Genomic DNA, 60345 nt, shown 5'->3' on the forward strand with positions numbered 1-60345 from the left:
ATTGAAAATAAAAAATACTTATTAGTTGCCATCCTAATCACAATCATGCACAATAGGGTCTACACACACTACACCTCATTTGTTATTATAGAATAAATGACTGTACCCTGTAGTAGCATCTACTGAAATGCCCAAAGAGATAGGAAAATCAAAGTCCCATGGTGTTAATTTAGGCTAAATTTAGAACATATACACCTGCGTCCAAGTCATGAAATACCTAAAATGACCTTTTGTGTTTCATGTGGCAGAAACAGGGACTGCAGAGAAACTGCACATGATGCAGATCAGTGTTTACGGCGGAAATCATGTTGAAAAGGCAGAGACGGAAACATGCAGGGGACAAATTCATTAATAGATAAGCAAGACATTGATTATGGTTATTATGATATATTATTTAGAACTGTAACTGATGATTATTGTTATTATGGATTCATCTGACTGTTGTTTTAGTGTATTAAATGTTACAAAATAGCCGAAGTAATGATTTCAAATTGATTTTTCTGTTAACTAACAATCCAAAACGCAGAGATATTTAATTTACATCACATTTTAGAGGCTGAAACCAGAGAAAGGTTTGCAGTTTTCACTTCAGTAATAACTTAAATATTGAAGATAAATGTCTTGTCAATCAAAATAATGAATATAGCTGCAACTAGTAGTCATTTCCATCATCATTTAACCTGCCAGTTGTTTTCCTGTTTAATCGCTTTGACTATAAATACAAAAATAGTGATAAAGGTTTGTTGTAATTTCCCTCAGCTCAAGATTTCTGTGCTTCATTGTCTTGTTTTGTTTGAACAACCCAAAACCCAAATACATTCAATTCATTATCATGTTTATTGTCACGTATGACTAAAAAAGCAGTAAATCTTCAAATTCAAAAAATAAATATTTCGTATTTTTGCTTAAAAAACAAAGATGTAAACACTGTTGCTGAGGCATGTTGTGTAAATTAAAATAATGTATGAATGGACCCATTTTTCCTGCAATGTATGATAACTACAATTTGAATAATATATCTAGGGCTTAGTGTCACAATACTGACATTTCTAACTTCAATATAATACCTTGAAAAATACTGACATTCAAAACCGTTTTTGATAACACAGAAAATTTTGACATTGAGGGCATATGATTTAAAAAACGATCAAAAGATGAATATAACAGAGCTATAACATGACAAGGATGAATTTTCTTTTCTTGGTTTGTAGTAGGGAACAGCATAGTGACTGTAGTACACATTAATGATAAGAGAAAGCGAGACAGAGCTGCGGGTACTGGTGCATCAATACTGCTTAAACTGAGCATTGAAACTGTTTCACATATTCAGAATCAATATGTATCAATAAATCAATATTTATGACAAATCTACCAGGGCTGCAGTTTTAAATATATGTATATTTTTAGTATTGACTAATATGCAGATTATTACTAATAAAACAGATAGGAAATATGTCAAAGTTCATGTCCTTGCTTGCGTTGTTTTGTTTGACCGTGAGTCCAAAACTCAAATATATTCAGTATATATTTCTTATATATATATATATAAGAAAAGCATTGATTCCTGACATCTGAGGAGTAAATATTTGGCATTTTTGCTTAGATAAATAACTTAAAAATTGTTGCTGATGAATGTTATGTCAATTGAAATGAATCAACTAATTGTTTCAGCTGTAATATTGTATTCAGCTGCAATATAACACAGCCTAATAGCAGTTTGAGTTATATCTGCAGGCTGAAAATATTGACTAATCTGCAAATTATTTTCTTAATTAACATTTTGCCTACACAAAGCTCAAGGTTTGTGTCCTAAAATACGTTGTTTTGTTCGACCATCAGTCCATAACCCTAATATATTCAGTTTATTATCATGTATGACAAAGAAAAGCACCAAAATCGTCACATTTAAGAAGCAAATATTTGGCATTTATACTTACAAATGACTTTAATGTTGCTGCTGACAGATGTTTCAGTTTCAATTTTGTGATCAGCTGTAGTATTGCATAGGCTAACTGCAGTTTGAATAATAAATCCAGGGCTGCAACTGACTGTATATATTTATATTAGCAATTAATATGTAGATTAAAAACAAGGATCATGTCCTCAGTTGTATTCTTTTGTTAAAAACCCAAATATATTCTGTTTATTATCATGTAAATCCTCAAATCTGACCAGCAGCTATTTGACATTTATCCTTGAAAAACATATTATAATGATAATTTGATTATCAAAATAGATTGTTTTTATTTTGATGGATTAATCTAGTAACCGTCAAAGCTCTAAATTTATCATATGTCAATAAATATATTTATAAAATCTGCAAGAATAACATCTGACAGCTGCAAACCTGCTGCAGAAATCAAGAAAAATAACGCTGACAATTTCTGATGAATCTTCTCATTAAAATTAAAGACGGCAGAAACTCTGTCCGCGGTCTAATTATACCTCCACAGCACTGAGCAGACAAAAAAACATGGCAGACAACCGACGGGGTGTTACAGGGGCTTACAGGCTTGTTGCCATGACAACAGAGGAGCCCTTCTCCCTCACTCACTCTCTCTCTCTCTCTCTCTCTCTCTCTCTCCGTCTCTCTTTAATGCACACACACACGCGCGCACTGTCACTCTCTCTCTCTCTCTGTCTGTCTGTTGTACACACACACACACACTCACACACACACACACATATATATATACAGTATTACAGTGGAAGCCGCCTGCTTTGAGATCCGTGCTCAGGAAAAATATAGGAAACACAGGAAGGAGTGTAGGGACACTCCACATCTGTTTTGGATGGTGAGTGGCTGCTGACCGCTGATTGCTTGTTTACATACTGTATGCTTTTGATAAATCTGCTTTAATTTTAAAACAAGAGACATTTTTGGAGGCATGAATTAATCATTCGTGCTGCACGGGAGATGTGCCACGTTTGTTTTTTTGCTGCTTCTTCCTTTTTCTTTTTTTTCTTTTTTAAAGATTAGGGTGGAAGCTGTCATCGTAATGGTAATTCATAGCTGGGTAGCCATGGTGAAGTCAATTTCCCCCTCCCTCTGCCACTGCTGAATGCATTAGTCTAATGAGATGTCTGCAGCCTGTGTGCCGAGCAGCAGCAGCAGCAGCAGCAGCAGCAGCAGCAGAGGCAGCAGTGTGTTAACCAAAAGGGGGGACGAGGAAAAAGCCACACACAGCAAGAGCAAGATGGCTTTGCCTTCATTGTTAGGGATCTAGCTTTATGGTCACCTTTAGGCTCCTGGGATTTAAGACAAAAGGGCTTGGCTCTTGGGTTTTCACAATAGACGACAGCAGGTAATAGACCCCCCCCCCCCCCCCCCCCCTCCTCTCTGCATCTCTCAGGTTTATTAGTGTGTTATCAGTGCAGGATGGAGGTGCTGTTTCCTCCACAGCTCATGCATGGCTGCCTTTTGTGTTGTTTGCTTATGATGGTGCTCTGCTAAATGCTGCTCCTCTCACCGCAATGCTCAGCTGAGTGTTCTGCAGTCTCAGTGTTTGGATGTTTGCTGTTGTTCACCTTTCTGCCTCCTCTGTGTCTGCTCTAAATTGATGCTAATGCTGCTCTCTGATATGTAGTTGCCAAGGAGGAGGAGGACGAGGATTAATGTGCAAGTAAAGTGCATGTTTTCTTTGCATTTCTGTAGCTGGAGCTCAGTTGCTTGTTTTCCTTTGTCTCCAGCTCCAAATGAGTGTACCTGCAGCAACGGCACAGAAATCAGACGGCAACAACAGTGAAATGCAATCAGCTGCAGTGGCTCCCTCCTTCATCCCCAGCCAGTCGGGGAAGATACCGGGCAGGAAGAGAGGGAGACCCCCGCTCCGCAATGTCGCCAAGATGGATTTTCCAAACCGTTACCCTGAATCGCTCCCTCCACTCAAAGTGCCAAAGAAGAGGGGGAGAAAGCCGGGCTTCAAGGTCAGCCACATGAGGGGGAAACCGGAGGGGGATGAGCTGTGCTGTGTGTGTGGGGATGCAGTGTGTTTAAAAATGCATGTGTACACAGAAAGACAGACACACCGGCTCCATGCCCTTCACGTTTTGTGGGACCCCAGTGTAACAGAGAGAGACTTAACATGTGTGAGGCTTTGTTCTGCTGTAGTCAGATGTTACTGAAATATTATCATGTCAAAAGAGAAAGTCATAATGTCTGTTTTTTATCCATGAATACACAGAATTTATCATCTGTGGTTTTATACAGATTTGGTTGCCTGATTATTCCACCATCCCCCTCTCTGCACGATTCAGTAAATAAATGATGCCTGAAATAAACACAGGAGTATAAAAACTTCTTCTCCCACAGCTCAAACCCAGGATGGTGATGACACCGTTGGCTATCTCTCCACCCAGCAGCACCCCTGAGCCCGATATGAGCTCCATTCCTCAGGATGCTGCCACCATCCCCCACTCTGCCACGCCCCAGGTGCTCACAGGTAAGACACAGAACTCTCAAACCACACATAAGGGCTCATTTATGCTCAAAGTTAGATACATATACTGACAAGGATGGAGTCCTCTGTTAATGCTGCGTTCATTTTGCCTGTATCCATTTTCTGATAGCTTAGGGATATGGGCGAAACCGAGCAGTACCACTAGAGATCATGGGGGGTAGTGTAGCCTTGTTCTAGCGAGATACTACTATAGGAGACCTTTGAAAATTGCTGTAACTGACCGAATCAATAATATAATGAAAAGAATTCTTCATCCACACCACTGTCTACAACATTGCCTCTGTTAAAAGCCACATTATTACGACCTCCTCCATCGTGGCCACCTTTGTTTTTGTCTGAAGCCTTTGCTGTGCCCTCTAGTGCCATCTATTGGCTGTTTTATGTCGTCATAAAGGACAGATAGAAGTACGAGGGCAGTGACGTTACAACGTTCGAAACTGATGTGTCTATTTTCGTACGTAAAGGGAGTATGAATGAGCCTTAAGAGGAATTAAAGGTCCAGTGTGTGGGATTTAGTGGCATCTAGTGGTGAGGTGGCAGAACTGAAACTCCTCCTATGTGCCAGGTTTGTAGGGGAACTATGGCAGCCAACGCAAAAATGCAAATAGAGAGCAAGTGTTTGGTTTGTCTGATCTGGGCTACCATAGGACAACATGATGGACTCTGGACGAGGTCTCGCTCTGTATGTAGACATAAATGGCTCATTCTAAGGTCACAAAAACACAATGATTATTATTTTCTGGTGATTATAAATGAATGAAAACATAGATATGATTATTAGATTCCATATCTGCCAATAGATGCCTCTAAATCCTACACACTGGACCGTTAATAGACTTCTTGTCCTGAAAACCTCGCCACGATTTGCTTTGACTCTTAAAGATCATTAAGATAATTTAGGTATCTCTTCTCCATCCCTTATCCACCCAAACCTGTCTCCCCCTCTGTTTTCCCTGCCCCAGTCTGTATCTACATCAACAAACAGGCCAACACTGGCCCCAACCTGGACAGGAAGAAGATCCAGCAGCTCCCCGATCACTTCGGACCCGACAGACCCTCTGTGGTGCTGCAGCAGGCGGTCCAAGGCTGCATCGACAGCGCCTTCCAGCAGAAAACAGTGTTCACTCTCCTCACGCAAGGCTACGGGGGAGAAAAAATATCAGGTGTTGTACAAAGACCTCCCTCAGGTGTTGCTTTCTATTTGTTCTGTTGTTTTTATTTCAGCACTTTACCTGAGGTGGCACTGTGTAGCAAACATGCATTAGTAAAGGTTTAATAACTGAGACTATGATGTTGTTTCAAGTGGTTCCTCCTGTTTTGCTCCTCCAGCCACATTTGATGGGAAGCAGCACCTCCTCAGCCTCCCCGTGGTGAACAGCATCGACTATGTGCTCCGCTTTCTGAAGAAGCTCTGCCGCAGCTTGCACTGTGAAAACCTCTTCAGTGATCAGCCCATTACCCAGCACAGTGGTGGCTCCTACCAGTCGGATGGTACGTCTGAATCTGTCTAACAGAAGCTGCTGTGCAGACATAAACAAATTATTTGAGCTAATTCTGACTCTGATCTCGTCTTCAGCTGAAACATCGATGGCCGAGGACTACCACTTAGACCAGTCTGACGGCAAACGCTACTCCGTGGACCCTGGCGATTCTGCTTTCAGCTCCATAAGCTCGTCCTACTCGCCAAAGTCCTCCTACGGGTTTCGTTCGTCACAGCAGTTCTCCAATGGCTCAGCCTCCATGAGTATGTGCAGGCAGTCATCCACCAGCCCAAACACGTTCCCCGAGAGCAACAGGACAGGTGAGACAAAGCAAAGATTGCTTCAATGGATTTTTCTCTGAGGTGTGAAAAGTTAAGCACCTTTCTATTCTGTGTTCTTCCAGGAGGTTATAATGCATCTACAGAGCCCCAGGAGTCCAAGGCTCCACCCAATAAAGACCCATCCACCTGGTCTGTGGAAGATGTTGTCTGGTTCATCAGGGATGCGGACCCACAGGCTCTCGGCCCCCACGCAGACGTCTTTAGGAAACATGTAAGTTCATGGTACTCTTGTTCATCCAGTGGGGATTCTTGCTTTGTCGTCTATTCCTGGCTGATTTGACACCATCTTCTTCGTTCTGCTGCCCCTCAGGAGATCGATGGAAACGCTTTGTTACTCCTAAAGAGCGACATGATCATGAAGTACCTCGGACTGAAGCTGGGGCCGGCCTTGAAGCTTTGCTACCACATCGACAAACTAAAGCAGACTAAGTTCTGAAAACCCTATACGATATATTTCCCCTCCTTGAGTCCAACAATACATTTGAAAAGGGACCCCAGGTCTGTGGGCCAACGGGAAGAGAGGAGGATCTGCAAGCATGGGAACTGCCCATTGGTTCGACAGCCCATTGTTCCGACCATATTAAACTCATTGTTCCGAAGTCCGTTCCGAAATCATCATGATGCCCTGTGGTTAAGGTCTGGTTAGGTTTAGGCACAAAAACCACTTGGTTAGGGTCAGGAAAAGATCATGGTGTGGGTTAAAATGAAAAAGAAAGTGACAAACTCATAAGCCGTGAGCCTGCTCCGCCTCAAGCCGGTCGCGGCGCACCATACGCCCGCCGCGAGCCGTTCAGCACCGCAGACAGTCGGACTAATGGGATGTCAAACCAATGGGCTGTCGAACCAATGACATGGACCCTGCAAGCATGAGGTGCATCACAAATAGGCTGCTACTTATAAGGTTAAATGAACTCATTTGTGCTCAGAAGGAGCAGTTAACAGTAACTTCTTTGTAAAAGTATGCTATAGGTGAACTAAAAAGTCCAAGACAGCCGCACAAAGAGTGACATCTTCAAATAATACTGCGCAGATACAACTTTATCTTCGGTCGTTTATGAATCTGTTGCTAACAAACATTAGCATTTTAACATTAGCAAGATGCGGAAAAGTAGGAGGAGAGTAGGGTCCAACTTAATGCTTACATTATTGGGTTAACGTAAATGTTAGCTTCTTCTAACAGGAAACAGATGTTAACATAACATTGAAATAGCATCACCGTTTAAGCTGATTTGGCTAACTTGTCAAATCCAACTGTTACGAAGCAATATTAGCTTAATTAAGAGACATGTTTCTAGTCACCTGATCAATGTAAGTCTAATTCACTCTTGTTTTACCTCTGTTTTGGTCTTCACTGACTCCTGAGGGAAATATTTGTCTCTTTAGCTGCTGAATGCTCCACTAAGTTCACTAGCTTGTTGCTAACTGTGCGTGTCTGTTGTGTGGTGCTGAGCAGGTGGTGTACTGTGGGTTTTTAGAGCTTTTACTTTGCTGTGACCAAAAACAGCGTGAGTGGTGAGAATGAACCAAAACAGTAAATTTAAGGACCCAACAGCGTCCCCTAACGAGCTGAAACCTGCTATAATGCTCCGTTGAGCCGAGGCAACTGCAGATTCATCAGTAGGTTCATCACTATGACTATGATACTACTTTGCTTTTACATTTCCACTGATTTATTATTGTCATTCTAGCTACTTTAAGGGTCTGAGTAGGGATGTAGGGAACGACAAATTCCCCTAATATTTAAACTGAGGTTTAAACTTAAACTAGTTAACTAGTCTAAAAGTAGGAAACACTCAGAAAACAGTCGACATTGATCACAATTTAATCTTTAAGAGTAATTGTCCAGAGAAATATATATTGGTGGTTCCCAACTGGTGGGTTGCGGGTCCATTCTGAATGGAAAATACAGGCTTTATTTTAAAGTACATTGAATTTCTCGCACAGCTTTTATTTTTAAGGTGTTTCCTGCTATAGAGTAAGTGACTAATGGACAGCTACTTAACAGAGACAGCAAACTAGCTTGACGACATAGCCAAAAGCAAGTGTGACGCTAAATATATTCAACTGTGTGGACCTTGAATCTGGTCCCTGTGTCTGGACCAGTTAGGAACTTCTGGTTCATATTAAAAGAGCTATTTGAAATTCTTAATCACATTTTGTAATAACCAAATTGTGTGTTAAAGGCCCCTGAAATATGTGGCACTTTGCACTGTGTATTATGAACATTGCATATTATCCTACAAAATATGGCAGCTCACTAAATAAAAGTTAACAAATGACATATTGAAAACAATCTTTAGGAAAATAAATCTTTCAGAAACATGCCTGCACTCGCATAAAATGATAACAGTTTAGACCAACTAGTATTTCTAGGGCAGACTAGCATGGGTAGTGTGTTTAATCAACTCCGCAACGGATGCACATCCCTAGTTTTGAGCAGAGAAACATTCAAATCTGGTTGAGTAAATGACGGAGGGGACTGCTAAAGGAAGTGACACACCTCATACCTGTATCCCGACCCTCTTTCTTGGCTCACAGACTTTGGGTCATCAGACGTGAGGTCCACAGTCGTTGGACCCTTTCAGTACATTTTACTGAAGATTTCCATGATGTCATGTAGTGATAATCACAAATTCACCCCTCTCTTTTTCTCTCTTTACTTACTTACTCTACTTTTGGCACAGATTTTGAACTAAAAACCATCAGATTGTGGAATGCATCCTTCATACACGTTAACATTATGTAACCAGTAAAAGAAGGCCAGTGTAAGGAAAGGTGTTTGTCTCACAAAACTTCATGAGCAGCACCTCTGTCTGCTGCATGCAGATTTCATAATATATATATATACACATATATATATATTCATCATCTGACAAGAAATGTATAACAGAAAACACTTTATACCTTAAGGAACTCTCACTTTGTTAGATCTCACCATAGGATCTTGTTTACCCGTGTTTACTGAGCTGAAAACATATCTATAACTGTACTGAGAAACGGTGCATTAAATACTACATTGCTTTTTAATTGAGAGATTTAGAAAATCATTTTGATACTATTTTTTCACATTACTGTGTAACAAGAAAAGTAATGTTCCCATTGGATTTTTGTCATTCTTTTTTATTATAATTTTAATATTAAAAAACAATATAACCTAAACAAAACATAGCCTACATAGAAAGACAGTCGCTCTCGTGTTAGTATATATAAAGAAAAATGAGGGCATTGTAAACGTGATATATTTATGTTTCAATATGCAAGATTGTTACATGCCAATTATCTCCACAGGCACTTCATGTGTACTCATAAGAAGGTTTTTTTTTAAATTCATATGTTTCTATGTTTTTATTGAGCATCAGTGTTGATACGGAAGCTGTCAAAACACACGAAACACTTAAATGTTACACTGAGAAAACTTAAACGGCCATGTAAATGGGTATATAATATAGTATTGCTTTTGTATACCACTTTTGGTGTACAGTATGCATCCTTTTTTAATCAATTAACCTTTGTAAGTGAATGCTGCTGTAAAGATACTACATGTAAGCCATGCCTAGTGAGATCAAGCTAAGGTGTTTTATTTTGAAAATCACTATGAATAAGAGTTTTAGAGAACGCTGAGTGGATCAGTACTCTATGCTGGTGCTAAAGTTATCTATGTATTTAACTGTTTGCTTTTGTGTTTGTGAGATGTAAAGGAAATCTTATGTGTATCCTGTACTGTATGTGAGCATTAAATTAAGAAATCAAGTAATGAGAGATTTGAGTGTTTCAGACTTTTCATTTCCTCCATTTTAGTGTCTGTATTCTGACGGAATATATTGGAGGTTATCTTTTGTTTTTATAATTAAATTTAAATGGATCCAGATTTGGATGTGGGTCCACACATCTGAGAATTATTTTGGCTTGGAGCTTCATCTGTGCTTCAACACACATGATTTGACAAAGGTGACCTATATCTGTGGCTCCCAAACTGGTGTCCTCCAGGGGTCCTTACTGGGGCCTCTCAGGGGTCCACATATATCAGGAACAGATTCACATCTCAGCCCGATCGCCAGAGGAACATGTTGGCATTGAACGTTTTTGCAAACCACGTATATGTTACATTTTTACTTTTCATACATATCATATCAACATTTCTAAGGTGATGACGCAGTTTTGACTACATGTAGTCTATATGAACTGACGTTATCATTGAGAGGTTGAGGGGATGGTGTGATAGGAGACGGCTGCCAAGCTGCAGACTACTGTTAGAGATCAAGAAACAACAAAACCAGTTGTTTTTTTAGCCACATGTTGTGGTATTTCTAGTGACAGTGGCACCCAAACTGGTTGGTTTTTAGCTGCACATCATGGTATTTCAAGTGGCTTCGGTGCCACAAAAACTGTTTTTAGTGAGACTTAACAGCATCTACAGCAGCGATTGTGCCACCAAAAGAGGTAGTTTTTAGCAAGAGGTAGCGGCATTTCCATCAGTGACTGCGGCACCAAAACTGGAATTTTTTAGCGAGAAACTGCTGCATTTCCAGTGGCAACTATGGCAGCAAAATTGGGTATTTCTTAGTTAGACCTCCCAGCATTTCCAACTGTGACAGCAAAACTAGGTGTTTTTTTGCAAGACTTTGCAGCATTTCCAGCAGCAATTGAGCTACCAAAACTGGGTAGTTTCCAGTGGTGACTGTGGCACCCAAACTGGGATTTTTTAGTGAGACACGGCTGCATTTCCAGTGGCAACTGTGGCTGCAAATTGGGCATTTCTTAGTAAGACTTACTCATTATTTCCAGCAACGGCTGTGGCACTAAAACTAGGGGTTTCTTAGCGAGACTTTGCAGCATTTCAAGACATGATTGAGGCACCAAAATTGGGTATTTTAAAACAAAACATACTTTTTTTTTAACCATAACCAAGTGGTTTTTCAGTCTAAACATGACCACATCTTAAACACAGGATTGTCGAAACATAAAGAAATAATAATAAGCACATAAGCGCATCAGCTGAAATAATTAAGCTGTTAAAGACATAGTTTCATATTTCATGGGAAAAAGCTTTTTTACATTCTTACTGAGAATAGATGGAAAGATCAATGCCACTCTTATGTTGTGAAGTTAAAGCCTGCAGCAGGTTAGCTCATCTTAGCATAAAGACTAGAAACAGTTGGAAACAACCTGTCTCTGTCCACAGGTTTAAAAAAAATCCTCCTATTAGCACTTTTAGTATGGATATGTTATAATTTGTTTAATCCCTATAAAAATTGAAGTGTTAACATAACACATTGTGCTTTTGCAGGGCTGTTGACTATTTTGTAGCCTGGAGCACTGACCTCCAAGACTTCTGCTGGTTGCCAGGCAACTGCATCCAGCCATGAGACAGTCAGCTAGAGCTAGCTGTAATTCCCTTGCATTTAGGCTAAATCTTAAGGCTTTAGAACTTCAGGCTGGGAAATGAAACGTACAGATAATTGCACCACTAACAGCATGAATAAATAACTCAATCAGCAAAACAAATGTTGGCATTGTACATTTCTGTAAACCATGGATATGTTACAATTATACATTATTATGTAGCCGATACATCAAACGTTTCTTTACGTTTCAACAATACCGTGGTTAACATGGTTAGATTTAGGCACAAAACCCACTTGGTTATGGTTAGTAAGAGACAGTGTCGTGGCACTATCATGGCAGGAAACACAACAATGTCTTGGTAAAAACCAATTGCTTTTGGTGGCACTATCCCAGGTGGATGCCTCATGCCTGGTGGCTAAAAAGCTCCTATAGAAAAAACAGCAATGACTCGCTAAAAGTCAATCTCTTAGCACTATCCCAGCAGGAAACGAAGTGATGTCCCAGTAAAAAACATGTGCTTTTTGTAGCACTATCCCCAATGTAAACACAGCTATGGGTCACTAAAAAACACACACATTTGGTGGCTAAAAGCTGCTAGAAACACAATGACTCTCTAAAAATCAACCAGTTTTGTCAACACATTCTCACTCCAACCTCGTCACATATTGACGTTTGGTCACGGACTTTCCACATCCTGATACGACGTGAAAGGCACCCTGGGTGTGTTGGTTGTTGACGTTCTGGGACGCCATGTCAAGTTCTGTCTGTTACATGCATTGTCTTCTTTCAAAATACACTTCCATTTTCACAGGAAATTTACTGTTTACATACTGTTTACCTTTTACATTTCAAAATAAACACATTACGTCAGTACAACAACGCAAACGGACATTTTTTTTCCCTCCAACAACTAATGCACGTGGTTGGGTTTAGGAATAAAGAACAGGGTTTGGCTTTATAATCTTACGGGACATGAACACTGCACTCCTGGGTGAAAGTTACTGTTTGTTGGATCCATCCGACCACCCTACTCAGACTTTCGCCGCCATACCTTTCATTCTTTTTCTACTGTGTTTCCCCCTGACGCAGCTGAGTGCCGTTAAACTATAACAGCAACTGCCCGTGTATCATGCCACCATATCATCATGTCTGACGCCACAAGTCACTGCCAAAGTGTCCGATTTCGACAATTTTGGAGCAAGACCAGGTTGGACCAGGCGTCTAATTGAGACAGGTGTTCATTTGTCAAAATGTGTAGCCACACAAACTGGCTTTTAATTGAAGTTTTATGGTATGGGGCTGGGCTGAGGTAGCCTAGTACGTCAACCCGGTCTCACTCCGAAGTCGTCCAAATCTGGCACTTATGGCAGTGAGTTGCAGTATCAGACACTAGCTATGTTTCCATCCAAAAATGATTCGAATCATTGGGAAATGCGCATTAAAAGAAATATGAATCCTGTGTGTTTCCATTAAATGTACGGACTTTGGTGAAAACTACGAACTCGCGCAAATTTTCCGCAGAACCAGAAACAAAACAAGTGCATTCTTCTTCTACGTTTCCTGGCGGTTGGCAACCAGCTTGTAAATGCATTACCGCCTTCCCGACCCGGAGTGTGGATATCACCATGGAGAGAGGTGCGCTACGTCAGACTTAATTCGAACGTAACTGTTTCCTTCCCCTGTTTTGCGAAGGGGATCAGGGGATTTTAATTCGAATTTTGGCATTTCCATCATAATTTTCTGATGCGATACTTCTAGATGCACATCTAAACAGGCTGATGGAAACATGGCTACTGACAAAAAAAAGCCATCCCTTAACATCGGCATGATGCTTGGCCGGTCGCTGTTAAGACACTTGGCAGTGCTGGGGGAAACAGGACGGGACAAGAACGAAAGTTAAGGTGGTGAAAGTCAGAGTAGGACAGGCAGGACGAGTGGTGGATGGGTCCGACAGACTTTTGCCTGAGAGAGTGGTTATGTCCCGTAAGATTATAAAGCCAAACCCTGTTCCTTCTTTCCTAAACCCAACAACAGACTTTTGTTGGCTAAACCCAAACACATGCCTCAGTTGTTGGAGGAAAAAAAAACAATTTGTGGTGTTGCACCGACTTAATGTGTTTATTTTGAAAGAGACTGTATGTAAACGTTAAATTTCCTGTGAAAATGGAAGTGTATTTTGAAAGAAAACAATGCATGTAACAGACAGAACTTGACATGGCGTCCCAGAACGTCAACAACCAACACACCCAGGGTGCCACTCACGTCATATCTGGACGTGGAAACCAAATGTCAATAGGTCGGAGTGAGAATGTGTTGACTGGGCTGAGGTAGCCTATAGTGCGTCAACCCGGTCTCATTCCGAAGTCGTCAAAGTCTGGTGCTTGGGCAGTGACTTGCGGTGTCAAACACTGACAACAAAAGTCGTCCTTTAACATCGGCATGATACGCAGCCGGTCACCATTATAGTTTAACAGTGCTCAGCAATGTTAGGGGGAAGCAGCGGGACAAGAACAAAAGATGAGGTGGCGAAAGTCCAAGTAGGGTGAGTCCTGTAACATTATAAAGCCAAACCCTGATCTTTTTTCCTAAACCCAACCGCGTGCAGTAGTTGGATGTATCCGGACGTGGAAAGTCCATGACCAAACATCCACATGTGACGAGGTCAGAGTGAGAATGTGTTTTATACGTAATTAGACTTTGCAATGAGGGTAAATGTTAAGGCTTCAGAACTTCTGCTGGGAATTTAAACGTACAGGTAGCTGTCCGATAAACTGTATGAGAAAATTATGATAAATCCAATTACATAAATATAAAAATTTACATTTGGTGTGTTGGCGGTGGATGACTTCATGACTGTTGCCCTGCACACAGTGAACGTGGGGCTTTCAGGGGCCCCTGTTTTGTTATCCAGCCTTGGTTTTAGTAATCAAATTCCATTATTCTCCTTAAAAGCCACGTTTAATGACAATATTACTAAAACATTTCACCCCTTACTGAATCTAATACCTGATTAGTTACAGTGAATTATTTGATCAGGGGCCAAAATCCCACATTTTTCATTTCCTGCTGATGAAATTTCAGGGCTGACCATCTTCATCACGATGAAGGATCCGGTTATAACGTGACAGGATCCAGCTGAACCCAAACCGAGCAGCAGCAGCAGAGCAACAGTGAACTTATGATCAGGCTGTGATGCACACGGGTGACGCCGCGCTCCTGTAGTCGCATAACCACAGACTGGCGTGGGATCGGTCCCTGCTGCGCCTCATCTGGAATAACGTCGGGAAAATCCAGAAATTTCATTAGCGGCTGTTTTTTTTCAAAGGAGGCGAGCAGTGTCGAGAATAATCCCCTTTGGGCGACCGTTTCCATCGGAAGGGAGTTTTCTGTACTTTGCAGAAGCCTGAGCAGATTTATTCCGATAGAGCATCACCAAATATAGGCTGCAATAAGGTAAGCAGTGATCGCCTGCACATGTACATGGCATGTGTTAATATTTCAGAATATAAATACAGCAGCTGGTGGATGGTTTGTGTGGATGTGTCACGCGTTATATTTAATATTTTCCTTGTGTTTGGATGAATGGGATCGAGCAGAAGAGGGTCTGGCACACGGGCACCTGCGCATCCCTTATAATAAAGCCACTGCGTTTTGCCTGGAAACAAGAAAACAGAAATAAAACCTGCAAAGGATTTGACGAATTAAAGAAAATGTCATCCAGATTTGCGCAATTAATTGGCTTTAATGCGCCTTGGATGTGGCTCTGCGGCGGCACCGAGAGAAGCTGTGTTGTGTTATAAAAATAGACCTGTTTTGGTTATGAAATTTTGACATGTTTTTTGGCCCCGATGCGCATGGAAAGATATCATTAGGAGCGGGGATGGTGAGGATCTAATCTGAAAATACTCTCACTGCGTCGTTTCCATCGGAATGCAGCAGCGTCTCCCTCTCTGCTCTCACAGGAGGCGGTTAGCTTTAATAGCATTAAATCAGATGTCATTGCCCAAAGCGTGAAATAAAACAGCATCTGTTGGCCCCTGTTTGCACAACGAGTCATTCATGCCGGTGGCCTGTGCGGTATGAAGCGGATGTTTCTGTAAAACGCCGCAGTTGCATGATGGCGAGCGGTTTTCTCAGCTCAACGCTCCGTGAAACAATTGTCATCTTCCTGCATAAAAAAATGTTAGTCCTCAAGGTCATTCACTGCAGAATATTTTACACATTAAACCCAACATCAGTGCGTGTAATTACCGAGCACGCTCGTCAGGATTGGTTATATGACACGCAGCGGGTGCACATTAAAGCCTGTGGTTTGCACTGATTTTGGCTGCAGCGCACATTTCTGCTGTTTGTTGTGGAAGGCCCGAGCCAATGCAGTGCTGTCTGCTGCTGCTGCTGCTGCTGCTGCTGGTGGTGGTGGTGGAGGAGCTGTCCAGCCTGCTGTCATGCTGCTGCTGCAGAGATGTGCACCATATGTTGGCCTCAAGTGCTTGAGATTCCCACAATGGCCTGACATGCAAATCTAATCCTGCCGTTTTAATTTAGTAAATTATGAATCTAGAATTGACGCATTCTTGGCCACTTTGTCATGTGCCACATCATGAGTCAATTATTATTGAACGTGGGACTTCTCTGGTGCGGTTGCTCAAGTTGTCATGATTGCTACTGAGGCCCCTCAGTGTGTGGATAATCCTGGCTGATTGGTCTGTGGATTGCCCACAACTGGTTTAAACACTATATTGTATACAGACCACTCCATTATAAGCTATATTCCCCACTGATCCAGATTACAGCAGGCCGACTGTGCGCTCCATCCTCACTCAGGTCTGTGGATTTACTGCAGTAGTGCCTCTCGTACAACCGAGCGCAGGCTTTGTTGTCATTGTCAGGTTATAGGACAGTGTTTGCAGTGGAAACTTGATAGCAGCGATCGAACATTTAATGAACTGGATCTGCTCTGACAGTGATGATCCAGGTCAGTGCTACCCGGGCCACAGACTGGCACAAGCAGGCTAAGGGGGACAGAAATAGAACAAGAGCACCAGGGAAATATTTGCTGGCTTCTTCCACACCCCCTTCTCCCAAAAACACACATTTACTTTCATGTTTGAAGTGGGAATAAAAAAGGTCTACGCTGTGTGCTGGAGATTTTCATACCGCCATCGCTCAGGCATAAATAAATGCATTATTCACGTGTTCTTGCACCACAGGAACCATGGGAAAGCAGAACAGCAAGCTGACTCCTGAGGTGATGGAGGATCTGGTGAAGAACACAGAGTTCAATGAACACGAGCTGAAGCAGTGGTACAAAGGCTTCCTGAAAGACTGCCCCACCGGCAGGCTGAATCTGGAGGAGTTCCAGCAGCTTTATGTCAAGGTTTGTGCGAGCCGTCGCCTCTCTTCTTCATCGTCTGCTTCTCTCACATCTGTCTGAACGTTTAATCATGCCATGACTATTTTCCGTCATCAAACTGGTGCTCTTTTTAAAGCCCTGGTTGAATTATTGAACACACACACATCTTCCCCCTCCACATTTGCAGTTCTTCCCATATGGCGATGCATCAAAATTTGCACAACACGCCTTCAGAACCTTTGATAAAAACGGAGACGGGACCATCGATTTCCGAGAGTTCATCTGCGCCCTGTCCATCACATCCCGTGGCAGCTTTGAGCAGAAACTCAACTGGGCCTTCAACATGTATGACCTGGATGGTGACGGCAAAATCACCAGAGTGGAGATGCTGGAGATAATCGAGGTAAGGATTATCGAGTCATTAAGCCCTCGCTCATCAGGAGGACCGGCTCTGGGTTTTCGTTGTTGTTGTTGTTGTTATCAGTCTCCTGCACACCTGCAATGCCTTGAGTGCAGAGGCAGTTTTGTAACGACAGAAATGCAGTTGTATTGAATTACATTGTGCCATTTCTGGAATCGCAATCAGGATAGTATATCCGATAGGTCTCAATGATATTAGAGTGTATTGACAATTTCTGTAGTGATAAATGTGTTTTATTCCTGAGCATCTACATCAGTGGCTCCTAACCTTTTCTATCTGACACACTCCTCACTATGAAATAAACTCAACCCTTCACCAGCACCATCTGCTCTGCTCCAAATATGTTTATATGAATGGATTAGGTGTTATTTATTACTATTAATTATATAAAAGCAGTTATGTTTACATTTTTTACACAAGTGAATAGTCAGCGTTATGTCGACTGATCAAGTTTACATTAATACTGCTTTCACTTTGAATCGGAAAAGCATTTATTTCTTACTCTAAGCTATTTCAGCTGCTTATTTTAACAGTTTATCCACTGCTTTTCAATTCAAATCCAAATTAAATAGAACTTAACTTATCCCAAAGATAATTCTTGTTCCAGTGAGTGCTTCAAATTACAGTGACACTAAGTACAGTAAACACAATTTTAACGGTTTACAACCAGTACCACAACAAGCAGACAATATAAAACATGCATTCATTACTTTCAGCTATCAATGGATATGTTTGCATGCCACTAATATTCCACTATTATTGTATACTCCAGATTTGATACGGGTCTTGTTAACAGCATATTCTGTTTGGATGTTCTGAATTAGGTCTTTGTCCGAGTAAGAATTGAGGGATGTACCAGTGTTATCCTGGTTTTAGGAGCATTTTTTGGACATGTATATGGTGCATTCACAATACCGTAAAACTTCAATTAAAAGCCTAGTCCCAATTAAACCCCAGTCCCTTTCACTAGCCCAGTGTGGCAACATAAATAAAGGCCTGTCTCAATTAGATGCCTGGTCTGGTTGCCAAGCAGTTCATTTTTATAGACGTTCTTTGGATGTTTAAAACAAGGTTGTTGACTACCCGCTTACGTAAACATTCCTTAGCTGTTTAGATCGCACATACAAATATGAATGTTTAAATGTTACTCGGTTCAGTTCATTTTACTGAAACCATGAGCACCAGAGAAAACCATAATTCATTCAGATTTACCAGCATGACAAAAAAACAAATAGTGACACGCTTCCTCTGCAGCTGTCATAAAGTCGGAATACGTGTCCATTTCTTGATTACCAGGCAAGTTTACTATATTCGTTTAGTTCATAAGATTTCACCGATCAAAAGAATCGTAAGTGTCTTTCATAAAAAATAATCCAAGTTCCAAATATTGTTTTAACAGGATAGAGTGGTGTTGTGCTGTAACCCTGTCCCATATAGACAGGCCTTTCAGCAAATAATAACCTGGGCTACTGATTGAAGTTTTATGGTATACATCTAAAGCCCCTTTTACACTGTCAGATTTTCCACGAATGTTGGGCCGTTTTGCCGGCAAACTGCGAGCGTTTAGACACACAGAGCCGGTTTGGCGAGTTGATCCGAGGTGCCCAATTTTCTACCTCGTGGGGTAGTCATATTGGCGTAACCCTTTTAGTTAAAACAGACCGAGGCGGCCTTCCGCAACGGGAGGAGCTGTTGATGACGCCGCAAGTGTGAGCCACTGACAGCTGGAAACAGCTGATAGCAGGAATTAGCAAGCAGCTAGTAGCAAGAGGGAAACACAAACCTGACAGACACTGTAAAGATGAGCAACTGGGGAGACAAGGAATTGCGCGCCCTCCTTGTCCTCGCAAACCAAGAGGCCATTAACCATCAGATGACGGGAACAGTGAAGAATGGGCCGACTTATGAGAGAATCGCCAAAGGACTGACCAGCCGCAGCTTCCCTCCCATGTCACTGTTTACGTCACACGCTGAGCTACACGTTTTACTTGCTCACGCCCCCCATTGCCCCGAAAAAGGCGCATTCTGTATAAACAAAAGTAGGTAGGCGGCATTTTGCTGCACTCCCCGATTTTGTTTTTATACTGCCAATGCTGAAAGAAGACTGATTGGGCTTTCCTGCAAATTTGCACAACTCCTGTCTAAAAAGGGCTTCAGTTGAGGTTTTTACCGCAGTTTGTAAGGCTGAGGTCGAGATGCCCAGAAAAGCCCACATTTCTGATTGGAAGGAGAAGCTACCTTCTAAACTAAACATTTACCTACTTAAATATTATAAAAGACGTGGATATTGGGGTGCTGGTGGCTTAGAGGAGGAGCGGGCGCCCCATGTACAAGGCCGTTGCCGCAGCGGCCCGGGTTCGACTCCAGCCTGTGGCCCTTTGCTGCATGTCACTCCCTCTCTCTCGCCCCCCTTCACACTTGTCTGTCCTATACATTAAAGGCTAAAAAGCCCAAAAAATATCTTAAAAAAAAAGAAAAAAGATGTGGATATTAATTGGTTTTTGGATATGCGCAAATATGATAACACCGACCTTTGGAAGATAGTGGTTAAAGGAATGAAGGAAGGAGGCTGTGTTCACACGGTCATCAAAATCCAGTGATTGGGCAGTGACTTGAGGCGTCAGGCACACATGAAAAAAAAAACATCATTTAATATCAGCATGATACGTGGCCAGTCGCTGTTATAGTTTAACGGCACTCGGCGGCATTGGGGGAAATGTGGCGGGACAACAACGAAAGTCGGGTGGGTCCTACAAATACTGACTTTCACCTGGGAGAGCGATGTTTGCGTCCCATAAGATTATAAAGCCAAACCCTGTTCTTTCCTAAACCCAACCACGTGCATTAGTTGTTGAAGGAAAACAAACATCAATTTGCGTTGTTGTACCTACACAGTGCATTTATTTTGAAAGGGACTGTATGTAAATGTTAAATTTCCTGTGGAAAACAGAAGCGTATTTTGAAAGAAGACAATGCATGTAACAGGCAGAACTTGACACAGCGTCCCAGAACGTCAACAACCAACACACCCAGGGTACCTTGCACGTCGCACGTGGACATGGAAGGTCCATGAACAAATGCCGATATGTGATGAGGTTGGAGTGAGAATGCGTTGTCGTCAGGACTTCCCTGAAGATGTACTGTCAAAACACTTGCTGGTGCAGAGACACCAAGAGTGCAGATGTGGAAGACCTGAGAACGCTGACCAATCAGAGCAGACTGGGCTTTTCAGGATGGGGGCTTAAAGAGACAGGTGCTAAAATGGAGCGTTTCAGACAGAGGCTGATTACACAGGTGTATTCAGGTGGACAGTTTGTGAAAAATAATGTTTTTTTTTAAACGCTGAAGCGTGTAAATGTGTTCTAGTAGAAATCCCAAAATACAAGTATGAACCTGAAAATGAGCACAATGTGGGACCTTTAAATAAATAATGAGTTTATTTGTTGAATTAGTTGGGCTTTACTCCTTGGCAACTGTTAAAGTCCCCCTTTGTAGTAGCTCTGGTTGGGAATCACTGATCTACATCTTTATGAACAAACAAACACATGTAGGCTCGACTGGATTACATAAGAACCTATGCTAATTTCTCACTGCGCCTCACCCACAGGCTATCTACAAAATGGTGGGCACTGTGATCATGATGAAGATGAACGAGGATGGTTTGACACCAGAACAGAGGGTGGACAAGATCTTCGGCAAAATGGATAAGAACAACGACGACCAGATCTCATTGGAGGAGTTCAAAGAGGCGGCGAAGAGCGACCCGTCCATCGTGCTCCTGCTGCAGTGTGACATGCAGAAGTGAGCCCTCCCTGCTTGCTCCTCTCCCCGTCTGTATTCCACACACTCTGGACAGCAGCACATGTTTTAATGTCTCATTAGGTTCTCTGCCATTTCCACAGGAAAAAAAACAATGCTTGGACTATTTTTCAATGGACTCGCTTCTTGTGGTTGTATGCATGAGAATGTCAAATGCTGAATAATTTTGAATATAGCTATAAGATATCATACATTTCTATTTCAAAACATGCCAATGTGATTTGTGCACAGTAACCCTATACATTCTCATCCAACCCTAGCTTGTATATCAGTGGAGCACTGCATTAAATTATGTTCCTGCAGTATTTAGGATCCCCAGTGTTCACTGCTGCAACTACTGTACGCTTTACATAATAGTAACAAAACAATAATTCCTATGATAATTGTAACTGTCTCTACTATCCAGACTTGTTGAGCTCTTGGAGAATAGAGAGGCTCCTGTCTGTTCCAGATGTTTTCACACGATGGAACCAAGAAGAGTAGGTTCTTTGCATGCATATATTACGTGTCAAAAAATATAATCTCTTACCTTTTGCATCTTTAGGTGGTTATAAAAAAGAAACCCTATGGAATTCATTTAGTATTGTTGCATGGGATGTACAGTATGTGACTCATCAGACCATTAGTTCACCTCCAGTAATGTGGGAGCATGCTTCCCTCCATTCGATTACACGTGTATGTGTGTCACTTGAAAGATATTTGGAGTGCAGTTGCGGGCTAATCTCCAAGGAAAGAGCTTTCACATAAACATTGTATTATGTTTTGCTTCAGTGACTTCTGGGATGAGCAGAGAGACATTTACGGAGCAGCTCTCCTTTATGATTTTAATGTACTGCCGCCACTTAATCCAGAGGAAAGGCCAAAATTACTGCTGTCATTAGGCGCAGTACTCATGCATTATTCCCCACAATGATCCAAAATTGGCTTCTCATTCAGGCTGCTTATTTGATTTAGACTTAAATAACTTAACTCAGTACATATCAACATGTTTACAGAAAAGAAGAGCACTGCAAAATGAGTACAGTCTTGGCTTTTGACCTTACTGCTGGGAGTTCGCTCTCTGGGCCGGGGACCTTACGAGAGGAGCTCCACTTCCAATGCAGCAAAAAAAAAAAAGGAGGAAAAAAGCCTCTTATATGTTTACTGGACACACTGCATTCCTACGTCTAAAACTTTTTTGTAAGGAGAAACTTTTTATTGAAAGGTCTCATCTTCTAATCTATTCCATTTGCAACAATCATTAAAGATGCAGGACCCTCGAGAGAGGCGCACGATAAAAGCTTTTGAAAGAGCGTTTCAGTGTGAGGTGGCAACTGGAGGGCGATGTAGGGTAAAGCTATTGTGGAAATTCTCTTTCAACAGTTTTGCTTCCCCATTTCTAGGCTATGCAAGCACGGACTGAGTGTCTGCTTGTAGTCCACTCACTTACAGTAGTGGAGGTTGCAGAAGCTTTTCACTGTTCTGTCTATAACATAACTGAAACCAACCCTCACATTATTAAAGTCTATATTATTTATACATTTCAGTCCAGTCACTATGTCGCATTCTTTGTCTCGTAAATGTTTAGATCAAATATGGAAAAATCATAATACAAGTGACTGTATTCTTTTATACATGTGGCATGTGTTGCACCCTAAATTAATTCTGTAGTGATTAAAACGAATAAACCATCACCAGGCTTTTTCAAAAGACACCGTCTGCAGGTGTAATTTATGGGAAAATGAAGACCACACTGCTGCAGTCTTTAAAGGGACAGTTCACCCCAGAATCAAAAATACATATTTTTCCTCTTACCTCTAGCGCTATTTATCAGTCTAGATTGTTTTGGTGTGAGTCGCTGAGTGTAGGAGATATCGGCCGTAGAGATATCTGCCTTCTCTCCATTATAATGGAACCAGATGGCCCTCAAGCTTGTGGTGCTCAAAGCGCCAAAAAATACATTTGAAAAACTGAAAAGCAATGTCTCGTTCCATAAATCATGACCTGGTGCGAGCTCACCTAGCACCACTGAGCTAGCTAACGTTACAGCTCAGCCGAGGAGGACGCCATTACCGTTTATTTGCTTTCTTTTCTAGAGTTGAATGAGAGGTTTGATACCACTCTCGTGTCTTTTCAGTAAATATGAGGTTACGGCCAGCAGACGGTTAGCTAACTTACTCCCCCTATTTCCAGCAAGTCTGGAAATAGGGGGAAACGGCTAGCCTGGCTTTGCCCAGAGGTAACAAAATCCATTAACATGTTAAATCTTGTTTGCTCAGTCTGAGCCAGGCTAGCTGTTTCCCCGTTTCCCGTCTTTACGCTAAGCTAAGCTTACCGATCTAGTTTTACATTCATTACATCTTTTAATTTAACTCTTTTCAAGAAAGCGACTGCTAGCTCATGTAGCACTACTGAGCTTGCTAATGTTACAGCTCAGCAGAAAAGGATGCCATCAATGTTTATTTGCTTTTTTGGAGAGAGTAAAATGAGAGATTTACCACTCTCATGTCTATTTAGTAAATTTAAGGTCACGGCTAGCAGCTAGTTAGCTAGCTTATCATAAAGCCTGGAAATAGGGGGAAACAGCTAGCCTGGGTTTGTCCAGAGGTAACAAAGTCCATCAACGTATTAAACATTTATTGTTCAACCTGGGCCAGGCTAAGTGTTTCCCTGTTTGTCCCCGTTGTCTTTATGCTAAGCTAAGCTCACTGATCTAGCTTCACGTTCATGAGATCTTCTGGTCTAACACTTTGTAAGAAAGCAATTGCTAGCTCTTCTAGCACCACTAAGCTAGCTAACGTTACAGCCCAGCTGAAGAGGACGCCATTAATGTTTGCATTTCATGTTGACACCAGGCCCCCAGGAAGTGCGCTGGGCTTTGAGGCCAATTTCCGTATGCAAGTGGGCCCAAACAGACTTTTCCCCATTGACTTACATTGGAAAAGAGACGTCTGTAAATCAGTGAATACATTTCTATGACTGTCACAGCCCTCACAAAATGACTGTCATGACTTTCGCTGTCAGGATTTGATACATTTGGTACGATAACATTTGAAAAGTCTAGAAGGGGTGCAAGATTAAATAATATCTCCATCTAAGTTAGCAGAGCGCTAAACCGTAAGTAGCTAAATTGGCCAGCAGACATTGCTAGTGTGCTTGCTCTATGGGCCAAATGATGCAGAAGCAGTGTCGACGATCCGGGAAATTTCTTACCACGGAAATAGAGCTTTTTTGGGTTTCATAGGGATGAACAGGGTCCCGCATTCATCACTGTATCCAGACTACAGAAGTCACAAGCACAAGCCTCTCGCCCATGAACAGATGCACGCTTCCTTCTGTGCAGTGATACAGTTACTGGGTGTAGTTCGGTAGAGAGAAAATAGTTCCTACATGAAACTGCTCACAATAAGGTCTGTGGATTATCTTGAGTAACCAGGTCATGATTTCGGGAAAGAGACACTGTTGTTGAGTTTTTCAAATTTATTTTTTTGGTGCTTTGAGCAACACAAGCTGAGTGCCATCTAGTTCCATTATATTGGAGAGAAGGCAGACATTTCTATGGCCGATATCTCCAACACTCTGCAACTCACACCAAAACTATCTAGACTGATAAACAGTGCTACGGATAAGAGGAACAATATGTATTTTTAATTTTAGGGTTAACTGTCCCTTTAAGACTGTGTTTACTGTGTGTGTTGATGTGGATGAATGGAGTGAACATGTGAATGCTGAGCCCTGTATGTATCAAAATTATGACCCGTACAAAAGTGTCCAGATAATCCAATATTTATTGTAACGGTTGTTATGATTCTTCCAGGCAGGTACAGTTAACTATGCTAGATGAGAGTTTTTAAGAACTGGAGAGAAGTGGACAGCAACAGCGTATATGTTTATGAAACAGATATGATGACCTTCAAACCATGATAGGAGCAAAATGTTGTGAAAATATTAACACTGACAGGTTGAGTAGAGTTCTGGTTCACACAGTGAAAACCTTTCTCTCTGGTACCAGACTCTTGAGGTAAAACTAAACTACAATAGCAAACTCTATTAAAACATTTCCAGGGTAACATTTTAAAAGCATGTAAACTCAGTATCAACTACATCAGTCAAAATATAATAGTTAATTAATTACATATAATATTAACATAGTCATGTATTTGCTGTATTAATACAACCTTCAAATTAAGAGAAAAAAATAACTCTCTGTGATCCAAACATATACTCATAATATTAGAGACAGTATATCATAATAATGTATAAGTTAGGTGCCAGACATCTTACCTGCTGAGCACAAACAATTTATAATACTAGAATCTTAAACTTGGTACAGTGCATGACTATTAACACACAAACATCTCTATTCATCTGTGTTAATCACCACCACTAGTTCAAACTGAGAACTAACAAGTTTGTTTAATAAACCGGTAAAGATAGGTTTTCTTTTTTGAAGAATGCTGTGGTGGAAATCAGACCAGTGACCTCCCAGTTATAGTAATATCCTCCTGACCAACAGGACACCATGCTGCAGGTCATTACGCCAGCAGAGGCTACTAATGAGATAAATAAAACCTGGAGCAGGGTGGGGGTTTCAAGCAAAACTACACCTACTTTCAAGGTGCACGGCGAAGGGAGAGAAGTCGAAACTCTGGCAGCATAAAGAAAAGAACAATGTTGCTGAAGTTTCGACCCCTATAAATACAACCTGATACAATACAATCAGAAAAAAAATCATTGAGATTGACTAAATGTTTACGATATTCAGAATACGAACAACTAATTAACTTTGTTTTAGTACCACCTTGGTCAAGGTTCCATGTGAACTGAACCAATACAACAAGGTGGGGTTAAAACTCTGCAGACCACTGACTGGTCAGAGAGAACCGTCAACTGTGCATCGAGGAACATCCTGTACAAACCCGCCATTTTCCAAGTTTTCACATTAGGTCCTTTTCAGCCCTCTAAGTGGACTCAGAGCAGTGACTCAGCATTTTTTGCGCATATGTGAACACTCCAACAGAACTCAGACCCCTCTGACGAAAACCATACTCAGACCACCTTGGGAGTCAGTCTTGAGTGATTACTCTCACTGCCAGAGGGGGGAGACAAAAGTTCCACACTCCAGTTAAAGAAAAAAAAAATACTTAAAAGTTCCACAGTATCGCTTCGACAATCAGCTGAGAATCCTGCCTAAATTGAGGGGGTTCTGCCTGCAGGGAAAACAAATGATCAATATACCAAATGTGAGTTGAGTTGAGTGGTACCTACAGTGGAAATGAGGTTTAATATCAAGAGTCTGGCTAGCGGCCCCTAAAGGCTCTTTACACCCAAACACACTCACCCATCCCTCTCCTCTCTCTCTCAATCGAGGCAGACCGCTGCTAACCTACAGCCTGGTTCTGTTAGAGCTTTCTGCCTCCTAAAAGGAAGATGTTCCTTGCCGCTATCGCCACACGCTCGCTCACAAGGGAATTTTTGAGTCTTCGTAAATTAAATTGAAGTGCTTAGTGCTAGACCTGCCCTAGACTGCCCTGGACTGTTTCAAACTTGACCAACATAAACCATCTAAATGGGTCCAAGTGTGTTTACCATTGGAGTATTTTGTTGCTGTAGCTGACAGGAAGTAAGCAGGGACCAAAGCTTTTGCCGTAGCAACAAAATGGCAATGAAATGGTCTATCTGAGTGTCTTGAGAGAACTTCTGTTATGATTTGGCGCTATATAAATAAAACCAACTTGACCTGACACACCAAAAAAGTTTAACCTGGCAAACTAATCAACATCCTCAAAGGCCCCGACACACCGGTCGGCTGTTGGTCAATGTTGAGACATAAGTGAGCGTCTGTTACCCTAGTTTGTGCAGTGTCCTGCACCTTTGGCTCTCTTCAACCCTGCTAGGATTTTTTTCCAGCTGATTCAGCACGTTAAATTATCGTCAGAGTTGGTGGGGCCTGTCAATGAATGAAATCACTGTGATTGGCAGTTCAGCTCAGCGCAAAAGAGGAGAAACGGAAGTGAGGAAAGTAAACAAATTGCAAAAGCCAAGAGGGCATGAGATCGAAACAAACTCTTTAAAAGGGGTAAGATTTTTTTTTTTTAGCCACTGAGCTCTTTAGCACAAATGGTTTGTCATTGTTTGTTTTTCTAAGCAAGGGCACAGGTTAACATCAGGTTGTTTTGCTAATGTGCTAACTGGCTAACTACTGTCTTAAACCCGTCCTGTCGGTCTTCTTGCTTCCGTTTTTCAGTGACAGACTACCTCCACCTGCTGGTATGGAGAGTTACTTCCTCTCACGCAGACGCAAAATGTACATGCTAGTTAGCAGTTAGTTGAAGGCTTAGTGGTGTGTTCAAGTGCAACTTTTTGGCCCAGACACAGGCGTTGTGAGGCAACGCAACAGTCTGCTTTTGTTGCCACTAGTTCTTTGATGTCGACTTGGTGTATCTGGGCCTTAAGAGAATCCTTTAGATTAAAAACACATTTAACACACAAACAACACCATCTACTGTAATAACACAAATGTTAGCTCCACTACACATCCATGACTTCATCCCAGAAAACAAACAAATGTGAAATGACATTTGTAACTCTCAAACACAAACACTAATACTGAAAAATAAACAGTGAGTGTGCACATAAACATTCCTTATGTCTGTCACTGGAGCGCAGTTCAAACATCTTCATCCACCGTTTCATTACGAACTCTTTCTGGATCCTGAAGCTGGTGGATTTTGATGAGGCTGGTTTTAGGCAGATTTCTGAAAGACACAAACCAATGGTGGGATCACTGACACAGTGAATGAAGTAATAATAATAATAATCATAATAATAAAGAGGGACAACAGGAAATTTCAAAGTGTTCAGAGAGATTTGGCAGCTGCAGCGTGCACTGTGGTAATTAAAACATTATTATTTAAATAGTTTAATAAGTATTTAAATAATGCAATTAAATCTATTTGTAAAGGACTAATAACAAATTCTTAAATTATATATTCTCTATAATTTTGTAATAATTTATAAATATGTTTTAATATTTACTAAGATATAAGTAAAAATGTTTTTGATTTTATGTTTTAGGTATTTTCACAAAAAAATACAAAAATGCATTAAAATACATTATTTAAAGAAAGAAAAATGAAATAGAAACTGATTAGAGTAACACTGAGTTGGTATTGTCTTTCTTTTCTAGTTATATTTACATACTAAATAAAACAATTGCAAATGATACACTAAAAAAATAAGAATTAGCCAAAATTAGACAATATCTATAATTGATCTAATGGCACTGTTTAGCCTCCATACATGACACAAAGATGTAAAAGTGAATGTAATGTCAAATGTAAAGGTTTGGGCTCTGGTAAAGGCAGCTTGTCAACAGAGACAAACATCAAAAAGAGCGCCACCTGGTAGTGAGGGGAGTGATGAAGATAAACTGTCGGAGGTGCTGCCGCTCTGACAGCTCCAGGAGGAGATCCAGAGAGATTCTGCGATTGTGCATATCCTAAAGAAAATGAAAGGTTAATCAAAGTGAGTGAAAGCCAAACATACATCTTTTTATACAAATTACGTGTGTGTATGTTTCTGATATTTCTGTGTGCTCACCATGTAGACGTCGAACTCATCGAGGCACCTGAAGGGTGATTCGGTGATCTCCCACAGGGAGAGCATGAAGCAAACAGTGGAGAATGAGCGCTCGCCACCGGACAGCGACCGCATGTCACTCCCACCGTCATCCTCCCTGCCCGGTGGCTTCACCTTCGTGTGTGCCAGAACAGGTTTGTGGATTACATGAATTCAACGTTATTGGTTTTTTTTGTTTTTTTTTTGATAAGTTAAAAGGTAGAGCATGTCGCAGGTTCCAGTTTTTTGACCAAGATGTTTTTATAAGTTGATGGGAGACAGAGGACCAGGGGTGTTGCCAGTACATGGTCACCACCCCATCTTATTCAAAATTAACTGTGTTTAGGTCATTAAACTGCGTCTTTTTTTTCCCCTCAGTGACATGTCACTTTATAACTTTGATTTGCAGTTAAAATACTCACTGACTATTTCCACTGTAAGACAAAACACAATATATGCCGTAAAACAAACACACAAACAAATCATCTCAGTAATTTACAATATAAATAAATAAATTAGACTTACAGAGATTGAGAGTGTCTCATTGTTGTGATCAAAAATCATAGAGCCACAGCAGTTCATCTTTATCAGAAAGTTATTAAAGTACAACTTGCATCTGACAGAGAGGGACCTGTAGGAAGAAGAATAAAGAAAGACTCAGACAAAAGCAGGAGCAGTGAGACACTATAATCATGTGTATCTGGATTGTGCAGGCCGTTATTTACCTACGCATTATTTTGTATCTGTTCTGCCTGTCTGACATGATGTTATCGAGTCGATCGATGAACCTCCGCAGATCTCTCACTTGGTTGGTTTTCTCTTTGTAGAGAGAGAGGGCCTCGGCGTACTCCCTAATGAGGGCAGAAAATGACATAGCCTAAATTTTTCTGATTCGAGCCTTCAGTGTGTGGATGTGTAAAACGAGGGCAGAGGATGATTTAGTGATGGCCAACGGGCAGATCGGATTGATGTGTAAAGTTGGAGAAACCGTCAGTGGTGAAAGAAATCTGTGAAAGACACACAGAAGCTAGAAGGCACCTCTACATCTTTATTTGGCTAAAAAAACATTATTTGGGACATATTGGCAGATATGGAATATTATAAATATGTTTTCTTTAATGTGTAATCACCTGAGAATAAGAATAATTTTGCTTTCTTTACCTTAGAATAAACTGTTAATCTCTACATAGGGACCGAGTTCTCGTCCACAGAGTCCACCATGATGCACCGCCATGTTTCTACAGTAGCCCAGAATGGACAAACTAAATAGCGGCTCTAAAAAGGGCCATTTGTGTTTTCGCCATTTTGCGTCGCCCACCATAGTTAGACGTCTGTCAGTGCTAAGCAGCTTTGAAAAAACCACAGATATTTTTTTTAATTTTTTTTTACACACACCTGTTTTATTCAGTGTTTTCACTGGCTTTAATCACCAGGTTTTTTTAAATTTGTTTAGGAGAGGAAGCGAAGTGTGATTTTTGTTTTGTCTTGCCCTGACAATTTTTTGTTTTTGTATTTATCCCTTTTTTCTAGATATATTATTTTCACTGTCAATTTTAATGTGTTTATTTATTCAAAATTAATTTCATTATTTTGATTGTTTTTTGGCGGATTGGGACTAGTGCCGAACCCCTCTTGTACAGATCTCTTTTACTTTGTTCATATAGTTTTTGTTAGTCAAGACTGAATGTCTCATCTGACATCTAGAACTGTCATGTAAGGCCTTAACAAAAATCAATAAAAATTTGAATTTAGGAAAAAAAAGGAGAGGAAGTGACCTCTGTGGATGATTAGGCTCTGTGTAAAACCTCCTGCACATCTGGATCAGAAAGTAAGTGAGCACACATTAGTATTCGCTTGTCAAGTGGCCTGTCTACAATGTCCAATACAACATAGAAAAAGCACTGATTTGTACCATGACACTGCTTTATTCTGTGTTTTTACCTGTTTTAATCACCTGGTCTGTTTGTTATGGAGAGGAAGAAACCTCTGTGGATAATTCGGCTCCTGGTAAACTTCCCTGTGTAACAAACACTGAGGAAATTCTAATCAGGGGACGTTTCAGCTGGTTGCAATTTGCAATCTTCACCACTAGGTGCCACTAAAGTCCCTAAAATCGTACACACAGTTCCTTTAAGATGGATAGTTGGTATAGGTTAGCTGATTTGAAAAGGTCACGTACGCTGTGGTCAAATGACTCAGCCCCTTTGCTGTTAAAGTAAAACTTCCACACTGTAAAAACACTGCATTACAAGTAAAAGTCATGCATTAAAATGTTACGCAAGTACACACGTATTATCAGCAAAATTTACTCTAAGTATAAAAAGTAAAAGTATCCAATGCTATGGAGGCAATGGAGAAAAACAAATCCTGATGATCCATTTTCTAAGTCCGACATAAACTGTTTTCTCTCCAGCATTTACAAATTCATAGCACATGAAAAACAAAAGTTTTGCCAGGATAATTAACTTATGTGTTTGTTGTCGTAATACTCATTCCAGCCACAAGAGGCTAGTGCATCACTACTCCATGTTGTGAAGAGGACTAAAACCATTCAGTTTTAATTTCTTTATGCACTCTGAACATATATATATATACATATATATATATATATATATACATATATACTGGTATATATATTGTGTGTTAGCAAGTTACGTAACTTTACTGTCATGTCATCCCCCCTCTCTCTCCCGCTTTCACGCTTATCTGTCATTGCCATTAAAGGCAAAATGACCAAAAAAAAATCTTTCAGCTGCACTGAATCCAATCAGCAGCAGGGTGATCATGTGTTGAGTGGAGACTCCGTATATGGTTCTGTGGACATGTCCACAACCCAAGAACACCCCATATCATGCAAACAACCAGACACATCGCATCACATACACCCCACAACAGACAATTAAATCCACTATATCTCTCTACTTCAAGGGGAAGCTGAGGGAAGGCAGTGCAAGTACCTTGTGTTTAGAGTGAATGAAGAAACCAACCTGGAGGAACACATGAATGCTTTCAGTCCTCTTTGAAGGGTTGATGCACTTCAGCCTCTTGTGGCCAAAGAACGTATTACAACAACAAACACTAAAGTAAAATGATCCTGATCAAAAAACAAAATCACCGCTGAAACTTTGTTTTGGATTTTTTCTTAAGGAACTCAGACAGATGATTGTGGCAAAACCCATTTAACAAATCAAATCATTCAGCGCTGGAGAGAAAATTCCTTAGATTAGACAGTTTTGTTTTCTCACTTGCCTCTCAGGGCTTCTGTACAATGCAGAAAAATGCCCAATGTAATAGTTATATATTAATGTGTAATAGAGCTTAGATTCTCTGCCCGAGCCCGAGCCCGGCCCAACCCAGCCCGCGGGCCCAAGCCGGGTCGGGCCGGGACCCCCCACCCTTCTGACGGGCCCAGGCCGGGCCCGGTCAGATATGAGAGAGAGAGAGAGAGAGAGAGAGAGAGAGAGAGAGAGAGTCAGAGATGAGAGAGAGAGAGAAATGGCTACAGGTTGGGGGTTGCAATTCACACATACAGAAAGGGGGGGGGGGTAGAGATAAGTGGGAGGCCTCCAAAAAATATGCCCTATTCATTCAGTGTTTACCCAACACGCTCAATACATGGACATGCAATGACAAATTGTCATTAACTTATTAGGTTATAAAAAACAATGAAAATATGGACTTACCCATGTTTAAAATGACGGGAACAGACGAGTGGAGTCGATGTTTAACCGGCGCGGAGAGCGCAGGAGAAATGCGCTGCCTGTGTGGACAGTCAAGCGCCTGCGAGTACACTCGCAGGACTTCCACGGCACTAACGCGCTCGGTGTGTCCTTAGCGTTAATTATAACAGCCAACTTATTGAAAAATGTCGGGTTTAAATCAGGCTTGGGCCGTTAATTACAGTTAATTGGACGGGCCAGGCCGGTCCCGGACATAACGTGCACGGGCTCGGGCCGGGTCGGGCTGAATTTTTTGGGCCCAATCTAAGCTCTAATGTGTAAGCAACATTTACTGATAATTTTAACCACTGTATAAACTGCTGGGTAGTTTAATCAATAACAATACAGTTTGTATAAAATAAAATGCAGCACAGTAAGAAGGACTTACATATTTTCTGAAATTTGGTAGGGGTGAAAAATAAAATGTCTGCTAAAATAGCATAAAATGTAAATGCTTCAGTAATTTACAAATACATTAAATTTGTACAACAACATAGTAGCTGAGTAAAAATATTTAGTTGGGTTACATTCAACCACCAATGTACATGCATCTTGTGTATACACTGACTCTGATGTTTCATATGCAGTCAGCCAAATCAGTTCTGCCTCCAGAGCAGCTCTCTCTGGGAAATATTTCGTACCAAATCTAAAATAATTCTGTACTCACAAGTAGTGATTTCTTACCTGATCACCTGCTCTTGCTCGCCATGGTTGCTCTCGTACACCTTGATCTTCCTCTGCAGCCGAGTGATTTCAGTATCGATGCTCTTAGCACTGCTGGACACCTGCTGCCGCTCTGGACTGATTTCTGTAGCTTTGGCCACGTATTCCTGTCATCACATGTGAGATCTGATGTCAGTCTGACAACTCTGAATCACTCTGGAGGCAGTAAATCATCTTTATGGTTGAGTTTATGAACTCCTAGCTGATCTGTGTAGCAATTCTGTAGTTAGGAAAGCCTCCAATATGTGCATGAGGTAAATATAACAGCTAGATGTGATCTGGAGAACAAATGAAGTGCAGCTCTCTTTACCTGTAACTCTTTTTCTGTTACAGCGAGGTCCCTTTTCATAGCTTGGATGTTTTCTTCATGAGCCTTCAGTTTGTTTTCTAAAATCTTAATGTTTCGTTCATGTCTGGCGCGCTCCGCCTCCAGCTTCAGCTGCTCATCCTGCGGGTCAACAAACAACAGACATCAATTTCACCATCACTACTTCTCGAGGACATGCTTACATCCTATGATAAAAGGCTTGACATTCAAACAATCCTCATGTGACAGGAGTAACGAGCCTAACACAGCAGCATCTTTTGGTTTCTGAAACTATTTTTAGCCTCTAAACAAAGTGATACAACAAAGCTGCGCTGCACCTTTAACGGCTCGGTGTCTTCGGAGAGCTGATCAATGCGTTCTCTAAAAGAGGAGTACTTAGACTCTATGTCCTCTGCTGATTTCCGATGCTTGTCGAGCTCTGTCTTTGCCTCATGAACTGTCTGCTTTTCTGCTTCGATCTTCTGTTGGTTCTCTTGGGCAACTTCTTCCTGCAAGATGCATTCAATAACATCAGATTTACATAATCTGTGATAGGATTTAAGTCTGTTTAAAAAGGGAGTACAAATAAAAACTAAATAATCACCAAGGAGCTTATGTCGTCAATCTGCTCCTCGCCAGCAGTCTCTAGCTCAGTTATTGCTGCCTTGACTTGATTCACAGAGGCCTGCATTGAAGACAGAAAAGAAAACTGAACATATTTCCAATTTAACCTTCTAAAAATCAAGATTAATTCCACACAAAGAGCTTTAAAAATAAGCAGAAAAAAAGCAAGAGGAGGAGGAATACAAATGAAAGTGCAAACAAGGAGAACAGAAGAATGTAAAGCAAGTTAAACCAGCTTCTGGTGCACATCTTGCAAGAGTATGCTTCACTGACCAGAGTCTTCTTCAGGGTCATGATGGTGCTGTTCAGCTTGCTCTCCATGCTCACGATGTCCTCAGTTACAGAGTTCACTTGGAGCTGAAACCTGGACAGCTGAGCCTGGAGATTCTCCAGGTCTGACTCCAACATACTGTGACAGGAAGGATTGATTTTTATCTCAAATCACAATGATTTTTATCTCAAACCACAACCCCACACAGGCATACTTTACCACAGTTGAGAAAACAGTCACAATACACCCCTTTTGAAAATTCATAAACCCGAGCAGAACATGTTCCCATCTGACATGAGAGTGAAGCTGCTGTATATTAAGAGAATATTTCACTTATTGTAAGCAGTAAATGATATTAATGCAGCATTGGGAAAGGGAAATGTAGTATATTGTACATCAATTGATGTCAATAACATCACACAGTGTTTCTTAATTTAAAGGGACAGTTCAACACAAATTCAAAAATACATATTATCAGTCTAGATTATTTAGGTGTGAGTTACAGAGTGTTGGAGATATTGGCCATAGAGATGTCTGCCTTCTCTCTAATATAATGGAACTAGATGGCACTCAGCTTGTGGTGCTCAAAGAGACAAAAAAATACATCTGAAAGACTGAAAAGCAATGTCTCCTTCCAGAAATCATGACATGGTGCATCTACTGCTGGCTCACCTAGCACCACTGAGCTAGCTAACAGCTCAGCCAAGGTGGATGCCGTTAATGTTTATATCTCACACTGTCACTTTGTACCGAACTACACCTGCCAACAGTATCACTGTGCAGCAGGAAGTGTGCATCTACTCATGGACACGAGGCTTGTGCTCATGACAGCACGAGATATAAACATTAATGGCGTCCTCCTCAGCTGAGCTGTAACATTTAGCTAGCTAATGGTGCTAAGTGAGCTAGCAGTAGATGCATACTTCCCTCTACGCAGTCATACGGTCGTGGCCATTCGTTTTTCGTTTCGAAATAACAAATTGAAACACGGAAAACCAACCATTATCCGTTTTTAGTTTTGAAATGACCAAATGAAAAAGGAAAAAACGATCCGTCTCCCGTTTTTTATTTGATAATAAAGAAAAGAAAAGAAAAACGGAAAACTAATCGTTATCCATTATCCGTTATCTGTTATCCGATTTAATTTGGGAATTTAAAAAAACCCTGTGGGAAACTCCTTTCTCTATTTTTTGTGCGTTTCTTCTCTGTGACCAAAAAGTTGCATTCATGTGGTCTATGAAATGTACATACAGAGCATGTACATTTCCTATAACTACTAGAATATTGCTTTATCTGACATGTTATGCTAATAAATAACTTTTGTAACTAATCTAGGTCACTCTACATGGACAGCAACTAACGGCATACCACATTACACATTACATGTCCGCAAAAAATGATATGCAATACGTGAATTAATAAAAAGTTTTATTACCATGGACCAAACGTTCTTTTCGACCGCCAGTTTTCTGTGAAAGTGACGTCAATTTCAGTCAAGTCGGCAACTCCTGTTCCAAAATTATCTCCGAGTTGTTTTTCCGACATGAGCAGGCATTCATGTGTATTTTCCCAGTCGGAAAGTCATTTTTCCGATTATTCCAACACCACATGAATGCAACTTACTGGTCACAGAGAAGAAACATAAAAAATAGAGAAAGGAGTTTCCCACAGGATTGTTTTAAATTCCCAAATTAAATCGGATAACGGATAATGGATAATGGATAACGATTCGTTTTCCATTTTTCTTTTCTTTATTATCAAATAAAAAACGGGAAACGGATCGTTCTTTCCTTTTTCGTTTGGTCATTTCAAAACAAAAAACGGATAATGGTTGGTTTTCCGTGTTTCAATTTGTTATTTCGAAACGAAAAATGAATGGCCGTGAAATACACGGACCCCCCTTGCTGGCATTGCCAGGAACTCCCCACCCTTGCTGTGATCAAAACTCTGCCAGATGACGCAAAATGCGTGTTTCTGCGTCATCAATGACGCGTTTCATTTAATCTGGCGGATTTAAGCTGGCGGAGGGTTGGAGAGCTGTGGGAGCTGCTGAACACACCCCACATCACGGTGACACAGACCTGGTTTAAAAAGTATCCCTTTAAAAGATACTTATATCATAATTAAGAAAATTAAAATTGGCTCCATTTTGACCCAAAATACACCTTTTGCCGTTGTGTTTTTTATGTCTGTGTCACTGATCCTTTTTCTTTATTTAATAATACTTACTGGCAGTGTGAAGGAAGGATCAGATCCTTCACTGCAGTAAAAGTACTAATACCACACTGTGATAATATTTCACTGCAAGTTAGTCATGCTTGTTTAAGGCTGTGCTCATTGTCAATCCTGTATATACTGTAAGTTTGTTCAGTCTGAAGCAATGCATCATATTCTATAAGAGCATCAAATGTTTGGAGCGTGGCCGTCCTGTGAGAACCACAGATCTAAAAAAAAGTTACGATGTTAGAAAAACAGCCCTGTTTTCAGCTTTGTGACGATGCATTTTCCAGCTGATAACAAGAGCATTTTTTTTTATTTAGCTTTAACATGTAGGATAATTTCCTCAACACGTTTATCAGAAAAGTTCAAAACTACCAAATCTTTAGATCCATGGTTTTGAAATACTGTAATCTTGAAAGTAACTAAAGGAGTCAGACAAATGTAGTGGAGTAAAAAGAGATACAGTGGAGTATAAGTATAACAATGCATAAAATGGACTCAAGTAAAGTAGTCTAAGGACAGCGCTGGAGTATATGCACTTTCTTACATTCCTACTAGTTTTGACAGGATGAAGTCTGTTAGTCAGAATCTGCTCTTTAAATCTAGGTCACTGCCAGCAGCTGGTTTTAACTTGTGCTTCAGGTTTACTTTTTTCTCCCCTAAATCCATCCTTAAATATGTTTTTTTTCTTGTTCTTTTCTTTTGTTTTTTGCACATAGACTCACATTAAACAGTTACCTTATTTCAGTCTCGAGATCCCCGCCGAGATATTTGGCCATGCTGAAGTCGGACGTGTAATAACGGTTCGGATACACCTGATCTCCCTCAGCAGTGAAGGCTTCGCGGCAGTTTTTAGGAGGCCGGCCCTGCTGCATGACCCTCCTCGCTTTGTCTTTCTCCTTTGATAAAACACAAAACGCAGGTCGCATCAGTCCTAAAGCAGCTCAGTGTGCAATAATCAGCATCAACATGCATTCAAAGACAAACTAACTTTGATTATCAGGATTGATTCGATCCCCCTCATGTCAATCAGGCAGTTGATGATGACCGGGCTCGTTGCTGTGATTATGTCCAGCACAGACGGGTATTCTGGATGATATGCTTTCCTATAAAACAGTTGAGAAGAAGAAAACAAAATGGGGTTTTAAAATGTGTCAGGAGAAAGTCAACACATCTGAAATCCTGCTGCTGCTGCTGCTGACCGTCCATGAATGTTGTAAACTTTGTCAGAGAAAGGACTGACGATGATCTGCGGCCTGTTGCCCTTTGGATAATAGCGACACATCAGCTCCTGGAGGACCGCCTCGTCCTTATAGTTGTCACAGCAGAAAGCCTTCATGAAGCTCCGCAGACAGCACTCCACGGCTACAGCCAACAAGGGATCCTTCAAACTGATGCACGCCCCTGAGAGCAAACACACACTGTCAACTACAGTATGTACAAGTCAACCGCTTCACTGCAAATGTATAAACCTAAAGTATTATCTTGTCTTATTATATGTACGGCCATTTTTAAAGGATCTCTGGACAGAATTCTGCTTTTACATATAAGATAGCAAATGATTAACATTTTGGGAAATTAATTTATTTCTTGACAGGAGTTAGATGAGACGATGAACTCTCAAATCAAAATGAGGTAGAAGCCAGTTAGTGTAGCTTAGCATAAGGACTGGGAACAGTATGAAACAGCCAGCCTGGCTCTGTGCTGCCCCTCTGATGTCGATCTTCTAATCTAACTCTCAGTAAGACAGCAAATAAGCATATTTTACAAAATGTCAAACTGTTCCTTTATGTACTTTATAATCTCTATAATGCAGGAAGAAAAACCTGAAAAACAGTCACCTATTGGACCAACGGGTCTCTTGAGAAAGCGTCCTGTGGCATGCGCTTCACCAATCGCACCCATCAGGTCGGGTACATGATCTCCAAACCGCTTCAGTTTGTTTGATCGACTGGCGAGGACCTGATTCTTCCTCCTCAGCTTGGACTCGTACAGACCTTGGATGTTTCTCTCCTCCAATCTGGTCAATACAAACACAGCTCAATAAGGACATTTCACTGGACTACAGATAACTCAGACTCACATACCACACCTCCTCGACAGCACATGAATGTAAAAACAAATATAGTTTCTTGTACCTGAGCTTGTCTCGTTCTTCCTTCCCTTTGAAAAGTGCCTGATGTTTGTTTTTGATCTCCTGATTCAGCTGTGTGCACTGTGTCTCCAGCTCTGCCAGCTGCTCTTTCAGACTGGATATCTTCCTCTGCTGTTCTGTATATTCTGTCTCTCCATCATTGTTCAGGCTTACACTAAAATACATGGAGAAAACAGTATCATTTCAAATGTATTTGTATGAAGATAAAGAATTTAGAGTTTTAAAAGGAGAACTCAAGTACTTTTCATTTTGGAACCTGTTGCCCCAGGTTTTTTTTTGTCTACATGACTTGTGGGAAAAACAACTTCTGAAATTGGTCCAGTATAAAGTGAGAGTGCTGCAGGTGGTCAAAGGTCAAGGAAATCATGACCTTGCTTCTGTCTCATTCTAATGAAAGTGATATCTTGAAAAGGCCGTAGGGGAATCACTGGGACCTTGTGTCAGTCACATTCTAATGAACACAATATCTCTGTACCGTACACATGCTGTGTTTTTGGCGCCCTCAGATTCATTGTCTTTAATGTTGATGTGTGGCAGTCGCGTTCAAAAGCTAGAGTGATGCTGTTGTGGCGTGCATGCATTCCCGAGCACCTATTTTTCAGGGCGCGACAGCTGCACCCTGAGGTCAACTTTTGGAATTCAGAAGCACGCAACCCATGTCGTGATGAGGAACAACCAATCACAGCCGATAGATATCTTTCCCTTCATCCGTACATACCATTGATTCATTCATTTTCCATAACCACTTATCCTGTTAGGGGTCATGGGGGGGGGGGGGGGGGGGGGCTGGAGCCTATCCCAGCTGACATTGGGTGAGAGGCAGGGTACACCCTGGACAGGTCACCAGACTATCACAGGGCTGACACATAGAGACAGACAACCATTCACACTCACATTCACACCTACAGACAATTTAGAGTCACCAGTTAACCTGCATGTCTTTGGACTGTGGGAGGAAGCTGGAGTACCCTGAGAAAACCCACGCTGACACAGGGAGAACATGCAAACTCCCCCACCCTGGGTTTGAGCCAGGAACCCTCTTGCTGTGAGGAGACAATGCTAACCACTGCACCACCGTGACCATTTTCCTGCAGGGCTGCCCAGATCTTTACATCTGTCTCACGGATGATAGGTCTACACACAAACAGCACCTTAAAGAAGATCAGCTTTGCACTCAGGATTTCGTGTAAATAGGCTACGATATCGTGCGTTTTGAGGCTGCTTAGTAACCTCAGATGCAACCTGCAGCTGGCACAGAAAAGGCACATGAGTGGCGCCCAGTGCCTGACCTCGCGTTTTCCAGGTGGTTAAAGACACAGCATGTGTACGGGCCTTTAAGAAGGCTTTGTGGAAATTTCCTCAAATTTTCCTCAACGACAAACTGATTAGAATTTTGTGGTCAAAGGTCAAGGTCACTCTAAAAACATAACTCAAGAATTCATGCACTTATAATGACAAAATTTCACACAGCTGTCCAACAGGATAAAACGACGAAGTAACAATTTCATGTCCAAACGGTTAAAGGTCAACTTCACTGTGACATCATGTTCTGCGAAAAAACTTTTTCTGTACATTATTCAATGTCATAACTCAGTAACAGAAGGAGAGACATTTAGTCAGATACTGCATTGGTGACACTAGTCTTGGGTGTCCATCTGCTTGTATAAATCAGCTGTGTTACACTGTCCCCTCATTTGCTGCAGTCAGCTGCAGCGCTCTCAATACTGGACCAATTTCAAAAACTGTTGTTCCTACGAATCTCGTAGACGCAAAAAAACATGAGAAAATAAGATTCAGGTTGAAAAGTGCTGGACTCCCTCTTCAACCTTTCGACTGCCCTACCTTGTTTTTGCCTTGTTGATTTTCTCCTGAAGAAGATTTTGCTCCTGCTCTGACTGTTTGAGTTTGTTCAGTGCCCGAAAGTAAACCAGCTGTGGGAAAGAGTGCCACTTTAACAGATGTAAATGGTGCACACTTGATATATTAGGTTATTATACTTCCCCAGTCAGTACCTCCTGTTCCTTGTGAGCTTTGCTGATGACCTTCATTTGCTCTTTAAACCTGCGACTGTCTTCTGATAGAGACTCTTGTTCCTTCCTGAGGCTGTCAGCTCTGCTTTTGATGCACTGAAGCTTCTTCTGTGCCTGCGTGACCTTAGTCTGTGTGAGCGATAACAAAAAAGGTGAATTTATCCTTAAAGACAAACATCTAAAAATCAATTACGTATGAGTTGGAAGTTGTTGTTTTGTCCACTTGAGAACATCTACTGTCAACATCTAATTACAGACAGTCTGTATGGTGGTTGAGCTTTGACGAAGGGCTTCATAATTAGATTCATATACATTCAGCTGAATAGGAACACTTCTGACTCACCTGACAGAGCTTAAGGTTGTCCTGGTGTTTGTAATTATTCGCCTCCTTTTCAATGTCCTCCTTTAACTGCTGTACAAGCTGCTCCTTCTCTCTGACCTGAGAGTGATTAAAAAAAAAACCAACAAAAAAAAAACAAAACACATCTATCTTATTGAAAATCACGAGCCTACAGAAAAGGCATTAGATTCTTTCACTTTCCTTTCATGTGCTTTCTCCTCTTTTCACACGTCCCACACACTCTTCACAATTTATAATAAATTATAGAAAAAGCAGCTATAATTCATATTTAATTTAAGTTTTTTATAAACTGTTTTATGCAGTGATGAACTCTTACCAAACACCATGCCATTGCTTTCTTCAGATTCTCCAAAACCACCTTCATCTCGCTGAAGGACGGCAAACTTTCATACCTCTCTTTCTTTTGCAGGAACTCTTGCTTCAGGTCCTTGAGCGACTGAACAAAAAAATGTCCAAGACTGTAAATTATTAGATTTTTCTTTTGGCAGGAATATACAGCACGTGTTTAGTTATTCATGGACAAACTTATCAGCAGCAAGTAAGAACATTTTATCTTGATAATACTCATTAAAAAGAAGTTATAAATTGCTTTATAGGCAGAAGAACAATACAATTTATAAAACAAGCAGGACTGAGCGTACAACCCATGACATAAAAAGGTATTATCAGTATCCAGATAATAGCACATGAACCACTTCAACTTCAAGGGATATTTTGGATTTTTTGAAGTGGAGTTGTATGAGGTACTTATCCATACTTGGTGTAATACCATAGATGGACGTAGCAACCATGACATCACCCACTGGTTTATGGACTCCCATTTTAAAGTCTTGAGTTTGGCATTTCAGCTGTAGCCATCTTGTTTTTTTGGAATCAGAAGTGTGTCTGCCATTACAGACTGCGATCCCAGAACATCATACAGATGCAGGTCCCAAGAGTCAGGACTGAGTTGGGGAAAAAGGCGTTTAAATTTTCTGCCCCCTCAAGCTGGAACGACTTGCAAAAGGATTTAGGACTGACTGAACTTATTGGCCTGGGGGAATTCAGATCAGTTTTGAAGGATCGAGAAAGGAGATCTTTCGGCTCTTGTGTTTGCCTTATGTAATCTGTAATTTGTACATTTTTATGCTGTTTGTATAATTCTATGTGGTGTTGTTTGTGCACTGCTTTCTTAGCCAGGTCGCTCTTGTAAAAGAGGTTTTTAAATCTCAATGAGTTTTACCTGGTTAAATAAAGGATAAATAAAAGAAGTGACCATATTTGGGTGAGAGGATGGCACTGTGAAGGAGCGAGGTGTGGATCTGACTGAAAAGCCAGACAGCCTGTCATTTAAAGCCTCCTGCCATTAATTATACATTTTTTTTGTAAACGTTTTTTGTACCAAGCTGTAAACATGTTTATTTCTGCTGTAAAGTTGGACATTTTAACACGAGGGCCTATGGGGATTCACTTGCTTCTGAAGCCAGCCTCAAGTGGCAAGTCAAAGAACTGCAGTTTTGGCACTTCCTTGTTGGCTTCATGTTTAAGTCTTGGAGGTTGAGGCTTGTGTATCACCTACAGTAGATGACGGCTGGCAATCCCCAGATTCGAGACGCACACAGAGGTACCGACAAACACATTCTCACTCTGACCTCGTTACATATTGACGTTTGGTCATGGACTTTCCACGTCCAGATACGATGTGAAAGGTACCCAGGGTGCATTGGTTGTTTACGTTCTGGGACACCGTGTCAAGTTCTGCCTGTTTCATGCATTGTCTTCTTTCAAAATCCACTTCACAGGAAATTTAACGTTTACATACAGTCTCTTTCAAAATAAAGGCACTACATCTGTAAAGCATTGCAAATTGACTTCAACAACAAACACACCTGGTTGGGTTTACGCAACACACATAGTTAGGTTTAGGGAAAAAGAACAGGGTTTGGCTTTAGAATTGTAGGGGACACGAACACCGCTCTCTCGGGTGAAAGTCGCCCTTGTTGGAGCCATCCACCACCCCTCCTGCCCGCCCCAGTCGGACTTTAACGTCTTAACTTTCGTGCTTGTCCTGCCGTGTTTCCCACTGATGCCGCTGGACGTTAGAGGGCGCCTTTTTTCGTTGGTTTCTGATGCCAGAAGTCACTGCTCAAGTGCGGGATTTCGACGACTTTGGAGTGAGACTGGGCTCTGCCAACACGAAAGCTAGGAAATGTACTGCTGTGGACGGGGGAAGCAACAAAATATATTTTAGCAATATTCTACACACAGCGTACACTTAAACTGGTTTTGATTTTTTTAGGGGGTTCAAATTTCGCTGCTGCCTCTATACACAGCAGTACATTACTTAGCTTCCATGGCTGTACTCCTGCCTGCTTCTCCAAGCTAGGGGTGTGCCAACTGTCATCTACTGTAGGTGATACAATGACTATGGATAAGTACCTCACACAAACCCACTACAAACAAAAACAACAACAACAACAAAAAAAATAGAACAATCCTCTGTGTTTAAATACAAATAAATACCATAACTGAACAAAAAATTACAATTTTTAAAATCTTCTCAAAATGTCCTGGCTGACCACATCAAGACTTCCCATCTGTGAATCACTGAACTGATGCTGAGAGACCTGATGTGATGAATCATAAATACAGTACCTCCTCTTGCCTCTCGACCTGCTGACGTGTCACTGTTTTAGTGTGCTTGATGTGGATGTAATCCCTCTTCATCTGTTCCAGCAGAGTCGCTTTCATGAAGAACTACAAAGGCAGAAAAGAGGCCAAAAATATTCATTCAAACATGAGAAAATATTAATATTATATCAGCCTCTCTAAATACAGATGTAATCTTATGAATCAACGCTCATAAATAACATGGTGGTGTGTTACCTTGTACTTGTCCGATTCACTTTTTGAATGCAGGAACTGTTTACTCATTTCTTGGTTGAGAATGGACACTGGGTTATCTAACTGGAAGACATGAAACACATGTGCTGCTGAGGCCTTCTGGTAACATTATGTTGCAGTAAGGACGGTGTTTTTATAACAATCAAAATCATTTCTGCATTTAAAAGGTCTGAAAATAGAATATACTGGAAGTTAAAGTTAAAATGTTTGCTTACAGTCACAATAAACATAATAGGAGAAAAGAATACAAAGAAGTATTGCAAAAGCCAAGATAAATATAAAATAAAATTTAAAATATGCAAACTGTAAAGAGCTGCACAGTACAGAGACAGTACCTGGATATTGAAGTGGTCCAAAATCGCGGTCAGCTCCTCCTTCTTGTTTGAGATAAGCTGTCCTGAAAAACAAGACAGAAGACAACAAATGTTTAGATTCTAGCCGTCCTGAAGGAGATGAAAATAGCTGCATTAAACTCAGTGGCACAACATGACTGCTGGAGGGCAGCAATTAACTGATTAAAAGATGTGATTTCTGCCACTAGGGGTCATCAGTTCATTCATTTTTTGTAACCACTTATCCTGTTAGGGGTCACAGGGGGGCTGGAGCCTATCCCAGCTGACATTGGGTGAGAGGCAGGGTTCACCCTGGACAGGTCACCAGACTATCACAGGGCTGACATAGAGACAGACAACCATTCACACTCACATTCACACCTACAGACAATTTAGAGTCACCAATTAACCTGCATGTCTTTGGACTGTGGGAGGAAGCTGGAGTACCCAGAGAAAACCCACGCTGACACGGGGAGAACATGCAAACTCTGCACAGAACGGCTCCCCCACCCTGGGTCCCAGCCAGGTAATCTCTAGCTGTGAGGCGACAATGCTAACCACTGCAACACCGTGCCACCTGCATAAGAACTTGCAAGTATGTTAGAGTATAGTGAGTGCCCCAAAATCACAGAATTAGCAAATTAAGTCATCAGCCCCCAAATAAGTATGTGACACTTTTAACACAGAAGCAGAAGGAAACTAAGCATTTTCTGTTCCTTCTGTTGTACATCATTAAAAGTGTCAGATACTTACCTACGGGTCCTGACGATTTCATTTGCTACAACCAGCATCGACCCAACAGAGATCATGTGGATGGTTAAACACACTTCATGCTGGCAAGAGAAGTTCCTTTTACATCTAAAAAATAACTCAGTGATATTTATATCCTATGAAAAACATCAGTCCATGTGTGAATGTAAATACATGTTACAGTTACATTCACACTGAGACAGATGGTACAAAACAGTGGAACAGTGCCAAACATACACATGTGAGTTTATAAAGGAAACTTCCTGACTGAGAGTAGAGAATGTTTACAGGTCGGAGGGATGAGGGTCTCGCTGAAGTGCTTTGTCTTCACTCCCAAGTGTGTCTGGTTTATCTGACATTTAAGGACATGGACATCATGTGTAACTCAGGAAAAATCACCTGATTTGCTCTTCAGTCTGCAGGTCCGACATCCATCACTGGAGATCCGGTGCTCGATGGCGATGCAGTCACCGTACACGTCCCTTTTATAAGCGTCTGGTCCTCTGTTTCTCAGCTTCACCGTTATATCTGCAGTACTGGAGAGCAGATTACACTGTCATGGTATTCTAGTAGTTACAGCATTTTCAAAACCACAATAAGGACACTCAGGTATCAACATGATGTTGCCTGACTTACTTTTCATTGGTCTTTACAAAATCCTTCAGAGACACTCCTCTGTTTGTGACGGTGGCCTTTCCACCGAGGCCTACGATCAGGGCAGTCAGGATTGCACTTTTTCCACCTGAGAATTAAATTGAAAGACAGCAAAGGCAAGGGATTAAATGACTGCACGGAGAGCAAACAGACAGTACTCACTCAAAGGCGGAACTACAGATATGCAAATACTTGTAAATACAAATGCATCAGGAGGAACATCTTTAACAAATACATTTTAGTCAGCTACGAGGTACATGATTTCTGTCCCTAAATGTTAAGATGCTTTTATTGACTTTTCAGTTATTTTCCCCACACAATGTATGCCAAATAGAAATAAAACAGTATAAAATTTTCATATCATGATATCAGAATTATCACGGTATCGTTAACATGTGCATAAAATGTCCACACACTGAATCATTTTGTTTCAAAGTTTCATAATGAAAACCATTAACATTGAAATGCTCGCTCGTGTGTTAATGTCACTGGAGTTGAGGGACAAGGGACCAGCGTTATCACTGGGTTCGCCTGCTGCCCGCCCACCCTCTAAAAAAGGAAACATAAAACAAGCCAGCACTGCATGCTGCACCTGCACGCCTGCATCAGGAAGACTGTTGACTCTTGTTTGGTCGATACTTTATTTTTGGAAATGCAAGAAAATAACCGTATTTTGGGAAACGGTATGTAAAGCGCTTTAGCACATTCTAGAATATGAGGTTCCTCACAGCTGTTTGGCGCTTTGTTTATGTAAATTTTCTGAAGAAAACGTTGTTGCTAGTGATAAAAATTTGATCATAATATTGCCAGTAGCAAGAAAGAAAGCTCTCACTAGGAACCAATGGCTAATTATTGTGGAAAAAATCTTTTTCAATGGGGAAATTGACACATATTGAGACGACAAGAAGCACAACCAGGAAGAAAATGGGGCATGGACTCTATATAAGACTCAAAAAGACAACACTGGACTGGAATAATCATCAATAGATACACTAATCCTTAAGGCTGTAAAAATGTGTATTTACCCAGCAGTTTTTGTTTTGTTAACTCATATTATTTTTCAGTTATTTTATTACTTCATTATGCTGTTGTAACTGACACGTCAATGTGTAATGAAAAATGAATTTAATAAAGATTTAAGTAAAACAGTTTGGTTGATGCTGTACGGTATTTTCCATGAGTCTTTCAAGGCACAGTAATTAATTTGATGATAATTCAAATTTGAAATGGTTACCTTTTTATCTCTTATGCATAAGCATCTTTAATTATCTAATGTCTATTAAAAACTTAAGCATATCTGTGGATATTATGATGAAAAAGATAGTTCTTTTTAAGGTAACTACTTCTCCATAAAAATAAAAATTCTATGAAAAAACAACAAACTGACTAAAAAAGTCTTATTCAGACACTGATTATTCTTTCTTAAGATTATGTTTTGGGCTTTTTGGACATTATTTGACAGGAGGGTGGTAGTATGAAATGGGGAGAGAGTGGGGATGACATGCAAGAAAGGGCTGTAGGTCAGAATCGAACCAACATCCACTGCAGCAAGGACGCAGCGTTTGTACGTGGGGAGCCTGTTCTATCATATGAATTACTCCGTGCCCCATAATAATTCTAATATTCCACTATAAGAAGACGACCCTAATTTGGTGGCATATGAGCTGAAATTAATTGTCAACTAATTGTTTAATGAAGTGACAAGCAAATGATGTAGTTACAGTATATTCTGGTCTGCAACTATTTTAATAAATTGGCTAATGATCGTAATTTTTAAAGCAAAACCCAAAACATAACCCAGCTTTTGTCTTATTGCTATTTTTGGGGGGCATTCTTGTGCCTTTATTAGATCATTTTAATGGAGAGATGACAGGAAACAAAGGAAATTGCAATTCGCATTTTCCTTGTTTTTATGACAATTTACTGACCAAACAATTAATTGACTCGATAATCGGTAGCTTAATTAATAATGATCCTGTCCTATGCTTTATTATCAAGTTGCTCTGGTTTAAAAGGAGTACATACTGTGGATCTGTAGCTCTGGCTGGGCTGTCGTGTTAAACACACAAACCAAAGAAACCAGCCGATCACACAACATTTAGAAATCCAGCTCTTACTTCCATTGTTGCCAACGATGAAATTCACATTGGGCCCAAACTGGAACGGACCGAGCAAATGGTGACACATGAAGTTCTTCAGAGTGATGCTCTCAATGAGGCCGATATCTCCCTGCAAATACACACAGAAAACAAACCTCAACCATTAATGACCTGGTGATAAGGAGAGATAAAGCGCTTCATGGGGGTAAATCACTCACTGTGGTGGACGGCGTGCAACCGCTGGAGGACGGTCTCTGGTGGTTCGTATCATCTGGAGCATCTTCAGTACCTGCAGCTGTCACTCTGCGGCTCTTCACAGCTGTCGCATCACTGATCGCTTTGCCTTTCCTCTTACTCATTGTGAAACAAGTCACTGAAAATAGAGTTAACAGGAAGACACATTAGATACTATTTCTTTACTATGAGACAGACTCAGACTCTTTAGACCACATTATCAGTTTAAAGCCAGGTTTAATAATATGTACATTTTTACAGTTTATTGTTCAGTTTGGAGAGCTGGAATTGATCACAGATTGCTTCCCCCTATAATTGAGTTGTGTGGTCTTGTAAGCAGTGGTGAAAACTGAGTATTTCCATTTTATACTACCTTATACTCCACTATATTTTAAAGGGAACTATTGTGCTTACACTGCACTACATTTGTTTGACAGCTATAGTTACAGTACAGAATCAGATTAATATCGTAAAACTAATAAACTAATTTGAATCCCAGCACCTTTGGTTCAGGGACGCCAATTTGTTTTCTTAGTTGGAACATCACAAATATCAACCTTCTTTTAAATCATACTTTACACACTTGCAGGTCCTGCCAGACGAAGGGCTGAGACATTAAATTCTGTTAATTGTATGTGTCAAGCATCAACCACCAGGGCTGAAAAATGAAGCCAACACAGAGGTGCCAAAAACTGCAGTTCTCTGAGGCTGGCTCCAGAAGAAACTTTGTGTTAATCCCCTGTGTTAAAACTTTACAGCAAAATTAACCATGTCTACAGACTGTAGTACTTTTATTTTTGGTACTTAAAGTATACTTTGATGTGAATACACTTTTACATTTACTTAAAAGGAGCTGTATACAACATTCAGAGCCTGAGCCAGGATTGTCTGCACTTGGCTCTCAGTATGGAGGTGGCTTAGCTGGGGGCTAGCTGCTAACAGTGCAAACACTCAGTAACTTTACATGACATTTGAGAAACACTTTTGCGAACATGCCGTCACTGTTGTCAGTGGTAACCGCCATTTGAGCCCAGCATAGACCAGCAGCATTTAGCTAGCCAATGGAATACACACACAGGCACTCACAGGGACTAAAGCCCACCAAACACTTTCAGTATGGTACCTTTGGAACCAACAGTAACCCTTCAGACATGGTACCTAGACCCTAGTGTTTCCACTGCAAACAGTCCTCTTAAATGTGGGCGGGGTTGTTGTCACTCACTGCTCCGTCCAGCACTCACTGTATTTCCTCCTTTATCAGTCTGCACCTCGTTTATCGTCCACAGAACGAGGCTGCACGCTGACATTTTCAGAACAAAATAAAACAGGCTGCAGTGAGAGTCTCTCTCCATGGGATATTTAAAAATAGCAGGTTTGTGCATTTAGTCCTTCTCAGGCAAGCTCAGGGGTTTAGTGTTGCTGTAACCCACAGGAACAACGAAGGATGCAGTTCACATAATATGGCTGAAATTAATACATATAAATGCTTGAAGATCTGTTCATTACTAAAAGTGTATGTCATATAAAAAGTAAAATAATGGTTAAAGTTGTCCCAGTGAAATTTAAGGTGTGCTGATGGATTCACGTCGTCAACTAGGGCTGCAGCTAACGATTATTTTCATTGTCGACTAACCTGTTGATTATTTCTTCGATTAGTCAACTAATCATTTTATCAAAAAATGTGTTAAAATGTTGAAAAATGTCGGTCTGTCTCTCCCAAACCCCAAAATTATGTCATCTAATGTCTTGTTTCGTACTCTCGCCAAAGATTTTTAGTTCACCATCATGGGAGAGTGTGTGAAGCTGCCAATATTTGTGCATAAGAAGCTGCAATAGGAGTATTTTGGGTACTTTTATAGTACTTTTCTATGAAAAGAAAAGTATGACTCAAACCGATTAGTCGACTACTAAAATAGTCACCGATTATTTTGATAGTCGATTAGTCATCGATTAGTCGACTAACCGTGGCAGCCCTATCGTCAGCTCCTGCATTGAGTAACATTACAAGTAAACATTCCACCTTAAAAGTTGCCGGCAGTCGGCCCAGTGAATTAAGTTATTATTTCTCAGACTCCGGCTGCTGTGAGAGGCAGCAAAACATCCTTTCATTTAATAGTTACAGTTTTCTAATAAACCTCTCCACAGTATGAACAGTGGTTACATGAGCCTCAAAACCAGACACAACTCAGCCCTGAGCAGAGTGACCGTCCTCTACTGACCAATCAGACTGCAGTGTTCACAGCTCCACCTTTTAGTACCAGATCTGTGTGCTAGGTACCCCAACAGAGGGGGGACCAAACATGGGGACGGAACCATTGGTACCATCCACAACTTTTCACAGTGAGAACGGAAAAAAGCATACTGAACTGAACTGAACTGAACTGAACTGCTCAGTGGAAATGGGGCGTAACATGCACTTGCAGCTGGATTGTCGACTACAACAAAAAACAGAGATGCTCAGATTACAACACACACAGAGGGAGCATGACTTATTTCTTTACTCAGGACATTACTCCACTTTATCTTTACATTATTGTTTGCTGCTGTATTAAGATTCTGAATGTCATATACAGAACCTTTAAGTAAGACTGAATGCACGACTTTTAGGGTACTTCTACACTGTGATATTGCTGCTTTTACATAAGTAAATCATCTGCATACTTCCTCTACCACAGGGTTTTAGTGTGTGACGTCTCATGTTTTGTGGAAACTGTGGAAATTGACAACATGAACTGAGGATTTCATGTCTGGCGATGGACATCAGACAATGCAGACTTCAAATAGCCACAATCTCACTTCTCATCAGCCATGAATCTTGTCCACCACTCCATGCTCCAAAACAGTCATTCAAGTTCCTCTTTTATGAAACTGAGTAATGTTTTGAAACTTATTTCTAGAGGTGTAAAATGTGACATCAGACCAGCTGCAGGGTAATATCTGATCATACTAAGTAGCTTATGAACAATGCAATTACAAAAACTGGTTTCAAAGAGTGAGCATGTGACAGAAAAAGAGATGTGAGCCCTTTGTCTTTAAGCCAGGAAGCAACAGGTTGAAACCAGCAGACCCCACTGCAGCAGATGTTCTGTCACACAGCTCCACAATTAAACATTTATTCCAGGTTTAATATTTTAAAATGTTTTCACACTGATTCATACTACAAATATAAAACGTGTAGAGCCTTAAAAAGATATTTCAAAATTTTTTGTATATGGATATAGATATGATTTTGCCCTGACTACTTAGTAATGAGATCTCTACTATTCAAAGTCCGCTCTGCTGCTGTGTTTTCCGACCACTCTGCAGCATTCAACTACTGGACTCAGTGACGACGTTTACACCAGACCACACAACAAAGCACAGACACCACACAGCAACAGGTGAATTTAAAACACCCCAAACTTCAGGGAACATTTAGCTTCTTTTGGATCACAAACAAATAAGACAAGCTTGTTAAGAACCTACCATGGTGCGATTGTGGGCAGCCTGCAGATATAACATGATGAGCCAGTACAGCGTTATTTTAGGACTTCCTGGTCGCAGTGTTTCATACTAAAGTGCAGCGCTGACAGTTGTGGGTGTGCTTCACTGCAAAACACGGAACCGAGAGCGTGCTGCCTGATTGGCTCCGCGGGGGATACCTGTGTGCACGTCCGAAGTTACAATCTCTCGGGTTTTTTTTAAAATAAAAGAAGTAATGGAGGTTTATACAATATAGTAGATTAAGATTATAATATACATAACTCATCTTAACTTTATAAACCATGATAAACAGAATAAAATGTTATAAAGTCATAATATTACACTGTAGGTGGCGTCATGCACTTTTAATGTTAGTTTGTAGTCCGGCAATAAAACCACAGAAAAAGAAGAACCAGTTAAAACCCCACGTGAGTTCCCGTCTCCTCTTCCTGCCGCGAAATTCCAATGATGATGATGAGTCTCCCGCACCAAAGCTGGTGAGAAAATCAACCTGTGTTTGATCATGTGTGCAGCTGGTGTGTGTTAATCAGAGCCGAATGGTGAAGATGAAGATGTAGATTTGTAACACACATTTAAAAGTCACGTGAAATGCGTGTGCGAATGGCAGGATGTTATTTTTCGTTAATTATCAGTTATTTTGAATGAGGATCTGCATCACCGAATGATGGAAGTTAAAAAGGAATCACAGAGAAAATAGTATCTTATTTTTTTTAGGGATTTTTAATGTGAATCCTGATGCAAGATAAATGTTGAATTGCAGCTCCCGTTAAACACACAGACATTCATGTATTCCTGTTTAGTTGCATTATTTCAGGCCTGCTAGATTTTCAGAAAACCTTCAAGACCAGGGATTTATGATTAAGATTTTTGGGGAAGTTGAGGGTGTGGCAAATCTTTTTTGGGGCCTGTTCAGGGTCATCACTGCAAGCCAAAGACATTTATTTTTCTTCCTTTTTTTGTACTTGAAGTAAAGAAACACAACCATTTCCCCAGTTTTATAACTTTTAATCCATACCCAACTAATAAAAGACCATAATTAAAAGCCCAAAACCCCAACCTCAGTATTTTCAACAATGTGGACAGCAAGGCCATAATCACCAATTAACACTGGGGCACTGGGGTGTGGGGGGACCATTTAAATCTACATCTTTTGTGATCCAAGGGGGATTCAAGGGTAATTCCCCCAGATTTTTTTTAGAAACTGAACAGCTAAACTGAGCATTTTTGAGCAATTTGGAACAAAAATCTTGGATCAGGGCAGTGGTGTCGTGTAGAGGCTGACATTTTTTTGAGAATCCTGTGGGCCTGCTGCGGGGTGGTTGTCAGTTTCACTATTCATCACTTGACTGGGACGGGACAGGAAAAAAAGTCAATGAACGAAAATAATAACAATAATAATGATAATAAACAAACGAGTCAGCAGCTATAAGTTTGTTTCCACAGAGCATAAAAATATATGGCTGTAAGTCTGAGCACACATCGTTTTATGTTAAGCATGTGAAGTAAAATGAATTGTTTGTTTAGATAATATCACAATGCTAATTTCTGTTAATCCTGTCACGTTAATGGTAATCCCTATATCTGTTAGCACTGAGCTAACAGACCAGTACTAGTCACTTGCCATATGTGGTAGCAATTAAAATCAGAATAAAATGTATTACCAAGTAGGTTTTCACTTAAAAGGAATTAGCCTTGGTGTTTGGTGCAAAGGTAAACATACAATAAACATATGAAAGCAAAGTACTGAAACATTCAATAACATAAATATAGAATAGAAAAATTACAATACATATACAAAAAAATGTAGGCTACTCTATTCAATGTTATGACAAAAATATGTGCAGTAGTATGTGTTCAAGCAGATTAAGTGCAAAGAATGGTAACTGAACTGTCCTAGAAGTTCCTAAAGTCGGTGGCATTCATGGTTAAGGGAATACTTCACCCTCAAAATTACCTATTTTCATATCAATTACTCACCATGTGTGACCTTGAATTCTTAAGGAAACCTTTTTTTCCTATGGGTCTTCACAGTGAACAGAGACTCTGAAAAAGGTGAACGTTCTTCGGGAATTAAAGTAAAGGGGGTTCATGTTTAACGACAGCAAAACTATATCACAGCATCCATCTACAAACTCTCCCACACCTCCATGCAGTATAATCAAAGTCTCATTAATCCAGTGCTCAGTATGTCCCAAACACATGCATTTTCACTAAAATATTATGATTAAAACTCGTCAGTACAAACAGTCTCATGCACAGGTATGTGTGTAAACTCTGCTTAAGCAAAGCTTATATGCATGCACATGCTCAGACATACTCAAGGCATGCTAATGTAGGCTAAAGTTTATTATATATTGTAAAGTTTTAGTAAAAATGCATGTCTTTGGGAAGTACTGAGAATAACTGAATAAATGGGACTTGGATTATACTGCACGAGTTGTGTGAGTGTTTGTAAATGGATGTTTTGATATGGCTTTGCTGTCAGGGGTGTAGTCATTACAGAAAGTGAGGGGGACAGATTGTTTTGGAATAAGATGATTTTTTAAAATGTTTTTATTGAAATATTCTCTCACATTCAGTTGCGCTTCTCCATAGTGGCTAAAGAACCAAACCAAATAAGCAAAAACACCTGATGACTAGGAAAAGAGATCAACTGTTTTAAAAAAACGCATAACTCATCTTACATGGTTTGATATAAAGAACGAGTGCAGGGTTTTCTGCCTCTTGCTGGATGGTTTGCTGTACATTTTAGTTGTCAAACTTGATTTACAGTATAAAAAAGTGCGGGGGACATAGAGGACAGATACAGCAGTTGTGGGGGACATGTACCCCAGGGTGTAGTGGTCCCCAGTCACTTTAATTCATGAAGAATGTTCACCTTTTTTGGATTCTTCCTTCACTGTGGAGGCGTGCAAAAAAAAAGTTTTCTTCAGAGCCAAGGTTACAGGAGGTGATTATAATAAACTATAATTTTGCAATTGAGGTATTCTTTATAAAAGCCTGTTTCTCTTAAGCATTGGTACTTTTATTTTTTCCATTTGCAGGTGTATGTGACCCCTGACTCACAATGTGTTCAATTCCTGGCCTTCCAACACCAGGCTCAGAAGTACCTGTTCTCATCACGAGGGTAAACCTAAACTACACTTACGGTCTTGTGGAATTATGGGTTAACGTGGATGATGGCAGGAAGCATGTCTATGAGCAAATGAGAGAGAAAATTCAGACTCCTGAAAGAAAGTTTTATGGATCAGAAGGAAAACCAGGGGATCTCTGTTTAGTTTGCATCAGCGACACCTGGCACAGAGCTCGGATTGTATCGATTCAAAGTGAAGCATGCCATGTTTTTCTGATTGACCAGGGACAGCCTCATATCACCACAAGTGAAGCTTTAGCATGGGGCCAGAGTGACATTTTTCTTCTACCTCCTGAAACTGAATCATGTATACTCGCAAATATCCTTTGCCATGAGAAGAACTGGCCTGAAAAAGCCACAAAGTTTTTGGTATCTCTGCCTGGCAAGAAGGTTAAGGGACTGGTTCAACATGTGCTGATGCCGGACAGGACCATTCTCCTCGACATACCAGTTTTTTCCAAGCACGTTAGTAAGCTTGGAGTTGCAAAGAAGATGCCAGTGGATGAGTTTAAATGCCTCGTACAGAAATGTCTTGAGGCTGACCGCATAATGCAGGAACAGAATCTGAATGTTAGTTGCCAACTTGAGAAGCATGACCATTACTTTTACCCAGAGCTGTTAACTGATACTTTTGAAACTGTTTACGTGACAGAGGTAACTAATCCACATGACATTTTTTGCAAAGTCCTTATTTTTTCCAAGGCAGTGAAGATATTATCAGAACAGATCCAGAAGTACTATGAAGAGAACTCAGATGTAGGAGAGACACGACCTCTGACCTGCGGGGATCCATGTGCTGCTAGAGGAATAAACGGCAGATGGCATCGCTCATTACTAAAGCAAACCATGACTAGTGATGGCGCTGTTGAAGTTTTGCATGTGGATGAAGGAAAAACTGAGCTAATCCCAATTGGAGACATCAGACCTCTGCATGTGAAATTCCTGAGAATGCCAGTTGTCACGTATTCCTGTTCTCTTGAAGGTGTAAAAGATAATGGCACAGGGTGGACTACAGACCAGACTGATTACTTGAAATCAGCGCTCCTGAACCAGACAGTGGTGGTGAAGTTTACCCGCCACAGCATACCTGAAGATGTCTATCATGTCATTCTCTATGCAGAAAATTATGTATGCATAAACAATTGTTTTATAGAGATGGAAGAGCCTTTCTTACCACCCAAGACTGTACGAGATACAAATGTCCAGAATGAATCCATCACCACCTTGCTTCTCAGAGACGAACGTTGGGTGGATTTACAGAACAAAGTCAGCGTAAATGTTGATGCTTTACCAGAGGAAACTTTGCCACACACCAAGAACCTAGCAGTCAATGGCAAGACAGACAATGCACTGACTTCTGGAGCTGATGATACTAAAATCAAAGTGAGCTCAGAATGTCCAGACCCTCTAGTACAGATCAATGGGAAGCTTTCAAATGCTTCCCCCTCTGATGTGCTAAATGCTTGTGATGCAGTGAAATGCATCGTAAAAGCTGCAACACCTGATGAAGGAGGTCTGCTTAACATGGTAGATTGTGAAACATCATCAAACAGTGAATGCAAGCTTTTGACTCAGAAATGTGCACAGGCCGAAGCTCTCGTTCAAAGTCCTCCACAAGTCCCATTGGATGCATACATTTACTCCACACACAACATTGAGGTGAATGGAAAAGAAAAAGTGTGGGTTACCTCTTGCGAGAATGTCCATCAATTCTACTGCCAACTGGAGAGGAATTGTCAGTATTTTGATAAAGTGATGGGAAATGTTAATCAACTAATTGGCCAGCCACGGAACACAGATCACCCACTTGGACTTAATAGCATTTGCCTTGCTAAGTACACTGATAAAAAGTGGTACAGAGCTCAAGTAGAAGAAATGTCTCCAAAACTTAAAGTGCACTTTGTGGACTATGGTCATTCCTTTGAAGTGAATGAATCTGATATTTGTCCCTTTCCCCCAGAAGCAAGCATGGTCAAGTCTGTTCCTGTACAGGCTGTTCCACTTGGACTGTCCAATGTCCCTGCAGACGTGCCTCAGGAAGTCAACCAGTGGTTTGCTGAATGTGCTGTTGGCCAAAGTTTCACCATTTCAGTTGTAGCAAAAGAGGAAAATGGGAAGCTACTGGTTGAACTGTTTGAAGGACCTCAGAATGTAAATGTGAACGTCAGAGGGGTTGTAGCAAATATGATGCAACAACAGATGACCAGTGTCATTCAGCAGCTCTCCAACAGCCCTGAACATGCCAGTGTGCTAAATGGGGATTGTCCAAAGCAAGAGCTCAAGAATGTTTCAGTGTTAATGAAGATGACAGAACAAAATAAAGTCCACAGCATCAATGGACTGAATGGACTGTGTGCAAGAGATGAGCTGAATTCACAATCCATAACTAATGCCTCTGCACCACAGACTGAACATGAAAAGACTTTGCATGAAGGAAGAAAACCGGCTTTGGATGTCATTGTTGAGAACAAAGAAATAGAAGGTGATTCAGAAATGACACAACTTTCCCTTCCTTCTTGCCCCAAGGGAAATATAAACATGTACAAGTGGCCAAACATTCCTCAAAATGCAACAGAGGTATACGCCTCTTGTATTGTGGAACCCCATTTCTTCTGGTGTCAGTATGCCGACACAGAGGAGCTCAGCGAAATATCAAGGCTTGCACAGGAGGCAGGACAGGCACCAGAGGATATGAGGTTTCCAGAGACTCTTGGTCCTGGCAGTCCATGTCTTGCTCTGTTTTCCAGTGACAACCAGTGGTATCGAGCTCTAGTAGAGAGCAGAGTTGACGATGTAGTCCATGTCGTGTTTATTGATTATGGAAATGAATCTGATGTTGACATCAAGAATGTGAGATCACTGCCTCAGAGTCTGCTGGAGAAGGCTCCTCGGGCCTTTTTGTGCTCTCTGGATGGATTTGATGAGTCTAAGGGCTCCTGGGATGACCAAGTATATGAGGGGTTCTACAATCTCTTGGTTGATAAACCACTCAGAGTGAAAGTGTTTAATATGGAAGACCATTCACAGATTGCGGTTCCACAATATGCAGTGAAAATTGAGTGTGATAATGTGGTTTTGAATAGTGTAATGCAGAAATACTGGAAACCACTTCACGCAGAACATGCCAAGATTGAAAGAACCCAAATAGAAACTTCCCTCCAAGATATTAAAACTGAGTCCAACATGACAGATCTTAAGGTTTCCAAGGAAAATGTGAATACTTGTTTGTACAAGAAGCCAAACATCTCCAAGAACAAAAAAGAGGAGGTGTACGCCTCTTGTATTGTGGAGCCCCATTTCTTCTGGTGTCAGTACGCCAACACAGAGGAGCTCAGCGAAATATCAAAGCTTGTTCAGGAAGCAGGACAAGCGCAGCAGGACGTGATGTTCCCAGAGACTCTTGGTCCTGGCAATCCATGCCTTGCTCTGTTTTCTAGTGACAACCAGTGGTACCGAGCTCAAGTAATTTGCAGAGTTGAAGATGCCTTCGATGTCACATTTATTGACTATGGAAATGAGTCAGACGTTGATGTCAAGAATGTGAGATCACTGCCTCAGAGTCTGTTGGAGAGGGCTCCCCAGGCCTTTTTGTGCTCTTTGAATGGATTTGATAAGTCCAGGGGTTCCTGGGGTGATGAAGTGTATGATGACTTCTACAATCTTCTGGTTAATAAGCCTCTAAAACTGACAGTGTTTGATATGGATGACCATTCAGAGGCTGCAGTCCCTCAGTATGCAGTGGAAATTGAGTGTGATGGAGTGGTTGTAAATGCAGCAATGCAGAAATACTGGAAGCCAGTTGCCAAAAGACGCGTTTCATTTGAACACCCTCCAACAGAAACTTTTATCCGAAATGGTCAAACTGAGTCCAGCATGACACAACTCAGTGTTGCCAAAGAAAATGTGAAATCTTACATGTACAAGTGGCCAAAGCTTTCTCAGAACAAGACAGAAGTATATGCCTCTTGTATTGTGGAACCCCATTTCTTCTGGTGTCAGTACGCTGACACAGAGGAGCTCAGCAAAATATCAAAGCTTGTTCAGAAAGCAGGACAAGCGCAGCAGGACGTGATGTTCCCAGAGACTCTTGGTCCTGGCAGTCCATGCCTTGCTCTGTTTTCTAGTGACAACCAGTGGTACCGAGCTCAAGTAATTCGCAGAGTTGAAGATGCATTCGATGTCACATTTATTGACTATGGAAATGAGTCTGATGTTGATGTCAAGAATGTGAGATCACTGCCTCAGAGTCTGCTGGAGAGGGCTCCCCAGGCCTTTTTGTGCTCTTTGAGTGGATTTGATCAATCCAGGGGCTCCTGGGATGACGAAGTGTATGATGACTTCTACAATCTCCTGGTTAATAAACCACTCAAACTGACAGTGTTCAACATGGATGACCATTCAGAGGCTGCAGTGCCTCAGTATGCAGTGGAAGTTGAATGCGACGGAGTGGTTGTGAATACACTGATGAAGAAATACTGGAAAGGACTAGATGCAAACCATGCCTTGGCTGGATGTTTGGTCAGGTAAGTAGACTATAATTTGTGTCACTTTTTGAAATTTTAGTTTTGTTAGGATTTCAATGAATGTCATTCACTCGTGTATTTGTCATTTAATCTTTCGTCTTCAGTGGACCCACATGATGGAGAGTGTTGGAGTTTAAAGTAATCAAAAAGTCCTTGAATGATGGTAGGACTTGTTTTTCTAATCCAATCTTTTCTTCACAAGTGATAATTAATGGATGCCATGGGGGTTGTCCTGTGATAAAACTAACAAACTGAAAAGTGAATTATTGATATTTGGACATTTAAGCAGTTTTAAATGTTTAATATGTGATCTAATCCTTGTTTTTGTTTCTTCAGCTCTGGCCCTAGATGAACACCGATGGGGAAACCCAGCTGTGACAGACCAGTCTTTTGGAAACTGAATATACATGTTTGTCTTGTTAGAAATTTTACTCAATGTAATTTTACTAACTAAATGAAATGAAGGTTATTTGTGTCAATAAACATACAGTGCTTGCATGGATGAATAAGGGTGTGAATTTTTAAAATGGATTCTACACATTTGAACAGGCTGTTTTGTAGGCTGTTGGCTATGCAAATCAACTCTAGGGAATAACCGACATCTTGCTCTTCAGCATGTAACTAAATGCATTGTGTTTTGATGATGAAATTTGTGTATCAGTTATGATGCTGGAGCTTAAATTCTTTTTTAGGAGGTTTTTGCAGTAATAAACTTTTAGACCCTTCCTCAGCCCAAGCCTCATTAAAAAGGCTTCCATAGACGGTAGACAGTTTTTTTTTTTTTAAGTTTAACAATGGTACAATTTTGTCACATTTTCACCATTGATATAGGCTACCAAGTCTTTAATTATATCCAATTCTACGACTGGGGGTAATGTTTTTTAAGTGGGACACAGATTTGGAGGGGAGGGGAGGGGAGTTGGACTTTTTTTGACAGATGCACCAATATTTGTAACATTCCCCATTGAACAGTGAATCTCTTTCCATCCCTCACGAGGCAAGTTCTCTCAAACAACTGAATAAG

General features: G+C 40.9%; 4 protein-coding genes across 6 annotated transcripts; 3 read left to right on the plus strand and 1 right to left on the minus strand.

The window, feature by feature from the left end:
- Positions 1-2562: 2562 nt before the first annotated feature.
- Positions 2563-10039, plus strand: LOC117266843 (sex comb on midleg-like protein 4). 2 transcript variants are annotated; one of them, XM_033642221.2, is made up of 8 exons: positions 2563-2795; positions 3691-3927; positions 4313-4442; positions 5423-5623; positions 5790-5951; positions 6037-6261; positions 6345-6493; positions 6593-10039. In XM_033642221.2, the coding sequence occupies exons 1-8, from the start codon at positions 2793-2795 to the stop codon at positions 6716-6718; spliced, it is 1233 nt and encodes a 410-aa protein (XP_033498112.1). In that variant the 5' UTR covers positions 2563-2792; the 3' UTR covers positions 6719-10039. The 2 variants fall into 2 exon arrangements, with proteins under 2 accessions (XP_033498112.1, XP_033498113.1); XM_033642222.2 differs by lacking the exon at positions 2563-2795 and adding an exon at positions 2808-3305.
- A 4665-nt stretch (positions 10040-14704) lies between these two features.
- On the plus strand, positions 14705-22912 carry vsnl1b (visinin-like 1b). The gene is made up of 4 exons (XM_033641794.2): positions 14705-15081; positions 16839-17005; positions 17169-17384; positions 21010-22912. Exons 2-4 carry the CDS (start codon positions 16844-16846, stop codon positions 21205-21207), a joined length of 576 nt encoding a protein of 191 aa, XP_033497685.1. The 5' UTR covers positions 14705-15081; positions 16839-16843; the 3' UTR covers positions 21208-22912.
- Positions 22913-24970: 2058 nt separating this feature from the next.
- smc6 (structural maintenance of chromosomes 6) lies at positions 24971-51768 on the minus strand. Of its 2 annotated transcripts, XM_033643588.2 has the most exons (27): positions 51648-51768; positions 48167-48321; positions 47967-48078; positions 45832-45937; positions 45595-45731; positions 44449-44510; positions 44096-44176; positions 43865-43966; positions 41547-41666; positions 41213-41308; positions 40852-40998; positions 40682-40770; positions 38823-38993; positions 38526-38704; positions 37887-38088; positions 37676-37790; positions 37423-37583; positions 34467-34602; positions 34174-34254; positions 33908-34078; positions 33573-33710; positions 33224-33369; positions 29546-29671; positions 29346-29451; positions 28803-28955; positions 28604-28701; positions 24971-27958 (listed from the first exon to the last, which is right to left on the minus strand). In XM_033643588.2, exons 2-27 carry the CDS (start codon positions 48305-48307, stop codon positions 27871-27873), a joined length of 3264 nt encoding a protein of 1087 aa, XP_033499479.1. In that variant the 5' UTR covers positions 48308-48321; positions 51648-51768; the 3' UTR covers positions 24971-27870. The 2 variants fall into 2 exon arrangements, 1 of the variants encoding a protein (XP_033499479.1); XR_004502582.2 differs by lacking the exons at positions 24971-27958; positions 28604-28701 and having other exon boundaries at positions 28815-28955; positions 29550-29671.
- Positions 51769-52099: 331 nt separating this feature from the next.
- On the plus strand, positions 52100-59814 carry tdrd6b (tudor domain containing 6b). Its single transcript, XM_033643237.2, has 4 exons — positions 52100-52141; positions 54710-59321; positions 59426-59484; positions 59658-59814. The coding sequence occupies exons 2-3, from the start codon at positions 54733-54735 to the stop codon at positions 59436-59438; spliced, it is 4602 nt and encodes a 1533-aa protein (XP_033499128.2). The 5' UTR covers positions 52100-52141; positions 54710-54732; the 3' UTR covers positions 59439-59484; positions 59658-59814.
- Positions 59815-60345: the final 531 nt, after the last annotated feature.

The sequence above is a fragment of the Epinephelus lanceolatus genome, chromosome 15, assembly GCF_041903045.1.
Source record: "Epinephelus lanceolatus isolate andai-2023 chromosome 15, ASM4190304v1, whole genome shotgun sequence".
Classification (NCBI taxonomy): Eukaryota; Metazoa; Chordata; class Actinopteri; order Perciformes; family Serranidae; genus Epinephelus; species Epinephelus lanceolatus.

Bases quoted from the DNA above. Each gene is read 5' to 3' on its own strand.
- LOC117266843 (XM_033642221.2), top strand. The intron at 5,624-5,789 runs GTGTTGTACAAA...TTGCTCCTCCAG, and splicing joins CGGGGGAGAAAAAATATCAG to CCACATTTGATGGGAAGCAG. The intron at 5,952-6,036 runs GTACGTCTGAAT...TCTCGTCTTCAG, and splicing joins TGGCTCCTACCAGTCGGATG to CTGAAACATCGATGGCCGAG.
- vsnl1b (XM_033641794.2), top strand. From the start codon at position 16,844: ATGGGAAAGCAGAACAGCAAGCTGACTCCTGAGGTGATGGAGGATCTG. The intron at 17,006-17,168 runs GTTTGTGCGAGC...CCACATTTGCAG, and splicing joins TCCAGCAGCTTTATGTCAAG to TTCTTCCCATATGGCGATGC. The intron at 17,385-21,009 runs GTAAGGATTATC...CCTCACCCACAG, and splicing joins AGATGCTGGAGATAATCGAG to GCTATCTACAAAATGGTGGG.
- tdrd6b (XM_033643237.2), top strand. From the start codon at position 54,733: ATGTGTTCAATTCCTGGCCTTCCAACACCAGGCTCAGAAGTACCTGTT.
- smc6 (XM_033643588.2), bottom strand. From the start codon at position 48,307: ATGAGTAAGAGGAAAGGCAAAGCGATCAGTGATGCGACAGCTGTGAAG. The intron at 34,603-37,422 runs GTAACTGTTTAA...TTCCTGTCACAG, and splicing joins GATCTCGAGACTGAAATAAG to TATGTTGGAGTCAGACCTGG. The intron at 27,959-28,603 runs GTGGCGCTCTTT...TGTGTCTTTCAG, and splicing joins ATCACTCCCCTCACTACCAG to AAATCTGCCTAAAACCAGCC.